Here is a 65,809-nt window from a genome sequence, read left to right as displayed (position 1 = left end):
TGCAGATGTAAGTTCCTGATTCCAGCCCAACCAGGGTGTAGATCAACTCAATGGTTGAGAATTTTACACACCTTAAAACAAAATACATTTCACTGCACGTTAAACTGTGTTTGTGACCAATACAGGCCTTGAGTCCTTGAATCCTTGAATCCTTTTCAGCACAATTGGATAAATTGAACCTTTTTCTAACTAAAACAACAGAATTGAGATTTTTAACTTTTTCTCTGAGCCTGAAAAAACAACATCCACACGGTGCATTCATGTTTTTGCTCCGTATATTTTGGAATACTTACAGTTTTGTGGACCCAACGCAGCGAGCTGGACGTTGCAGAACAATAAATTTCACCACTCACATGTGCAGCCCTCCAGTGCAATCATGGAAAAAACACATCAATAATAAAAGCTGCAATCATAGCGAGTAAAACTACATCTCTCAGCTTACAGATTCCAGCCAAGCGCCGGCCGACTGTAGCTGCAGGTGGACAGAACCGGGCTTGTCCTTCACTTGAATGACGCCGGTCCAGCAGAGAGGCTTCAGAGCTCAGAGTCGAACGCTCGACTCGAGCCAACTGCTGCTTCAACATGAAATCAAGCCGCTCGGCAAGGCGCTGCAGCGGCCAGTCACACATACCGAAGACCACTGTGTCATTCACAATTTGAGAAACTGATTAATGGTCGTACGAGCGAGGAGTCATCTGGTGTGGAGCTGTTGTGGCAGAGAATAGGCTTGACTCGGGAAAAATGGTCGAGCATCTGGAAAACTGTGGGAAACAAGCAGCTCCAACGAGACTTCACAGAATGAAACTAGAGACGGATACCTTGTGTTGGAAATGTAAAACCGAGTAGGAGCTGCTCTGGATATGGGCGTGTGCTCCAGTAGCACCACGTTGGATGAAAGTTGGAGTTAAGTAGCCGGTACGGATCAGAAATCCCTCCGACCCCTGACCTGTGTCTCTTAGGGGTCATCATGGATTTATCACCGCGTCCAGAATCATCCTGAGACAATGGAAACCTGTTAACTGCCCCAGTTTGAGAGATTGAGACAGCATCTTATGAGTCCAAGCTCAACAGACTTAAAGGTAACAGAGATGATGGGACCAGTTCTTGAGGCCACTTTTGGACTGATGGAGATCAGAGAACTCCTTCGACTGCAGTGTCTCCACACTCTGAACAGGACGGGTTTCTAACTTCCTGTGTCGGTGCAAGTGAGGAGTTCATTTGGTAACTCCATCTTCACAAACCTTCAGGAAACCTTCACTTCTCCATCGTCTACCTGAGACAATATCAATCCAATTTATCTCTATTTTTGTTATTTCTACTGAGTCAAATCCACTCAGCTTCACTTTGATTGAGATCATCTCAAGCAAACAACAAAAAAGAACACGTTTTCTTTCAATCTGTTTTTCCAAACGAACTCTTCAAGTGTATTTTCTTTATTTTTTCCATGTATGTCATATGAAGGCAGCGCGAGGACTCAGGGGGATGAAACAGCTGTTATGTTCTGTTAGGTTTGTCTTAGTGGTTGTTTTCTGTTTTTGCTAAATGAAGCAAAAAAAAAAAAAAAGATTACTGCATCATAGCAACTGCATATTTCTGCTGATTACCTCTTAATCATCATTTTCAGATTAAAAACAGAGTCGAGATCGCTCTCCGGTAAGTAAATGGTGTCTGTGAATATGAACAAATCACTGGAATGTTTTTCTGTCTTCTGTTTTGCTTCCCTGCTTAAAGCAAAGCCCGTTCTGGAGAACTCACTCTCTGAATTTTCAGCAAAAAAAGCTTTGCAGCTCCACTTTACCCCGTTAACCATAGAGAGCAGCTGATGAACGTAGCACCGCTTGTTGCACCTGAAGTGTTTTAGTGCTTTAAGTGGTAAAAATCTATCAAGACTGTAGCTGCTTGCTCTACCCCCAAGTGGCTTTTAAAAAAACAACCTATGTCCAATTTATGCAAGTTGGATTCATTACCAGAGCATCGCTGTGATCCTGCAGCCAGTAGTCGGCTGCTGCTCGTTCATAATGTTGTCTGAAGCTGATCCTCGCACTGCAGACGACCACCAGGCCACAGCTAGTGCCACATGAGGTGATAAAAGTGTTTAAAGATCCGTTTTAACGGTTAAGAGAGCAAACGGTGAGTTAAGATATCGAAAACCTTTGAGTTTTTGTGACATTTCCAGAGGAATCACCTTTCATTTCCGTGCTAAATGTCAGCCAAAGTTAAGACTTCGACCCAGACGGAAGCCTTCTATGTTCACCGCCGTCCACACCTACAAAATAATGAACACAGTGTCGGCTCACAAACAGCGCCGAGGCTCCGCGAGCTGCTCCGGTCAGCCGTGTGTGAATCTCCACGTATGAAGACCGGGAATAGAGACTGGTCATTGTCAAAGCCGGGACAGCCACATGACAGCGGTTGAAGTCTGATGCATCACTGTCTCTCTGTCGCCCTACATCCTCCCCCGAACTAATGATGACCTTTGATTCCCAAAAGATGTCAGGAGATGAGAGAAAAACTGCAAACGCACCCAATTAATTTTGGGTGAAGAGGACTGGAACGTGTGAGTGCGTCAAGCAGCTGGAGTGAATTGTGAAGGGCTCCAGGAAAAGACAAAGCTCAGTATAATTAGGATTCAGGAGGCCCTTTGTCAAAGATAATTAAAGCTGACAGCCACTGTGGAGGAGAGAGGAAGAGAGCAGAAACCCCCTTCAAACTACAGTCTTCACTTTTAACACACTCTCTACGTCGTCTCTCCGTCACACACACACAAACCTGCACAACCATCCATCATCCAGGCTGCTCCCAAACTGCACGCTAGGCAATAAAAAGATGACAGATTAACGGAGACGACAACAAAAATACTTATCTACACGTGCATCCCATAGAGCCGGAAACAACTGAGCAGCATCGTTAGCGTGTGCAGTTACTCGTTACCGCCTGATTATCTGTTTAATCCCAACATAACGACCTCTAATCGGACTGAATGATGCACATTTTGTAGCTCACACGTGGATCTGTTTGATGGAAGCAGCCTGACACACTGAACTCATTTTAAAGCTGTAATAATTTATATTAGCGATAAATGACAACGTGAAGAAGCAGCTTCCAGTAAAATGATTTAATGATTATCAGTCAGCGCTGAGCTCTGTGGATTTTTACCTTAAATGCAGCAGCTGAAGATCCAAATATTTTACTTGACAGTCAATGAAAGTCATTAGGAGGCCTGAAGAATGATCAGTGTAAGTGTAAGTGTTCAGTGAGTAGGACCACGAGGCTGGTTTCTCATGACAGCGCCACCTACTGAACTGGATCACGAAGGGAGAAGGACATACTGCATTTCAACAGTTGCTCTGAAACTACTAGCTTGCCAAGGGAGGTGGAAGATCTTCTGGAAATATGACTGAGACTTGTTTCTTCATCAGTCCACAGGTTCTTGATGGAGTTTCAGTCCGGACTTTGGGGAGACCGGTCTACAACCTTAACTCTAGCCTGATTGAGTGGTTTCTTTACTATTTGTTTTGTTGGAACATCCCGCTGTGTCCAACCTTCTGGCTGATGATGTTCTTGAGGAATGTTCTTCATTGTTCCATTTAGTTTGTGTAAAGCTCCAGTTTCGATCTCCAACTCCAGTCCTCTGAGTCAGGTGTGTTGCAGTACGGAAACATCTAAAACCTGCAGGACAGTAGTTCATGAGGACCAGAGTTGGAGATCCCTGCACTAGTAGCAGAACAGAACCAGAGCATGATGCTGCCACGTCCATGCTTGATGGTAGGTTTGGTGTTCTTGGGGTTAAAGGCCTCACCTTCTCTCCTCCAGACATGGTTCTGCTCAGTGTTTGTTCCATCTGACCAGAACTTTCCTCCAGAAGGCCTTTTCTTTGTCCATGTGACCAGCAGCAGACTTCAGTGGAGCTTTAAGGTTCTGCTTCTAGAGGAAGAACTTCCTTCTCCATCAGCCTCTCAGCTCATGTTGATGTCAGACCCTGTGGACACTGACAGCTGTGTTCCAGCAGCTTCTGGTCCATCCAGAGCTGCTTTCTGCTGGTTCCTGGTTGACTCTTGACCACCTGCAGCAGGTGATGGTTTGTGTGTTTTCTCCCTGATCGTGGCAGCGACACATGAATTTTATTCTTTATTTTCAAAATAACTTTCCTGACTTCTTCAAGTTTGCTTTATCAGATCCGTGCTGAGCTCCCCAGACTTTCCCAGTCTAACCGTACCTTTAAAACCTTTACCCGTTAGTCAGACAGTCCAGTTTGGGTGGAATAAATCTTTAAAACCACAACTCAGACATGGTCCTAGAGGAGCGGTGCTACAGCGATCACAGACACATTACATTGTCAACGCTATAAGGTGATAATATGCTGATCCATAGTTTTTTAGCTTGTTCAGTTTCTCCATGTGGTTTAAGCCAAACACACCATTAACGCTTTTAGAACGATGACATCATCAGTCGGTGACCTGCAGTGACAATGAATTAGCATTTTTTAGCTTTACTCGTGTAATGAAACCACTCAATCTGCTCAGATAACCTGGTAAATAGCAGAATCCTGTTCAGTGGAGTGCCTCTCTAATGTCAGCTATTCAAATCAAAAGTTAAAGCTTCAGCTACACACGAGCTACATCACAAACATCGCTGTGTGTTTGGTTAAACAAGGTTGTGTTTCTTTGCTTGAAATCAGGTTTTCAAATGAAAGAGGAGAGCTGTGTTGTCTTCCAACATTATCCAGTGTTATTTTAATGCAGCCCTCCTGTTGTCTTAAACCACATCTGGTGCAGCGTTCTCCTCTGGCCTTTAGTCGCTTTAATGAACACAGAGGCGAGGATGACGGTCTCGGTGTAGGCTTCACTTCAGGATGAAAACCGAGGTTCAAAAGGGTATTTGTTTTAGACGATTTGTTTGCAAGCATGAAACAAACTGATTTCCATGGAAGAGAAATTAAGCAGGAGCTCCGTTTGTTGTGTCTTGTGACATGAAACACCTTCGATCGACGGTGTAGAGAAGGCCCAGGCTGCTGTAAGAGCACTGGAACGGATGTTAAAGGTCAGAGAAAAAGAAAATGATTTCTCTTATTATAAAGTTCAAAAGGATGTGAAAACGCTCTCCAAAATAATGAGATGAAACATAGACTGTTACATTTATTTTGACTCTACAAAATTATCTCCTAGTGAATCATCATGCAAATGGGTCTCTTTCAGCATATCCTCCTGTCAAGTACAGCCTGCAGGAATGGAATATTTTCACCGGTTATACACGTACTCAGGGTTTATAAGCAGCATCCTTTTTTCTTCAGTTGTACCTTCGTTTCAAGCTTAATATTCTCAGAACTCAGCTATCTGGTAAACTCAGGAATTCACAGACCTACAGTATATACATCCCTTAAAAATTAAACAACACAGACAACAGACGAAGCCTTTTTTTTTTTTCTTTTTTTTCTTTTTTGCACGGAAACTGACGCAGGTGTCTGACTCAACTTCTTCCAGTTTGGTTTTGTTTTCCGACACAAACCAGGAGTGAGGTCCCCGAATGTCCAAATGTGATAAAAAGGCCGAAGGGCGTCATCACAGAGACGACCAGAGCCACCGCAGAGAAGGCACTTATCAGTGACAGATGAATTCTCATTGGCTTATACTTTTTGTTGTTGTTGGCGAGCACCTCCTTTCGTGAATGGAGGGGAAACGGCGGTGAGTGGGAACATTTAGGAGTACTGCTGCGTGAACTTCTGGTGGAACTCCTTGACTTTGTCCAGCAGGATCTTCAGCTTGTCTGTCGGTGGCAGGATGGTCATTCTAGAGACGTGGTGGGAGGAAAAGGAAAGACAAACATTAACTTCAACAGACGTCTTTGTTTAAAGATTAATACAGATTTCGGAGCAAACTGTATTCCAAGCAGTCAGCTGAGGCACAGCTGGCTGAAACTGGAGCGACCTAGTGTAACAGTAATGCAGTGAAGTCAATATTTAACGGGTGACATAGTTCAGTTTGAGTTGAGACTCTTTTAGAAAAGTGGAGCTGATTCAAAAAGGCGTCTTTCCCCCTTTCAGTGCATCTTGGTGGAGAAAGTGGACAATACTCGGGACAAATACGACACTAAACTGATTCAAATTCTCTGATATTTAGCAGGAAAGACAATTCTCAGATTCTGGATATCAAAGGACAGCCCTGCTGTGGAGGACTGGTATCAGGAGGTCCTGAGGACACTCCCTCTGGAAAAGCTGACCGACACCCTTCACGACAACACCGGAGGATTTCTGAAGATATGTGACCCGTTCTAGTCTGGACTCTATTGGGTCAACGCTGTTCCAGTCAGTTTGAGAAACAACAACAACACCCAGGTGGTGCAGAGGATATGTGTTGTGTGTGTTTTTGCTGATGTTTTTAACTTCTATCCATCATCTCTACACCTTAATCCTCACTATGGTCATGGAGGGCTGGAGTCTATCCCAGCTGACTCAGGGTGAAGGCAGGTTCACCTGGACAGGTAACCAGTCTATCACAGGGCTACACTTAGAGACAGACAACCAAGCACACTCACATTCACACCTACGGACAATTTACAATCACCAATTAACCTCAGCATGTTTCTGGACTGTGGGAGGAAGCCGGAGAACCCGGAGAGAACCCACGCTGCACGGGGAGAACATGGAGACTCCACGCAGGAAGATCCCGGGTGTCCTCACCAGGATGAGAACCGACGACCTTCTAACTGTGAGGCGACCTTGCAGCCTTGTTTTTAACTCATTTATCTTTATGTTTATTTTCTCTGCTTGCTTGCTTGTTTGTTTGTTTGCTTTCTGATACCTGATGTGGGTTTGTGCCTGTTTAATGGTTAAAAAAAAAACAAAAATGTGGGAATATCAGGTTCAGCTTTGTCTTATTTTGAACCTGTAAAAAATCCAAACCTCAATAAAGAGAAGTCAAAAAAAAAGGCGTCATTTTTATGCGAAAGCTCCAAAACTTCTACTAAACATCTTTTTGGATTTTGACTATAGGTTGGATGGAAAAAGCATAAAGTTGTTTAATCAATTACAAAACTGTCTGATTAATGACTGCAGCCTCAGCAGCGTTATGTACCTGAAGTGGTAGGTTCCATCCTTCTGGCCGAAGCCGCTTCCAGGTACGAGGCAGATTCCTGTTTCCTCCAGCATCTTCATGCAGTAGAACATATCTGGCTGCTGTCCTTGTTCCTACCAGAGAGGAGACCAAACATGGGCTGTATGAAGCTTAATATTCTGGTGGCATGAGAGCATCTGATCGGGCTATGAGCTGCTGCTTTTTCATATCATTATTTTATTATAAAAGCAGCTACTGTGGGCTGTATTCATGGTGACAGTAGAGCTTTTATATCAGAAGTGTTGTACGTGTGTTCTCGCCACGCTGCTCTACTTTATCATTGGCCTCGGTCGGCATTCTGTTTCTGATTTGGCAAAACACGTTTAGCAGAAAGGATTTTCAATTGAAATAAAAATCCATTCAAAGCAGAACTGGACCAAATTAAGGGGAAACCGCTCAATTGAGGCGCTCTTTGTGACCAACAGTTCATTCCTGCACTTAATGAGCGAAAATGAATCCCAATTTATCGCACGGCGGTGCTACAGTCCAGAGAAAACTTCTCCAAACCTCTTCAGTTAGTTTTATGTTTTTACTGTTAATAATTTTATTCTGCTGTTTCATGGCAACAATTTCTTTTTTTCTGTTCATGATTTCTGTAGTTATTGCAGCACAGGTGCCCTTCAGAATCGTACATTTAAAAAAAAAATGTCAGGAGTATAAAGACAGCCGGGGTTGATGTGAATAAACCAAAAACAGATGAGCAGTGATTTAAGGGCGAGTAAATGTGACATAAATCTAATCTCCTCTGTATCATAAGCTCTCATAAAACATTCATATTATGTTATTTAAGTGTCTCAACAACACGAGCAGCTGAATCTTTATAATAAAAGTTCAACAGCAGCTCTGTTCAGAGCGCGAACAGCAACGCTGGCGTGAAGCAGCTCCGTCTCAGTGTGTGTGTGTGTTCTGAGGTGATTCCACGAGTGTGTGATCGGGACGGGGAGTGGAGTCACTAGGATTGATCAGGTGTCAGCGGGTCAGCTTTACTCTGACCTTATCCTCTGTAAGGCTAATCAGATTCTCAGTGGCTCGGCTCATCCGCCCTCTGTGAAATTCCTACAGAGCAGTCAGCCGTGGGACAGAATTGAAACTACAAGCTATTGGAAATCATTTGTTCTCTTTAGCAAACAAGGAGGTGGATGCACAATGTACTGCACTTGTTTAAGGAGCTGTTTAGTCCAGCATGCTGTTACAGTTCCTGTGTTGTGTTTAATGTCAGCCCTGGTTTGGCTTTTGCATCGTGGAGCGTGACTGTTACTGCATCTCAGGCCACCGAGGCCATGAAGGGACATAATAACCAGTAGAATAAATACTAATATTAGATCAGAGAGCGCGTTTGTTTCAGAACTGCGTCACTCATTTTGTTCCGCTCTTCTTTTGCTGCTCCTGATCAACGGACCTTGAAACAACAACACAGTGAATCAGTTGAAAACGTTGGACTGACCGTGGCCTCTTTGACGGCCTTTTCAGGGATGGTTATGCGAGGAAAGGAGTACATGGCGCCCTGCACAGGGTTGCAGCTGATGCCCTGCACGGTGTTGAGGACCTGCTCTGTGAGTTTGGCCTTCTCTGCTAAGGCACTTAATGTGGCTGTGCGTTCCTGGAAGGAGGAGAGAGAGAGAGGATTAAAAACACATGACAAAGGTAAGCAAACAAAAGAGCGATGCCATTGGCATCAGGAAACACACACGACGTTTGTGATGCTGGGATTGACTGTAGTGGAATAATTCATCTTGTGCAGCGATGCCCTGTATCATCAAGCTCCGGTTCAGAGAAGGGTTGTGAGTCTAAAGTCTGCTTCAAGTTCATCTGATTTCTCTGAACTCCGCAAGACTGACGACACACCAGACACTGTGTAGCACAGTCCGATTAAACAGAGATCACACCAAGAATCTCTTCACAGACCTTCTATATACGGTATATATATGCTCTTACAAAAGCTGCTTCATGCCTACATTTAGAAGCACTATTGTGATACACTGACTATAAACATTAATAATATAATTCAGGTAACTTCCTCTGCACCACCACTTTATTCTACGTGTATCATTTAAAAATGTCCCCAAAACTACAACGCTTTCCTTTTTCACCAGATTCGCAGAAAAACCAAAAAAATGCACAAAAATGTCAAGATTCAATTTTTTTTTTTGTCTGCGTTCACACAGATCTATAAGTATGGAAACAAATTCACATTGTGAGCCGTAAACTATCCAAAGCCCTCATGGTTTCCAGTTCTGATAACATCTGTGGGCACTTGGAAAAATAATGCACATGTTGATTCCAGGTTTTTTCGATTTTCAAAAAAATTCAAGTTTCGTTTTCTCATTTTTTTTCAATTTACGGCATCACAACCGTGTCCTATGATACAGACGACAGCTTTGAGTGCTCTCATGGTTGTTCTGTTTCCATGGATTTAAGTAAACTGCAGTGAAAAAAGAACCCACAGTGAGTAAAAACGTGACAAAGTGCCTCTGAACCGCCCGGGGTACAGAGGGTTAACACGGCCACATGTACAGAACATTATCCCAGAAAGGTCACGCTGCCATAAACTATCAGAAGGCTGAGCTGTCAGCTGGCAGCAGAGCGCCACAGTTTATACGTCTATATAAAGCCCTCTGATATGTCAGGTGTTTCCACTGGGCTGAAAGTAGTTTACGAGAAAACTACAAAGAGCCAATTAAAACAACACCATTACTGAGACTGTGTATCGATGCTGGTCGGAGCTGCAATATGTTGGTGTATTATTGATCGCCACTATAAATAATGAGCCTGTAGGTTGCACTGCACACTGTGTACCTTGATAAAGCTGTCATAGGAAGGCTCCCCGGGCTGCGGGGGGTTGACCACAAGGTCCATCAGAGCCTGTCCGGGAACAGGGGGGCACAGACGGACTGACACCAGCTTGGTCAGCTGGGCCTTCACCTCGTTGTCCATGTTGATGATCTCCATGTAGCCGCCACGGAAACCGCACCTGAGAGAGACGGGGACGTGGCCGAGACGCAGAGAAAACAAAATGAGACAAAAAGAAAGACAGAAGCCAATACTGCAGCCTCTCTCTCTCTAGGAGGTCGTGAAAACATTTCCTCTTCCAAAAACTCAAAACCATGAAGACCTAGTGAACACTGTGTTGACCTGGATTTATCCTCAGCATGGACATGAGATGACTTACTCTCCCATATAACACTTGGAGGTGGAGTGGAAGGATGCCAGTTCCACGGTTTCCGAGTACTCTGGCCCCATCTCAAACAGCACCTTCTTAAAAGAGTGGAACTGGCAACCGTCGGCGTACACGTTGTCCTGGTACACCTGGGGGACGGGGACAGAAACACGGACGTTACGGGGTGAGCGGGATCATAAAACGGCTAAATCTCGACAAGAGATGCACAGACGTTACCTCATCAGCCATGAGGAAGAGACGCTCCTTAGCTGCAAATCGGATTACATCCTCGATGCATTCTCTGCTCTGGACCTGACCTGTGAGGAAGAGGAGGGAGGCTCATTACAGCGAGGTGATTGGGCGGACGGTTGTGTCGCTTTGCTGCCATCTAGTGGCTCTTCTGGGAGTAATGCACGACATGTATGATTATAGAACTACTTGGGAATGGACATCTCCTGCAGGAAAGGATAAAAACAAAAACAAATATTCTCAGGGAGCTCCTTGTGGTTGAGGACACTCCCTGTTTGACCCCATAGCTCAGGACATTTGCTGTGTTTTATACCCCTATTCCCCCATGACCTGGATCCACCTCTGCTGACGAGCTCAAAAAGACATAATACCCCCAAAATAATTTAAACGAACTTAACTTCAGAACACCAAAGCGGTCAAATCATCTGTCAACAAAATCCAAACTTCATATCTTCTGGTCTCCTCAGCAGACTGAGCTACTCAGTTTTCAGGGTCCAACTGAATGCGGGTCGAGCAAAAACCAGTCTGACCGATTACTGGATTCGATATTCAGCAGTTTCTCGATCATCAGTATTTTTCTTTTTCTTGCTGATAAACTACATTAATTTAAAAATGCTGACGCAGCCTCTCTCTGCCTGTAGTCATCAGTCTGTGGTCTCGAGCGACGCCCCGTCCACAGACCAGCACCGAGGGACAAAAGTTCTGTTAGTTAAACACAAGGAAGCCATGAATAAACAGAGGCACTTTAATTACGTTTTGTGTTGGAGGTTGTTCTTAATTCTGACAACAACACTTTTATTTTTATTACTAAAGTATATCAGTCTCCTTGATTACTAAGAAGAAGCGTCGACATCAGTCCTGAAAAAACAGCGTCTGTCAGGCGGCAACAACAACATGACCAAACACATTCCAGCCTCTGAGAACCAGAGATAGAGATAAAACATTTTCTACATTGGTTGCACTGGCTTCTCGAGCGTTCTCATTTAGGTCCACCATCATTTAGATGCACCCAAAACGTATCGCTGCACCTTTTGTCACCATAATAATAGGTGTAGCTGCTGGGCTCCTGAGCTATGCAATCAGCTGCTCACTGCAGCTCCTCTCCCACAGGAGAATAGCACAAAAGGGCTGAGAATGCACACGGACAATGTGTGTGGAGCCGGCAGCAGGGACCGGTGTTGACTTTATCGCTGACTGGTCAACAGGGCGTTCATAATTACTGGGCGCTGCTGGCCTGCCGCTCCCAGATGACACGATCGGCCGAGCCCTCCCCAAACCAAGACCGATCCGATGCTTCACATGGGTTTGTTCTGACACGATACCGGCATCAACAGTGTAACTGCAGCGAGGGAAACCCAAGTTAGCAAAGAGAGTAAGCACAGCTACTTCACTACTGTCTCTGATAAGGCAAGCTGTGAAAAATGAAATGACTCCACTTAAATCTGCATGAAAAAAAAGTCATTAATAAATGCAGTACTGCAAATGTACAGAGACGATCATGAGGCTAAACTAGAACATCACACTGTGGTGACTCAATTATAGGCCACAAGCAATCAAAACATCCATCCATCCATTGTCTATACACCTTAATCCTCACTAGGGTCGCGGGGGGCTGGAGTCCATCCCAGCTGACTCAGGGTGAAGGCAGGTTCACCTGGACAGGTAACCAGTCTATCACACTCTCATTCACACCTACAGACAATTTACAATCACCAATTAACCTCAGCATGTCTTTGGACCGTGAGAGGAAGGCAGAGAACCCGGAGAGAACCTGCAAACTCCACACAGAAAGATCCCAGGCATCCAAACCAGGGATCTTCTAGCTGTGAGGTGATGGTGCTACCCACCGAGCCACCGTGCAGCTCCAATCAAAACATAGGAGTCATGGATAAAAATAGAAGTTTACCGGTGGGGTTTCCAGGATTGATGATGCACAGAGCTCGGGGGTTGCAGTATTCTCTGGCCTCATCCAAGGCACGCTGCAGCTCGGGGATGTCCATGCTCCAGCACTTGTCCTCGTTAAGGTAATAGTTGATCTGCACGGCGCCCAGTTCGGCCAGTGCAGCGGAATACAGCGGGTACTGAGGTATAGAGATCATGACGCCGGTACGGGTCGCACCTTCACCACTCACCAGCAGCTTCAGCATAGTCTGAGAGCGCAGGACCAAAAACAAAGACGCACATGTAAACATGCTACCTACTGCGTGCACACATAATCATACGGTAGCTTCATCTGCATCCTGCTGAACAAACATACATACATGTAATATGCTATAAAAGCTGCTCTGCCTGTTCTGTGAGTTTTCTTTTTCGAGAACACATCGTACAGGTTGGGCTGGGACCACCTCGTTCAGGAGACAGTGAACGATAAAACATCACTGGTGCTTTTGGAATGTCTTTTCTCATGTCGGCATTTCTGAGTCTGCAAACTTGGCCAGTAAAACAATACAAGAAGGAAGAATCACTCTTAAGCGTCATGAGCTTATTAGTCATAGAGGTGTTAGAAAGTAATACCTGTCTAACAAGCACAAATATGTGGGCCTCAGCGATCTAATTTTAGCACTGAGCTTGTGAGGATTGAACGCATCCTGCAGTTTATTTACTTCCTTGAAAGTTGTCGCCTGTATAATCTGTCCAGTAAAAGGCATCACGTAATGTTTTTGTTTGTTTTTTTGGGAAACAAGCACAACCGAAGTCAGAATGAGAGGGATGTTGTACCACGATGCCGTCGCTGGCCCCCGTGGTCAGGTAAATGTCATCGGGGTCGCAGGGCACGCCGCCGTCCCGCCGCTCGATGTAACGGGCCACGTCCTTGCGCACCGAGTCGATGCCTTGACTGGCGCTGTAGGAACCTGACGGAGATGCATGTGGAGACAACGCACGCTGTTATGGCAACTTGCCGCTTCAACAAATCACCACCAGGAAGCCTATAAACCACTAAGTGGGTGTATAAAGAGACTAAAGGTGATAATTAACTAGCAGGGTTATATAAAGCTTCTTCTGTTTGCACAAGAAAGACGTCACACTCATACAGACCCATGCTGTGTCCTCCACAGGACTGCAGAATGCGGCAGGCTCTACTTTTAGCATCCTCTGGGAATGTGTTGTCGCTCAGCAGTTCGGGGTAGGAGCACAGGGCCAAGACCTTGAAACAAAGAGACGGGTGAGCGTAACGGTGTAACATGAAGCACGTATGACTGCACGAGACAGGGAACCGACTGACACCGGCTCGTTTAAAGAGGAAGAAATCAGTTTCATATACATTGAGAAGTGAGACAGAAGGGGCTATATTTAGATGAGGAGACGGGGGAAGGGTTTGGGAGCAGACCTGTCGGAAGAAAGTGATTGGCTGCTGGCCCATAGCATGCGCGTCACCGATGTTGGCCTTTATGACCTCTGCGAAGGGCTTCTTCATTCCCTGCCAAACATAAACACAACGTACAGAAAGGTTTGGAGAATGCAGGACAGTGTGAAGGACGATACTTGTACACATGAAATATTGTCGTCTTTTCTGAAGTGACAAACCTAAATCAGTTTGTGAGGGACGAGGTTGGTGGACAGCTTTGATTCCAGGCCTCACATATGCAAACACACACATGACTGTTCATTACATGCCAAGAGGATGAGAGCTGCAGAGAACACATCGGGCTAGCTCATAACCAAATGCAGGGATCGTTTGAGTTGCCTGTTGGTTGGATTGAACCAGAAACTTTGCTGCAGTTGGATTGTAGAACGAAATAAAGACAAATACACAATCGTCCACTGTTTGCTTTACAGTCCCTTAGATCCTTTCTGTGTCTTGTCTTAACTGTTATCGTGTCCGGGACTAAAATTTGGAGAAAAAAACTGACTGATGCTGCTTGATTGCAGGCACAGCTGCATTAGCCAATATAAATCCCATTAAGCCAGATAAACTGGTGTGGCAAAGTTAGGACACATTATGAAATGCTGTAGTTTTAAAAAGGCTTTGATGTAGTTCAGTGAGCCAGTAGTTATGACAGAAGCTCGGTGTTTGGGAGTGGCTTCCTGTTTTAACACACATGCACAAACACTTACAGTACAGCCAACAAAAGGCAAAGACAAACAAGGTTTGCAAATATCATGACGCAGATTTCCAACGCCTCTTTAAAATAATCTGTCCTGGAAATGCCTTCGATGAAGGAAGTGCATTCACAATATTCACCAGCAGGCACATATCGGGTTTTGTAGCATCATTTTGTTTGTTAAAATAAATGTAATTTCTGGGGTTTCTGATTAAATTCCACCAGCCAGATGTTTGTTTTTTTTAATAACATATAAACTCCTGTAGACCCAGTATGTCAGCATTATTCAGAAGGTGCCACCTGGTGTCACCTGCTTCCTGCTGCACTCTTTGCACTGACACCACTTTTCCATATAGAGAACTGGATATTGTTGGGGAGGTTATGGAGGAGACACGAACCACTTGGTAGAAAAACAACACAAATAAAAAATAAAAATCGTGTTTTTGTGCCGATTCGGTCCAGCTTGGGCCTCTCTGTTGATAATTTGCAGGTTCTCACTTTGCCTGTGTGTTTTTTTCCCATGTGCCCCAGCGTCCCGCCTACAGTCCAGAGTCACCTGTAGGGGTGTGTTTCTGTCTGTTGGTCCTGTGATGAACTGGCGACCTGTGGCAGCTGCATCCTGCTTCTCACCCAGTGCTGGCTGGGAGAGACTCCGGCCCCGTGCGACCCTCCACAAGATGAAGCAGGTCTAGCTGGTGGATGCGTGGATGTGTCAGGCGATGGTGGTGGCTTTAGGTTTCATGAGAGGCTGAGGTAACTCTGTATGCAGTGTTATTTATTGACATGAAGTAAGACCCTGTGAGACACACACCAGCACCCACTGAGAGCAGCTTGCTGCCTTTAACACCCTGCTGAAGGTGATCAGCTGGAGGAGCTTACTGGTGGGACCACGACCATGTGAAGCCTGAACTATTCATAATAAACCAACCCCACACAAACATGGAGCACAAAAAATAAATATTTAAATCAGGACAGATTCCTATAAAAAATTCAGCACCATATGGTCGACATAATTACACAGGATGGCATTGCTTCTGTCTCTATTCCCCCCCGCCGCTCTTATAGTGGTTTGCTCCACGAGTCTTAAGCAGGTGAGGGGCACCTGCGTCACCGATTTGCCCCCATGCCCTGCAGAGGAACAGGTGAGTCTTTATGTTAAACAACTGATCATATTAATGCTGGTAAACTTTGGCAAAGCTGTGGAAAAGACTAGATGCATGTTTACTGCACCAACTACTGGTGAGAAACTGAGAACAATATTAATTACAGGCTTGTTTTCTCCAGACAGGATTAGCAGAGTCCCTCCACGTCCTCAGTTACCCTCAGGAAACTGTCACCACAAAGGAATGTTCCAAAATGGCTTCCTAACTCAGTAAACAACAACAACAACAACAAACATCACTTATACTTTCTGTACCATGCAGGCCAACGGCACTCCCAGTCTCCATGACGAACAGCCACAGCCTTGACGCAGATAGTTTGTGCAAACATACGCACAAAGTTTGAACTTAAACAAACCACCTTATCGTATGCTTACTGTTAACCTTCTGACACATAAACCCAGAGACACACATCACACAGAGGCTCTTAACCTTGTGTGTTTAAACGAAAAAGAACAGGATGTACAAGACGAGCCAGCAGTAAGAGAAGAGTCAGAAATAAATGGGAGAGTGTATTACTACAACGACGGTATTAATTTACTGTCCTCTGGCCAACAATATAATATGTCTGAAAGAAGATCTGCAGAGCAGCTGAGACCACTGACAGCCACGTGCACAAACACAAGCAAGCGCACACACACATACACACACACACACACACACACACACAAACACACACACACGCGCTGTGAACACCAGATGTTACGGAGAGCAGAAATCAAAACAGCCTGTTTGTTGGATTTGGCCAATCCAGTTCAGATTTTAGGAGACACGAGTCTCCTTCTCTCATTGGACAGACACGAGAGGCGTCTCTCTGGCAGAGCCAATAACGTTATACGGCGTGAATAACGCCCCTGGGTCAAATAAACCACCCGTCCAGGATGGGGACGCTTCAGAAACAAGCTGACCTCTGCTCCTGCGAGCTGACTTAAAAGGCCTGGGCTTTTTTGTCCTCCATCAGCGAACCGCCTGACCAACAAAGCTGAAGTTCCAACAGCAGATGCAGCATATTTTCTGCCTGGGTGTCACAACGAAACATTTAATCCACAACAGGAAGGAGAAAAAAACCCAGACGTCTGACTACGTGTTAGCGACGTGTCTTTGGTTTGTTCTGCTAAGTTGTGCAAAACTAAGTTCTCACATCAGTGTGTCTGAAATGCAGACCGTGGCAGCTTGGAAAACCTTTCCTCTCAGATGTTTGTATATTACCTTTCATTCTGGCAGCATTGGGCAAAATGAGTGGCTTTGTGTCTCCGTGCCCATGGCAACTCTCTCAAAAGGTCCCCATTCACAATCGGCTAGCTGCTCATTAAGACCAAACAAAGACCACAATGTGATAACTCCATGTGGAGCCGTTATCGGTGCACTAGTTAGAGTAAGTCGGCTCAAAGTCTGTCCGTCCCTGCCCTCTCTGAACAACACGTACATTGTATTAGGGGAGAAAAAGCCTGAACAAGGTAATGCTTGTAATGTAAGCATCTCATTTAAAAAAAAACACTAAATGTGTAGGAAACAGGAGCAGGGGACGCCGGTGTGCCTTCTCTTGTGTACGTAAGTTCCAGACAAAAGACAGAATACCACTGTGACCTGTTCCCAAAGTAATCCAACACCATCCAAACCACAGTTATGAAAAGAAGCTTCTCATGAAACGGAGAGCAGTGTGTGTTGCCAAAACTCTGAAAAACATTTTAGAAGTTTCAGAACCACAGTTCAGCGCTTCCAGAAACTGTTGAATAAGCCGAGAGGCCTGTGGATGATTACTGACGGCACATTTCTGCCTTCTGGCTGTGTGCGCTGTACTGTAGAAAAAGACTGGCAGTGGGACAGCGGGAACAAAAAAAGTATCTGTGTCCCCGTCCTCGATGGAAATGTGATGAATAGTTTATCAGCGGTTGCGTAAAGTAAGAGAACTCCCTTGAAAACGCTCCGATCCCTCAATATCTCCACTGCAGCCGAATAAAACTGCAATGTCTTCTGCTTTTTGAGCATCAATTCAATAACACTCGATCAAACCTGCTGTACAGCTGAGACGAGAATTAATGAAGTGGAAGATAATAGAATAAATCCAATATAGAGATCAGCTGTGGACGTGCGTCAGTCAGAGCAAACAGAACATAAAATCTTTGGGGCCATCTGGTTCAAAGGTTAGCGCCATCATTACCGCTGCCGAGTCGTTCACCTGTGCAAGAACCTGCTCATCCTTTCCTGAGCAAAGCACTCAAGAGCAGGCGGTTTACACACCAGACTGCACTCGGTACACCAACAGCTGGTTGCCACATCACCATGAACAGGGTGAGAGGAAGAGATTGAGCAGTGCTTTAAAAAAAAAAGGGAAACTCACAAATATTTATAGTGCCAATAAGGTGGAAATAAGCTTTAAAGGGATTCAGTTCAATTCCACACATAAAATGCTGGATATGAGCTGTGTTTTAATAGTTCTGCAAATCTAATTACTCTAAAGAGGAAAATTAACTGTAAAGACGACAGTATTGGCTCGACATGACTCAGAGGGAGGACAGTGAAATACATAAAACGCAGCCTCTTGTTTGTGGACTTTCACCTCTTGTTCAGGATCTTTCCATGAGTGGAAGCAGGAAGAGGTGGAAAACTAATAAAGAGCAAAACAGGTTACAAATTAAAAGTGAGCGACGGAGTGGAACGGACACATCAGCTGGATCACACTGGAACATAAACTGTCCAACACCATCACGCTCAGGAATTAGTAACCAAGTGATGGACTTTGATAAGAGGATGACATAATTTGATAAGAGGCTTTGGGGAATAATGCTGGATGGTAAGAACATTACCACCTTCTCATCTGCTCATTCAAAGCACTGACTTCACTCATGCTGAGACAAATACAAAGAAAAACGAGTCTTCATCAGCAGAAATAAGCCCCCTTTAGCTGAACGGTGTCATATAAGAAGCCCAGTTAACATGTGAGTCTGCTCATGCTGACCTGCTACACATATGATGAGCTTTAACACAAACAACATGGATTCACATGACACATGACAGTGGGTCTACAGGTGAGATGATGGTCCACAGGTGAGCACCCTGCTGCTGTACACACCTGAGAGAGCTCCCTCTCCAGCTCCACGGCTCGCTGCACGATGGGCCCGCGCACGGCGTACTCCACCTTCTTCACGGTGGGGTTGATGGTGTCGATGGTCAGCACCTTGGCCCGGGACATCACTCCGTTCTCGGTCATTTTCTCCTTGGGAAGCCCACGCCGCGTCGCGCTCAGACTGGACAGGGCTCTGCCGGGAGAGGAGGAGGACAGAGGGGGAGAGGTGAGTGAGCGGACCCCGGGACCGGCTCCGCTGCTGCCGGCCAGCAGCTCGTGACGGCGCCGGCTCAGCAGCCGGACGTTTCTGGGCGCGAGCAGCTGCATCCGTGCGGCGGCAGACATGATGTCAGGACTACGGCTCAACAGGTCGGTTAAGTTTGAGACGCTCCGGCGCGCAGCACGCCGTCGGCTCCGCTCGGGAGGAGCGAATCAAAGTTGTGTAAGTGGAGGCGGCTGAAGGCAGCAACCTTTGGACCTGTCAGGACTGACGGCCAGCTGCTGGGCCTCCTCTGAAGCTCAGCTGACTGACGGAGACGAGCTGCTGCTGCATCCACTCTCCGCCCAGCCTGCCGGTATTTCGGGGTGCCCAGAGAACCTCCCTCCCCTTTGTGTGGCTCCCAGACCCCCGGTGTCCCCCCACCCCCCCGTCCTCCGGTATCCCTACGCACCGTCAGCTCGGGGTTCTCCGGTTACCGAGCCCGAACCGCTCCACACTGGGACGTGGCTCTGGGTGATAAAACAGCGAACCGGGCGCGGATCCGAGCTCACGGCACCGCGCCTCTGCCTTTTGTCCTCAGAGCTCCACGCGGTTTGGGAGGAGACTCAGTGAACTACATGTGAGTGGTGCTGCTGGAGCCCAGTTCGGTCAGAACAATGTGACCACGTTTACTTATTGTGTACTATAACAATAGAAAGATCTTACATGGAGCACACAGTGGATTTAAAAAGTCTCCCTGCAGCAGCATGCAGCAGTGTTCAGTGTTTGGCTCCAACATCAGGAACAAGGTCACACCAAGTGGTTCAGATTTCCCCATTTCACTGGTTAAACTGGGACGGTCACGTGAGGGAAAGCAGCACATCTCCTGCTCCAACTCCCCAGTAAACCCAACATGAGCATGAAGAGGATGTGATGATGAACCAGGATTAGAGACTACTTACTGGGACGTCACTGGTCCGCAGTGTGACTGTCAGTAAAAGTCTGTCTTCACACTGAAAATGTGAGAAAGCAACAAGTGTCTGAATGTCCGGGTGCAGGTTTAAACAACGCAAAACAATCACAAGAAGTCCTGCTCCAACAGTAATGAGTGGGTTTTGTTAGCAGTCGCTGCATGTCACCGTTATTATATCGTTATGTGTTGTGAAATACAGCTCTGGTGATTCACTTATCGTGTGTATTTGAGTTATAGACCAAGTCTTTGTAGATGATTTTACATGTGCATGACTCAGCAGTTTATCCATAGTATCCACTGACCATAGAAGGAAAGTGTGAGATATAGAAAACACTTAAGTAGCTTTGATTGCCAAGAAGTTTAAATTTAAACACTGAAGCAATCATTTTGCATCTTTTTTAGGAAGTGGTTGCACAGTTGTTGGGTTTTGCAATGAAACACTCATCCAGCAGCAGGCGAACATTGTCATTATCACATCAGCGGGAGGAAAACACGCGAATAAATCACTCCAGGATGCAGCACGTAGCCCAGTATATTTAGGAATAAAACAGGAACAATGAAAGAATTCAGCTTCTTTTCAGCCAAATGATTCAAAATGTCAAAACAGCAACCCACAGGCACTTATTAATCCCAGTGTACCACCTTCACATTGTCCTCTCACACACATTTAGATAGTTTGTCACAGTGCAATACTGATAATGTTTGTATTCATCAAGTCTAACCAGCTTTCATTACCGTGAATAAAACAACCTTGAAACCAGTAACGTCAGATACCACTGTGACTTATCTCTTAGAGGCAAAACAAAGCTCAAAGCACTTTGGTACAGCATGTTCACTTGTGTTCATGTTTGTGTCAGAGTTAGAGCAGGAGTTCAGTAGAAACTGGGAGAACTTCTAACAGTGTTGTCTTTTCTACAGTACATCTCGTTCCAGTGGTAATCTGGTTATCACTGTCTTTACAAGAGACAGAAAGATGGAAGCTTAATAAATATAATAAAGCTAAATCAACAAACAATAACAATCTAAACATCAATAGTGAATTCACATTAAAGATGACTGTCTTCACCTGTGAGTTAGAATTTGGTCAAACTGTGCATTTGCCTGAAAATGACGATGTTACAGTGCTCAGTTAAAACCCTGTCGCTGCAGTTATATCAGAGAGAGTCTGTGTAGCTGCTGTACGCAGCGCAAAGGTGGGCACAGATGGTGAGAGGAGGAGAAAGAGCTGGTGCTGTGCTGTCTGAAGTCCATAGCTTTTGCACTCTTCTGTAACTAGATAGCACTGTTGTGGCTGGTGGGAGAATCCAAGGAGAAAGTCTTCAGAGTTGCCTCTCTGAGCTCTCTCCTCTGGGGAGACACACGGCGTCTCCTCCTGGGTGAAGTAACGTGATATGCTGAAGATATAGAAGAGTTTCAGTAGCTCCCAGCAGCGGGCCTTGGACAGTGAGGGAGAGTCACCAAGTGGGTGATGAGGGGGCGTCCGCACACAGGAGACTGAGCGACGTGTTTCACGGTTAATGAGAAGAAGTGCCAGCACACCAGGCCGCAGGGACACGGATCCTGGTAAGCAGCGCTCTCCAACAGCCAGGCAGTCTCTCAAGGTCTCCACCAGCGGTGACCAGAACCGGCCCACCAGCCCCGTCTCGGCTCTGTGCAGGGAAGGTGTAGGACCACACAGCACGCACACATCAGCTCCAGGGAGCAGCTGGAAGCGGAGCAGGCGGTGGGCGACAGTGGGGCTGCCCTGAGGAAGGAAAACTGGGTAATCACAAGAAGCTGATCCAGAGTCAGAGAGGGAGCGAATCAGAGCAGAGAGCAGGACGACCTCCTGGGGCGCCAGGCGCCACCACTTCTCAGTTGCTGTGGCTATCCTCCCGTGGACTATGAGGCAGCCAAACTCACTGTCTGCAGCCTGAGCAAAGCCATCCACAGCCTCCTGGAGCAGACTGGGGTTTGGGGGCACCAGTGAATCAGCGCAGTGTGTCAGGGTTCCTAGGATCCCCTCCTGCTTCTCCTCCAGCAGCTGATCGATGAGGCTGAAGCAGGACCGCAGGTCCCTCTTCAGCCTCTCCACATTCCTGACATTGACCAGCTCATCCTGGCCCAACACCAGCACCATGCAGTTCCACACATTCTCCAGGAGGCGTTGTAAACAGACCTCCTCCTCCTTGCTGCTGCCCGGAGCCCTGTGTCCACCTCCACTCACAGCAATGAGCATCACACTGTCTTGGAAAACTCTCCACACCACCTTCCCCCCACCTTCAGTCTCACAGCTGGACAGCACCACCTCCTGACCACCTCCGAACATGTGAACCCCGTTCAGGGAGCCGATGACGGAGAAGGGCAGCTGCTTGGAGGCTCCCCTGGTGAACAGAGGAACCCCGCTGCTGGCCGTGAGGCAGAGGAGCTGCGTTGACCCGTCCTGGAGCATCATCACGGGCTTAGCTGTGGTTGCACAACTAACGCGCCTTTCAGATTATGGAGCCAATCAGCTAGCGCTATCACTGAGCTGATCGTATAATTAGAGACGAGACACCAGCTATCACCAGGGTCCTGCGGTTGCATCAGCTAGGCTGAGCCGTTAGCATCACCGTAAATCATGTCCCCGCATCCCGCTAAAGAGGCTACGAACGAGTCAGAATAGCATGCAGCTAACTCAGCTATCATTCCTGGACACACACCTCCGTTCACTAACCTCTAGCTTTCGTTAGCTAACCGTATTTAACATGCTAGGTTAACAAAAGGAGTTACCGTCGTTTCCACAGTAACGCTGTCCCATGATTCATTCTTCACACTGGCAGCGCGGTTTCATTGGGCTGGTCGAGCTGCAGTTACGAGCTCCGAGATCTGCTGTAACCGCTGGAGGAGCGGGACCCGCACACCGACCTGGGTTCAGCGCCGGAGCTCATAGAAGCGCAGCTCGCTTCACAGCATGGATTTGGTAACGGTAAGCGCACATCTCGCGAGAGTATAGCCGATCGCGGGGGAACTATCGCGAGATGGCGATCAGAGTTCTCGTGATTCTTCCAAAGAGCAAATGGATTGTTGTACATTTACTGTTTCAGCGTATTACTGCGAATTACACACGCACTATCACATCACTAAAAAATAAATAAACTAGACTGAGTTTTATCAGTTACATTCTTAGATCCACTTATTGAATTTCCCTTCTGGGATAAGTATTTTTCATTCATTTCATTTCATTTAATTCAGTAGGCTACTGTGTGTCCCCATTTAGGTTTTACTCCACTTATGTGCAGATCAACATGGTACACAAAACAAATAGTAATATCATAAATTTAACATCAGATCATTAAAATAATCTCAGCTGCACATTAAAACATCAACAACAAAACCGTGTCAGATGGTAATTATGAAAAAAATACTTCAGCTTTTACATTCTCAGCACTATAAGCTGATGGGATGCTTTAGAATAAAATTTAGAACAAAACTTTTCCCTGTATTATATCACCTGATAGCCTTCAATGATTTTTTAAAAAATTAAATCAAGTAACTAAAATTAATTTTACATTGTGGTTGATTTACTTAGGTTTAAGTAAAGGATCACAATCCATTAAAACAAACAAAACAAAGATGTATTGCACCATTTTCCTGCAGCAGCTGTTAGAATGATGCAGCAACTGGGACCCAAAATAGTTTCTTCTTCTCCTCAAAAATTCTCTCTAATTTGAAAGCTGCCTTCCCATGAACAAAAATGCAAAAAGAGAAAAATATAAATTGATCAAATTTTTGAAGAAAATTCAGTCTTTTTCCCTCACTTCCACATTTGGTCTATTAAATACTCATATATCAGCTGATTTTATTGTAACGGACACATTAAAAATCCTGCATTCTGTCAGCTTGTTTCCACAAGAAGTTATGTTTGTATAAAATCATATCGATAATTTGCTGTGTACTAAAAAAACGAAACAGAAAAAAGTCAAATCCAGAAGGCTTTAGAGTAGTAAAGAATGTTTTTATTTATTAAATACAAAAAAGTCCAGAACAGTGATGACTAAAATAGAACAATAGAAAAGGCACAATAATTTACTCAAAAATCACACTGTGCCATGAAAAATAAAACTGTCTCCGTTCTTCTACTGTGGCTGAAAATAGATGATCTTCTTCCTGACATGACTCCAATGTGTTGTACACTTGAGAGATCCCGTGGCAGTGTAATGGCTTGGCATGAGGAGCAGTGTTGAGGTCAACTTTTCCCTGTAGCATCAAAATGAAGGCCTGCATAACAGACACATATAAAAACAGATATTATAAAATGAAAGCCAACACACATGGTTTGGTTTTGACCAGTTAGAGTCACAGATATGCTGCAGACACACCGAGTATACAAACAGACAGCAAGGAAGTGAAATTTGCTGCAGAGATCTGACAGGTTTCTACAGATGTTTCCCTCACTGACAACACTGAAAATCAAGCTGCCCACAGCATCTGTTTTACTGTGAGGGAAACTAAAAGGAAATCAGTATTTACTAGCCACTCAAATGAAATGATTTCACACAGCGAATGAGTTTCATAACACAGAAGGACACACTTGTCTCACTCAAAACGCATCAAAGAATTCTAACCTGTACTTTAGCTACTTGTCAGACTTTTCCCATAAAACCTTTCAGAAAATAACAACAACTGCATGTGCTGTTGTGTGGGATATACAATCATGTGTGGCATACATACCAATGAATACAGTGGTTTCACAAGAAGGAGCAGACCTTCTGCGGTCTGAAGGGGTTGGTGCTGGAGGACACACCGGTGAGCAGAGGGTCCTGCAAGGCATTCTGCATGCAAAACTGTTGTAGGTCTGCAGCCGCCTGAGAAACCTGGTGATGCAACAGAAAGGAAAATGCACATGAGCTCACACAGGCTTTTCTCACGCAGGTGGGTTACAGCGGCACTCGGCCAGGCTTAGACATGGAGTCTTACAGTTGTGTGCTGTCTTCATTTTAAGTCCTCAAATAACAGAATCATGACGATCACGAGGATGAATAGCAGTTCGGAAATTAAAGGACGCATTATTTAACCTGAAATCATCCCAGAAATGAACACCTGCGGTCTCAAATGCTAAACTAGAAATGCAGGTAAACTTCTAAAATAGACCATCTTCATATACAGTGCTTAAAAATGTATCAGACCAGCTGTCTACCTTGTTAAGCACCGTGTATATATGGATGATCCAGCATGATGAAGGGTTTTAACGCCACTCAGCTCTCCACGTTTCACCGCTTTGAACAGGAATGAGGAATTTCAAACTGAATCCACCTTTTTATAGCCAAACCTGAGCAGCTCACTGGGCTTCTCTGAGAAAACTAATCAAGCATCACATTCAACCACTAAAACTAATGTTTCTGTTCAGGAATGCAGGTAAATAACTATAATCTATTTACTATTTTTTTTCTTTTTTATTGTAAAATTTATGGATAACAACAATAATAATTATATTTAATCATTAAAAACATCATTTAGGTTAAAGATCTTCTACATACTGGTGTATGAACCATTACAGGAACATGAGAGATGGTTGTGATGTTAATTTAGAGCAGCTGTGGCATAAACCTGACACTGGGTGGAGTTTTATTGATTTGTTTATCACTGTATGAGGAAGTAGAAGTGAACCTAACACTGCATCCTTTGTTTACAGTGTTTAAAACAAAAAAAAGTACAGCTGAACTCTTTCAACGTTTGAATAACCAAAACTATGCCAACATGATGATCTACTGGGTTTAATTATGCTGGTTGAAACATCCACACAGGCATCGGTTTACTTGTTTTTTTTCACCTCAGCAAGTTCCCAAAGTTTTTAAAATTATTTTTTTAAACAAAGTAAAATGTGAGCAATAATTTACACGAATTAAACTGAGAAGTGGAGCTGATTTAAACAATGAGACAGATATTAAATCTGAGCTCTCCACCAGCCTGATGCTCATTAGTATTGTTGTACTTTTCTAAGTTAGCATACGGAGCTACAAGTCACCCCCTCCTGTCGGTGATTTAAACCCCCGGTAGCGGCAGATAGCTGGACATGTCGACGCTATCTGCTCTTACTTGAATTCTGAGTGATTATTAACCCCATTACACGACTTTAACAGTTCCCCTCCGGTCCAAACAACGCCCTGCTCCGCCTGTTGACTGTCGGCTAACACGCCGTTAGCCTCCGGCGGCGGCTAGCGTCGTTAGCGGATCGGGGTCGAGCTTTCTCCCGTTATTTGGGCGGAAAAAAGCAACGCCGCGGTGGGTTACCTTCACTCTGTTTATGCTCGCCTCGAAACGCAGCTGCTGCACCACCTTCTTCATGGCCACCAGGTTGGAGGAGCCCGACATTGTCGCTGTGTTTCTGGGTGAACGGTAGGCGCGGGGTTCGGTGGGCCGGTGGGAGGGAGGCTGTCGGCTGGATGCGGAGACAAAAGCGCAGATGATGACATCCGGATTCCGGCTGTTCGCACGAGCGGCTGCAACCCCCTCCGGAGCCCGGCAGGGGGCGCGCGACTACACAGAACAGCAGGCGTGTAATTTGGAAAAAAACTCTTTATTAAAACATACAGATCCTTATCAATCTAACGTCAATATAAACTTTAATTAAAATGTACACTTACTGTAAACATTTAAATTACTTTCATACATAATCGATATTCAGGAATATGTTTAAATTAGATGCACCTTCCCTCAACGTAGCTTAAAATCTGTACTGTCAGTGTTGATCCGTTCATTGGGAGAGAAAACAAACGAACGACGGCATTAAAGTGCTTCCTTGTTTGATCAGCTTTGGTGAATGATTTGTGCGAAGATTGTTCATTAGCGCTGATGGAGTTCAGCCATGGATCGAAGCTAAAGTCCAATGCAGTGACAAAAAACAACATTTAAAAAAAGGCACTGGTGGTTCTCTAAGTGAGGCTGTTCTCATCTTCCCCCAAAGAGAAGATACTCAGTCTGTGTTTTGACTTGAGCCGAGTTTCTCCGTCGTCGATGCTGCTGGACTCCTGCCAGCGTCCTCGATTTGAGTGTCTGGAGGAACTGAGGAGGGAAAAGAGAAGATGGATGATTAATGAGTGACACACTTTGAGCAATGAACTCAATCATACACTAGTCTGGCTGAGCGCTTTATTAGTCTGCCGTATGGAGATCGAGGGAAAAAAAATCTAATGTCTTTAAACCAAATCATAATGGAAGCAGCTTCATGTTCCCTGGAAGCAGTGACGTGTTTCAGTGGAACATTTGTACACCAAGAGGCAAGAACTGTGATTAAAATAGCAAATGTACTGAAAAATCTAATATTTTCTTATACCAAATATTTGGCAAAACTTTCAATTTTCAGTGTAAAAGCGTGCAAGCCCAGAGCAGTTCCTGTTTTCCATTGTGAAGGGGATTAAATGGTGATAACAGGTACATAAAGGAAGGGAAGGAGAACGGTGCACAACATGCTAATCCACAGTCTACATCCAGCTGGTGTGACTACTCCTACACGGACATGAAATACATTTATAGTTCTGAAGAATCCCTTCAGATCTTGGAGCATTCCTACTAAAATAACTCTTAACAAATCAAATTTCAAGCAGAAAACACAGAATGCAGCAGCGACTTGGATGATACCTGCTGTCTGGTCTGAGGCGGAGTGTCCGGTAGAGTTCAGCCGTGGATGGCACAGCAGCACTTTGTGAAGGTTTGGGAGTGGAGAACGTAGTGTAGGCTGATGATTTGGCCGGCTGAGCTTTCACCGAAGACATCCTGATCTCCGGCTCACTTCCTGTAACGCAGCGGATCATAAAATTAATATCAGTGACAATAGTGTCGGTTTTGCATCAAATCTTTGAAGACAAGCGATTTGTTTTTTGATTGGATCTTCAGTTGCAGTGAAAGTGTTTTTTTAAATATTTCTTACTTTTCAAAGTACCCTTCATCTACACATGATGTAGAAAGCTCTTAGAGATGAAGGATTTGTAGTCTAACCCTCAGTTTGTGCTTTCATGTCTCCAGGCATCATGTAGAAAGTGAAAACGAATGTACAGTGTTGAACAAAGTAAGTAGACCACCTGTCTAATGTGTTCAGCACTGTGTGTTGGCTGAGCAGCTCACTGGGTTTCTCTGAGGAGTCAGAAACTCATCAAGCGTCACATTCAGCCACTAACACTAATGTTTCTGTTCAGGAATGCAAGTAAATAACTATAATCTGACATCTGAAGCAAGACATAATAATGAGCGTTACTATTTTTTTAGGTTTTTTTTGGTAAAACTGTCAATTAGAAACTTCATAGATAACAATAATAATTATATTTTAGCATTAAAAACATCACTCTGGTCAAAGAGCTTCTACATACTGGTGTATGAACCATTACAGAGACATAAGACATGATGCAGGTAATTATTTACCAATGCTGTTAATTCAGGGCATAAACCTGACATTGGGGGGAGGTCTAATAGATTTGATAAACACTGTATGACCTAGGTCAGTCCTACAATTTTCCTTGTGCGCCATATGAGACACACTGTGAATTATGTGTGATTGAAAAAGCTTTGTTTGTTTCATAAAAGTTTTACTGAAGTTACACCGACTTACTAATGGATAAGGCACTTTGAGCGTCAGATGAGGAACATCTCCTTCGGTGCGAAAACGGAGTCATGTTCAAAAACTGATTTTTGAGCCAAGAAGCACGATCTTCTTCAAAGGCCTTTTTCTGCGGAGTTCAAAAAAATTAAAATAAATGAAATGCAATGACAACCCTCACAGTATGTGTTTAATTCAACTGTGGTGTCGAGTAGGAAGACTTGAGCACCTCCCGTCCCAGGCGGATAGCAGCCTCTGTGAAGTTCTTCCTCTCCCGCTCAAAGTTTCTCTTCTGTTCCTCAAAGAGCCTCCATTCCTCTTTGAGACGCTCCTTCTCCTCCAGCGTGTAGCAGTCGTTGAGCAGAGCGGCCGTCTCATCGTCAAACGATGTGTTGAGTTGTTGCTGCAAAAGCAGACAGTTAGTTTCATATTTAAGTATTCTTTATCATCTCCAAGTCATTTTAATAACAGAAGGGTTTATTGATCTGAACTACAGTTTCAGTTCTGAGGAGTCTCTTATGTCGGTGTGAACTCTGCAACTTCTTTTTTTTGACATGAGACCATTTGTCAAAGGAGCCGGTACTGACCTGGAGGAGCTGCTGTTGTGCATGAATGAACTCTTTGCACTGCTGGACTTCACATCTCATTCTCTCCATCTCGTCCTCGTGGGCTTCCAGCGGTATCACCTCTTTATTGGACTCCAGCTGATTCTGCGCTTGTGAGGCTTTGCAAAGAAAAAAACACTGTTGATACGCTGATAATCCTGGTTTGTTTCAAGACTTAATATGTAAATGCTATCGCGGAACAGACACGGATTTTTTCCAGATTTTGATAACCTTAGTTCCAGTGATTCGTGTCAAAGACAGATTTTACGGATCAAATGTCCAGGGTATACAACTTGACCCCTGAAGTTATGTTTGCAGTATTTCATGATAAGTGAGAGTGCTGCATGTACCTTGGCTGTCTAATTTCTCCACGTGGTTCCTCAGTTTCCTCCACTGCTGGCGGATGCTGTTGGTGAGCTGCTCCCGAGCGTGCTCACAGTACTGGTCCAGGGATTCCCTGCTGGTGTCACCCGCCTTCTCCTCCCCGTCCAGGTCAGCCTGTAGCAACACAACTACTTTTAATATTTCATCTTTCCTCATCCGACACATATGAATTTGATGTAAACATGTTAAATCATATTATGCATTTGGTCAGTTGTCTGTCCGTCAGAAAACCAGCAGCAGCGTTCTCATGAACCCATCCTCCAGGTTTATGTATGTGTGTGATTCACACACCTGCTCCTGGCTGTCGTCGGCTGTGGCTCCTCTGGCAGAAGGCTGGCGTGGACTTAGGATGTGCATCATCTCTTTCTTCATCTGCTGGAGGACTTTCTTAAGCTCAGCGTTCTCCAGCATCAAGGACCTCTGACTGGCCTCGTAGTCACTGAGCAGGGACTTGTACATGTCGCCCTCGTGGCTGCAGACAAACAGCAGTTTACAAATGCATTCCTGTAATTGTTTCCATGTTTAACAGATGACAAGGTGGCTTAATAATACCTGGATGATGCTTTTGTCGTCTTCCAGTGCCTCCTTTTTCCATCTGACCGGCCCAAACAATTAAGGACATCGATAGCTGTTTGGAAAGCAAAAACTTAATTGAATTCTTCTGAAATGAAGCATACCAAGTTTCACTAAAGACCGGAGCCTTTACCTAGTTTCTTGTCCTTCCTGTCAACCAGCAGCTGGCTGAGGCGCTCCTTGAGCTTGGCAGCTTCTCTCTCCTTTCTCTTGGCATCGTGACTGTATTGTGAGGCACGGCTAGCGATGACACTCTGGAGCTTCTGAACCTGTCAAGAATGAGTGAACAGTTTGTCAGCTTCTCACATATGATTTGTAAATGCAATTATAGCATAAAAGGAAGCTCCACCTCACCTCATCTTTTTCTGTTTTTAAGCAGCTCTGCAGAGTTTTAATTTTGAGTTGTAGCTGCCTCTCCGTCTCATGTAGGCCCGACTTCTCCCTTATGGACAGCTCCAGTTGATCCTGAAAGGAAATATACATCATATAAGCAATCAGTTCAGGGTTAATGCCGCATGAATGGAGTCCCAAAGAGCCTGCCCCCATCCTACATCTGCAAAGTTCTGTTTTAGGATTTAATACAACTGACTTGCATTATATGACTACAGTCGGACTCAGATGTATGTGGGCCAGTTTGTCGTTTTAAATTATTTATCAAGACGCTAGGAAATGTTATTGCTGTAATTTAAATAACCTTAATTTCCTCATCAGTAGGGTTATAAAAAAAGGTTTGCTATGCCTTGCAAGTCATACAAAGCAGGGAGACTTCCCAGCAGAGCACTTTGCAAGGTTTGTCATGAGGTCTTTGAAGTTTAGCAGTCATGTCTTGTGAAAGATTGCAGAGGGTCACTATGTAAGATAAGATAAGATATGCCTTTATTTATCTCACAGTGGAGAAATTCACTATGTGCATGACTGTGTTTACGTTTCCTCCCTCTAGTGGTTGAAAATATGTTACTGCACCTTGACTCCAGGACATAAACTGTATACTAAAGTCTGTAGGTACACACAGGTGGACCCATGAGAAAGATTTTCAACTCCAACTAAAAAAGGAAAGAGACTGTCGATCCTACATGCCTTGAGTCTGGAGTTGCTCATCTGCACATGCTCCAAGGTGCTGGATTTCCTCAGCTGTTCTCTCTCCAGCTCCTCTAAATTGCACATATTTCGCCTGTGGATCTGCAGCAGCTCGTACATGGCATTCAGAGCCGGCACCGTGTTCAGGCTGGCGCCCCCTGGTTGGATGGCCTCGATGCACGTGGAGGAGAGGCCCAGAGAGGCGAGCTCCTGTGAATCAAAGAGGACTTTAGTGCATCACATTATGTCTAGAGAAAATAAAAAGGTTGAGTATACGTCACACACACTGCACAAAAAGAGCCTTAACAAGGACACAAATGTCAAGATGTAGCATCAGTTTGAAAGTTAAGGCCTTAACTGTATGAGTGGAAAAAAACAAAACAAAGCCATAAACCTCTGGGCGTTTCCGTACCTGATTGACGTATGAAACGCACTGAGGAATATTGTCCTCTGTGCAAAAGGCACTTATCATGCTGTAGGAGCTTTTGGCCAAGGGAAAAGAGAACATTGACACGAGGTTGTTCCGTCTCGAGGGCGACATCGTCCCATGCGATATGCTCGAGATCTCGTAGTTTTCTGAAAACAGAGAAAAATACAGCAAACTGTATGCAAATCACATCCACCGTTCCTTCTGCCGCTGAGAGGCTTGAATTAGGTTGCTGCTGCTCTAAACGAGAACAAAAATGTGGGTCACCTCTAGCAGGTCCCAAAATAAGCACAGCTGATGGGTCTTTCTATTCTTGAAACACCAAACGCGGGAGAGAAAATTACCCATGGATGTCTCAGTCGTCCACCACTCTCCCATATCAGCGACGCATCAGGAGACGAGGATGTGAGGTCATGAGTTACCACCAGGGAGTCGGATTAGCAGCAGAGAGTCCTGCTGGAACAGAGCCCTGCAACGGAGCATCAAGTCATGAGACAGACCAGCAGCGCATAATCTGGGCCCACACAGGATTATCTGTCAGATGTGTGCCAGCGGGGGGTTAGATTGTGGTTTGAGAAGGCGCTCCGATTGGCTGCTGGCCTCTAAATTCCTGGGTAGTGAGAGGATCTCAGCCACAAGCCAAAAGGATTTGCGAAGATAAAAACGAGACGGTCCATTACAGTGGGACTGAATCAGAGAGCTGCATTCATGTGTGTGTGCTTTTTAAAAACACTTTTCTGCCTTTAGGACAATCCCATGATGTGAGAACGCTCTGGTGAGACAGGCTGGACCAGATGAGCCACTCCCACAACTTTAGCTGCTCCGTACTGTGTCAGGCACATTGTGCTGGTGAACAAAAGGGGCAAAACGCTGCATTTATGTTCGGTTAAGCCACGGATACAAGCTCGAGGACTGACAGTCAGCAGAAGTGCATTTTAACAAACTCTCCTCAGTGCTCTTGGGATAGAAAATAATAGAATATGATCTATTAGTCCCACAAAGGGAAATGTGCAGCGTCACAGCAGCAAAGTGACAGAAAGAAAAACCAGAAAACACAACTACAAACTAAAGAGGTGAGGTATGCACACTATATATGCAATATAAATAAGAAAATCAGAACACAAGGATACTAAAAACACAAAATGAAGACTATTTATATGAATGAACTGCACTGGGGATCCTTATCTAGTGAACCAGGAAACTTTTTTTTATTATCTCAGGCTACCCTGGCTGACAGATAAAGTCCAGGGTGTGCTGGTGTGAAGTGGCAGCTTGTTATCCAGCCTCTCTATAAGTTAGCATAAAACGAATGTAATGTTTGCTAACTTTAGCTTGTTTGCTAAACCGTTTGTAAAGCACATTTAAGGAGGAACATATTTAAACAAGCCATTTAACTGAGCACAAACCTTCCTGGCTGGCGGTGAATTTAACACCAGCTGACGGTGTTTTTCTGCCTACTTTAGTGCTCGGGAAGCTTTCTTGCTAACAGCTAAGCTAAGGTAACGCACCGTAAACACACTCACAGGTAGGACGACAAGTGGGTCAACCAGATCCGACGGTTGTCCGAGTTCGGTGCTGCTCCTGAAATCAGCAGAATCCTCCCTGGTCGAAAACACCTCCTCCGAGTCCAGTCTTCATCTTGTCACGGCTGTCAGACGCCTCACCGACCCGGACCTGAGCAGAACCACACCGACGCACCAGCACACCTCCCGTTTGTGTTTTTTGAAGCCGAGTCCTCTGAGCCGTCCGACCAAGCCGCTCTGTGATTGGACGCGGCGTTGTTAGGCAACCAGTACGTGAGCCGCGCATTGGACGTGAACGTTGTATGCAAATGAGGAGAGCTGTCAGGTGTCCTGCAGCACCGCGACGCTCCCACAGGTGAGTGTCACCTGTGCTGCTGCTGCTGCTACACGTCGCCTCGCTGTGCACAAGCACCTGACAGCTTCTTTAAAACGATTATTACTGAGGAATGGGCTCAGTAGCTGGTAAATAGTAGTGGTCGGTGTAAGTGTTTGTGGATAAAATATGAACTATGATAGACTCAAGATCAGTTTATTGGTTGACACATGAAAAAGGAATATGAGTGGCTGTAAGTAGCTCTCAATATTAAATGAAAAATCCTAACTTTCTCTAATAAAGGATGTTTAAAAAAAAAAACAGAATCAAGACAAAAATACACAAAGTAATGGTTATACAGTGTTTAACACATTTGTTAGATCACCTGTCTGATGTGTTGAGCACTATCTATCTATCTATCTATCTATCTATCTATCTATCTATCTATCTATCTATCTATCTATCTATCTATCTATCTATCTATGAGAGTAGATTGAACACGAACAGGGATCCAGTCAGAAGAAAACAACCTGGATCAGCGCCATAGAACAAGTTCAGGCTGTGTGGGAGGTAATACGAAGTTATTTATTTATTCAGTCTGTCAAGTGGAAAGGTATGTATATATTAATTTTTTCTACAGATATGTGCTGTTACTTGAAAGCAAATTATGTGTATTAGGAATGAAAAATATTAAATAATCATTAGTAGTTTTTTTTTTTTTTAAAAAAACAGATTTTCTTTAACTTTTGTTAAATTCCAAATAATATCTACTAAAATCTCAGAAAACAAAAGTCTGTTAAAATGCAATCCATCAAAAATCTGTATTTTTACAAACAGTAATTCATTGTTTTACGTGTGATTGTAAAATTACACATAATTAATTCTATTCTACATGATTGTGTGTAAGAAGCATTTTTGCTCTATAAACACAGATTTAGAGAAATAACATAAAATAACGTAAAAGTGACATCACACCATTACCGATCCAGCTGCACGTTTTGATATACACTAATATATACATTATAATATATGTAATATCTGGGTTACATATCAGTGAATTGACTTTGACTTCCACAGAGTTTAAATAAAATATCGCAATCGAGTGCTTCTAAAATCACAAACAACAGCTTCGTTGTGTTGTTCTGGTGCAGTCAGGAGGAAATTCCACAGAAGCCAACTCAGAAGTTGTTTTTATTTTTATCCTCCTAATATCTGAGAAACTTTCATCATCGTTGTGTGTATTCATGCTCTCAGTATTAAAGTCAGGATGGTGCGTCGTCTCTTTCATGGTGACTTTAATCATTCTCTGACAGAGAAAGTTTAACAGTTCATGTCTCAGCAAGTTGAGTAAAAGTGCTTCTACCTGAGTAAGCACATATTCTGACATTCCCATCAGTCATTCACACGATCAAAGCTGCACATACACCAGGACTCTGTGGGGCAGTTTGCAGCCTCTTGAGGGCAACTCTTTGTTCAGTTAGAAAATAAGAAGACGCTACATCCTGTCACTTTATCCAAAGCAGCCACACGGAGACAAGCAGCAGGTCGATGGATCGTCATCGGTCACGTATCTCCCAGAGTCAGGCTGGTCCCTGCACTCTGCTATGAAGGCCTGGAGCTGCGACACCGGCTCCTTCTCGTGCTGGTGATGCTGGAAACGATAAAAGTAAAAATAAAAAACGAGGACACTCGAGGACGAACAGCATCCCTGCAGGACAGCTGCACGGCTGATTCAGACTGACCTTGATGGTTTCGTAGGTGTCAGTGATGAGAGCGATGAAGAGGCTGAGCACCATGTAGATGAAGAGGGAGATGAAGGAGTAGAGGTAGAGTCTGCTGAACAGCCACACCATGTAGCTCTTGGCTCTCATCTTCAGGAAGGTGGCGTACATGTCGTCCCCGTTGACGAGCGAGAACAGGCACTCGGTCACCTTGTCAAATGTTCGGAACTGGAAAAAAAAAGAGGTTTTCTTAATATCAACGAGCACCTGAAGGCCTGAAGAAAACCAATGAGGCCACAGTGACACCTAAAATAGACGTGTTAGGCTCATACTTTGTCGTGGTAAGGCCCGAGGACGATCCAGCCACAGAAGCTGTACCCGAGGTAGATCATGGTGGCACAGCAGCAGAACCGGAACACGTTTGGCACAGCCGCCCTCAGGGTCAAGATTAACACCTGAGTAGAAATAAAAGGTTTCAGTTCCTGTGGATTTGCACCTGATCTCATGTCCTAAAACAAGAATTCTTACGTTGTACTTCTTGAAGAAACCGAGGTATCGGATCACACCGACCCAGACGAGCATGGTGGCGGTTCCCAGCAGGATGCTACAGACGTCGTAGTTTGTCTGGAACTGAAAACACAAAGTTTAGACTGGAAGCATTTGAGGCTCAAACTGATTCCTGCAGTGAGCATCATGTGACATTAACCTTTGTTTGGATCCCAATTTTCAGCACCGATCCAGCGACGGTCAGTGTGTCACTGACGATGATGAGGATGTACCAGCCGTTCACAAACTCCATGCGGTCGGTCCACGACACCACTTTATTGTAGTGGGCGTGAAAGAAGACGCTGAAGTCCTGCACAAGAGGAATCAATGCATTTTAAAACAGGGCGGCTCAACAAACACACACAAACCGGTGAGTCAGTCCTGCACAAAGTGGTTGGATTGTTTAATTTCCACATGAAATACTAAAACGTTCTGACTTCTGAGCTTGTACTTTTTATCTGATGAGGGTTTTATCATCTAATTTTTAAACACGAATGCAACTATCAAAGATGTTTTAAGCAGCAACTCCTTTTACACTTTAGACTTTTCTTTAAATTTTAGGTTTGAAAGAGCTCTCCACACACACCAGGGTTTAATTTCTGGTGTATCTGTTGCTTTAAAATAGTCTTAAATAGAAATAAAAATAATCTACAAATACTACTAATAAATATAAGCCAACTTTGTTTTTATTTGCATGATGCTGATTCCCCTCAGCTGCTAAAACCCATCATGCAAAATACAGAGAATGTGACGTCTTCAGCAGGATGTGTTTTTTGCATGTTAGTTGTTGTTCCAATAATTCATTAAAAGTTGAGCCAGTTGCTGAATGTAGGAAAAGCAGCATTTACTAGATCCTCATGCAGCGACTTACCGACTGCAGATGGATGCCTCTGATGACAGAGCGTGTGCAGAGGACCAGAGAGGTGAGGCAGGCGAGGATGACCACAGAGTCAAAGACCAGGAGGAGATAATCGTTCTTCCCAGCTGGAAACCACAGAGTTCAGGTTAGTTTGTGTTTTCACGTTTTTGCTGCTGCTACAAAAGAGACTTTCTTCAGAGTCAGAAGTTTCCATCCACTAGGATGCCATCAGACTGTTGTGAGAAGCTTGTGGAAGGAAACCCAGAAGGTTTGACCCAAGTTCTTGGGTTTTAAGGGCACGGTTGGCGGTTCTTGGGGGGTTGGTTGGAACTTTTTGCTTTTGAGGAAGTTGTTAAAATATTCTCTCTCTTATTATTCTGGTGTTTAGCAAATAGAAATAATGTTGGTGATCCTGACTGACCTGAAACAGGAAACGTTTAGTCTGATTTAATGTCAGATGATGAGAAATAAAAGGTTTTATGTCTTTTTATACGGTGGATGTAAACTTCTGGTTTCAGCTGCAGGTGTCAGGCCAGAATAAAGTCACGGTGCCTCCTGCTGGCTTCATAAACAATTACATGTATTTCATTTGGGGATGTCCATTGTTTTACTGAGAACTCACAGGTTCCCTCCACGTTCCAATCTCTGCATTCATAAATCCTCACATCATTTTCAATGTGAACCTTTATCTCCCCGCTGTGGGCGCGGTTGTCAAACACAATCTGTGTAAAAACAAAAGAGTTAGAAGCACAGCACAGGTTGTTTCTGAGCTCAGAAAATGTGCAGCAACTATTGATTCCTCAGTGTTTGCTTAAAGCTCAGCTGCAGGCGGTTTGCTTGTCACCAACCGTGATGTGGAAGTCGTAACAGTCTGGCAGCTCGTGGTGCCGCACCGTCTGCAGGTTGATGGTTTTCAGGTTCAGGTAGATGTTCACTGACAGCAGCCTGGACACACAAACACATATTAGCAGGAGGAACTCTCACCGCCTGGCACGGAACCGGTACTTATCAGTTTAGTCACCTTTTGAAGTCTAAAGAGGAGTTGACATGAGCTGCCAGGCTGCTGCTGTTGTCCAGCGACTGCTCAGGATATATGGAAACACAATCTGTGAGGAGAGCAGGCGTGTTCAGTTTAAATTCAGGTGATGCTTATTATTCTGCATGAATATGTCGCTCTCAGCAACACCAGCTTCCTCTTTTGATGTCACATGTAAATCCACTCTGTGATTATTTCCTATTCTGGCCGTGAATCAGCTTCCAGAAATACATCCTGCATGAAACATTAACCATAGAAACAACCCAAAGCAGCCATCAGACCTCAACGTTTCACATTTAAACAGCAGCGTTGTGCTTTTGTACCTGTTTCGACATGTGGATCAATGTCAAAGCTGTCGTTTCCAGGATCAATGCTGCTGTTTCTGTACAACACCTGGCAGACGGACAGAGGAGTGGGCTCGCCATCGACGCTCCCATACGCCAGGTTACCCACGGTCAGGTTTTGGAGGCTGGTGTACTGAAAGAAACGGAGAGGGACACGTTTTTAAAGCACTGAAATTATAAAGGAAATACCACGAAATGTCCAGACTACATCTTGGGTACCCTGTTGATGACGTAGTAGATGTGATCGTACACATCGGCTTTGGTGTAAAGCGCGTAGCTTCCCAGCCGGGGATCCTTGTATTCTTTGAGGAACAGATGTCTGAACGTCATCAGGTTTTCGTCTTTGAAGGTGACCATCATTTCGTTGCTCAGGCCGAAAGAGACCAACTGACGGGAGGAAAAATAATGAGGATGAGACAAACAGCTGCCAACCTCCTACACATTCATGACAAGTATAGAGGCGGTTGGTGCCAAAGTGGGTCAAACCACATTTATAGTAGTTCTAGAGAAACATGGGGTTGTTGGAGGAGTCATTATCTGCATCCAGAGATGTTCCAACTCTGTCCAGAGATAGAAACAGCTGCTCTGTGATGACTTATTTCAGTTTTAACTTCCTTCTGCTGAGCACCAAAGCGGGCCGTACCACATTTTTTTGAGAAACAAACTGATTCCAGGTTTGTCTTGTTGAAGAGTTTTCATCATCAGGAACTAGAGATCCTTCTGAGGACCGTGGGGTAGAAACAGATGCTTGGTGGTGCTTCATTAAGGTTTTATTTCACCTTACCATACCTACCAGTTGAGTTTTCACAGGGCTTGAGGTTGCGCTGTCCGCCATCTTGAATTGAACTACCTGTGATATAACAGTCAGCGGTTCCTGTGTCTTGGTCCAGTTTGCCGCTAAATTTTCATCATGGGCCAAACTTCAAAGTGGCATCATGACATTACCAGTGGGCTGCTGGTTGGAGCACTTTGACACCAACTAGTCGACCATAAACACTGATCAGAACAACATCAAACTAAACTTTGGATTCTTTGTGGTTTGGCCCACTTTGGCTCTGAACCCCTCAGTTGTTGTAACCCAGCGACTGCACGGCCTACCTGGACGGTGATGATTGCGATTTTTAATATTTGTAACATCAGTTTCCATGGCTTCCGGCCCCTGGCCCTGTACTTCTCACAGGGGTTCATGAAGAAGTACTTGAGCCTCCGTCTGAAATCCTCCACCGCCTTCGACTCCAGAGTGTGAGCGCTCCATGTGACGTGGCCGTTGGTCCTCCTCTGGTCCGACCAGGCAGCCAGCAGCGGCTCCGAGTCCTCCATCGAACTGAAGCTGCTTTCTGGTGATATCTGTCAAACGCCCACTGTGAGCCTGAAGTCTTTTGGAGAAGCAGGAAGAGGGTTCGGCCATTCCAGTCATTCTGATGTATATCTAACAGGTTCTCCTGCATGTGTTCACTGCTGTTATCATGTCCCAGTATGTTCAATTTCATGCTGCGGTGAACGATAATTGTGCTAAATTCAGCTTTAACTCGCTGCAAAACTATAAATGTGTGTTTTGGGTGACTTTGGTTCCCCCACAGATTATTGTAGCAGAGCTGCTAACAGCAAAGAGAAGAAATGAGAATAAATGACTAAACATATCAAACTGTTGAATGTTTGTTTTTCTTAGAATAACCAAGACTGCAGTCATAAATAAAAGTTTTGTAATCTCAGTGACATTAAGGGTTTAGAACTTACTGCAAATTATATATATTACAAGCCAACCAGTCTCTCTCTCTCTCTGTATATGTACTGATAATGATAAGACATAATGAATTACCTGCTAACACCTGCTGGTGATCCAGAGCCAACAGTCCGACTCTCAGGGCGTCTGCTGCCGTCTGAGGAGCAGGTGGTGTCAGTCGCCGCTCAGCCTTCACCACGATGACACGCTCATTCCTCTGCGTCACTTTGAGCTTTTCCAGTTTCTCCAAAACAAAACAGCGACCAGTGACAGAACCTCTGAGCACTCAGAAGCTCAGACTGGATGCTGCAATCTGCCACTAAGTTCACTTTGAATTTGACTTCTTGAATAAAAAAACTGTATTTCAAGAGATCTCAGATGCTGTTTTGCTGCAAGTTTTGCTTATTATCCAATAAATCACACAGTATCCAGTGAAAAACACAGGTTTAAATTTATATATAAAAGCTTTCATACACAACAGATCATCGTACACGACCAGCGGAGGAAGAGACAAGCAGGATTTCACATTACGCTTTGTGATTCAAGACTTCTGTAGTGACAAAAAAATGTGAAAAAAACAAATCTCATTGACTTGATGCATCGAAAACATTTGGTCAAAGGCAGAGCGGCTCATCAAACACACACGGACACGATCTGAGGCAGTCATTCCAGTTATAGAAGTCTATCAGGCGTTTCATACCAGAGGAAGAGTTGAAATATTACAGATTGTCAGTAACATTTTCTTACTGAGAATCGAACCATGATTCAGTTTGTCTTTAAATAAATCTGTCAGGTATTGAAAGCTACACAGAGCTACGCACACACACACAGATCCTCTGATGAGACAGTTTACATGATATTTCTTCCTTTTCAAGCTGTTTTATTTAGTTTCTTGCACATTTTAAACCTTTGTAGAAAAGACACACACACATATATATATAGTCAAAGTTATTTTAGCCTCTCACCAAAACTACTGTAACCAACTGGCACCAGCATCCTTGCATCATGACCCGACCCAACATGTTCCCCTTTACAAAGCTGACTGGTAACATGTAGCTCATCCCACCTGCAGCCACTTCTCACAAACTGTCTGATCTAAGGAACGAGGAGCACCAAGAGCTGAGGATTCGTCCCTTTAACTGTTTGTTAGAAGATGCTCCTGTGCGACGTCGGCGTGAGCGAGCGCGACCGGAGGGGCTGGAAATTGGGGTCCCCTCCGCTGCTGGTGCAGCCCGCCGCCCCGGCGTCGATGTTGGAGGGGGACTCCACCATCACCTCGTCCGGCAGCGCGGGCGCTCCGGGGTCTCCGGGCTTCGGGAGGCTGGAGGAGGTTGTGGAGGACACTGCGGCGAAGCTGGCGCCGCTCACGGAGGGCAGGTTTCCGCCTTTCTGTATGGACGGCAGATTGAGCGAGCCCGCCACGTCTGACGTGGAGGGACTTCGCTCTCCGTCTGGGTGGAGGAGGAGGGTGGAGTTGGTGGAAAACGTCGTGGGGAAGTCGCTGGTTGAGCTCGAAGGGCTGAAGGTGCAGTCGGATGAGGAACTGGAGACGCCTGCTGTTGAGAAACCAGAGAAACCAGGAGAACAGGGATGAGATCAGAACATCAAGAACAAGCCACACATGTAAGAGACTCTCTGACTCGGCCCACTGACCTCTGAGAGACTCGATCTTCTCGTTTTTGGCCTTCTGCACCTCGTCTGTGATCTTGGCGATGATGAAGTTTTGCGTGCGCATCTGCCGGATGGAGTCGATGAGGGCGTCCAGGCCGCGGGGGTTCTCGGCCAGGATGTCCAGCAGCATGGCCGACCTCTTGGTCTGCGTGGTCCTGCAGCTGATCTCCTCAGCGTCGTCTCGCGTCAGGATCCTGCGGGAACGGAGGTAGTCCAGGTGGCGGTCCGCTTTAATCTTGTCACAGAGGTAGTGCCGCAGCCGGGTCAGCACCTGGAGGTCCAAGGCAGCCATGAAGGAGAGGACAAGAACAAGGTGAGCATCTACACTTTTTCTCTTAAAGACTGGAGCAGGCGGTGACCCGGTCCGGTTCTGCTCTTTAAGGCTCCTGGTTTCACCTCTTTACCAAGTTACAGAAAAGTTCACTAAACCTCCAGTCTGCTGTTTCAGTGTTAAATCTTGAGGACTGACTGTGATGTGGTCACACTGAGGGTGTGGTGGGGAATTTCCTACTTTCACAGGCCTTTAACGCCAAACAAAGTACAAATATGTGATCAGTGAATCGCTCTATTTCCCTTTAGCACCTTATCACAAAACGGTTTTAAATCTACATGCCTGCTTTTGTCTGACGAATGATACTCACGTCTTTCTTTATCTCTGCCATTTCATCTTCAGTGAGGTGAGGAGCATCCATCCCTCTGAGCAGCAGAGTCAAATCCAGGCGTTCCGGGTGACGACTGAAGGCTCAGATCGGTTGATACGCGCGTAAAAGTGAAATAAACGGCACCGATGGATAAAGTTTACGCGTCAAAGTATGTCGCACCTCATAATCCGTCGTTAAAAACTACCGTATCCACTGTCCATTCAACTTTTGAGAACTGAAAAAAAAAAAAAAAAATCCCCGGACTTCCTGATTGTGCGTCGAGGTTTAAGTCGGTCGACGAGAGAAGAGAGAATTACGCGCAGCGGATTCGTCCTTTACGCTCCCTGCGGCCTCTCACGGCTGTCCGGGGACACTCGGTCTGAGTTCGAGCCCAAATCTCTGCCACGATATCAGGAAAAGGTCCAACCTGTCCGACTTTCCTCGCTTTGGCCGCCCCGGTGCCGGAGTTGTCGCTCTGCGCAGGTGGAGCGCTGTTCCCGTCCAGAACGCTGGGTGGCGCTGTTGCTCCTCACTGTTCCCGTTTCCACTCGGATATTTACATCTTTATTCTTTTTTTCAAAATGTTTTATGGTTAAACAAAATAGATTTACCTGTTGTGCAAATCACAGGAATCAGTTCAGTTCAGTTTAAATCAGTTCAACACTGACCTGGATGTCAGATTCATCAACAGTTAAATTAAATAAAAATAAAATAGAGAAAGTTTAGTAACAGAATTAAAACGAAAAAATACATTTATTTAGTGAAATGAGTAAAACGAAGTGTTAATACCAGGTTAGAAATAACAGATGGTGCAATTAAAATAAACAAACTTTTTTTTAATTGACTAAGAAAATTAAAGAAACAAAACACAACTTGTGATTTAGAATGAGTAAAATTACTAAGATGATAAGAACAACAAAAGAATGGCAAAAAAGAAGGAAAAAACGGCATAATGGTTGAATATCAGGAACAATACCGTCAGTATCAAATATTAAGGATCATATTAATCATATATACATATACATATACGAAATAGATTTTAAAAAATAGAAAATTGAGTAATAAAATGAAAAAGAAAAGAAATTATTAAATGGAACGAGGAGTCAAATATCAAGGATGATGTTGTAGACATACAGAAATAATAATAATTAAACTGAAAAAATGAGAAAATTGATTTGAGAAAAGAAAAAACAAATACTATTTATTAGGTGCAAAGAAGAAAATGACTAAAGAAATAAGAACGACCAAAAAAATGGCCAAAACAAAGCAGAAAACAGGAGCCACAACCTCTTGTGTCGTTCTTTCCCGATGGCCAGACTGTGAATACTAAGAACACTATGGTCCAGGTGTGTTCACATGAGAAGTCTGCACATCGGTCCATTTGTTCTGAGTTATCAGCCTGTTGCTGCTTTGGAAAGATTCAAAACCAAATTAGTTTAAAGACCCTCTGCTAAAAGAAAATCAAGCTTTTAAACTTGCTAACGTGTCCAAATGATGTTCTTTGTGAAATAAGCCGTCCTCACTGTGTTGAAACATCTCCACACTGAAACTACAGCGAACTAGATATGGTTCAGATTCAGACTTCCAGGGTTTCATATGTACCAAACTGAAGGAAGCAGTCCTGTGTGTTTGCAGGCAGAGCTTTCTGTATCCCTGTTCTTCTTCAGAACCAGTTCTGGTTTGAACATGTGTGACTGAATTACTCCAACATCATATAGAAATCTTGCCATTGTGTCGTGTGGAGCAGATTTGCAGAGTTTGATCAGAAACACAGGTGAGCTGGTGGACTTCATAGATCTGCACAACCTAGAAAAGCAGCTGAGCAGGATTACTGTCATGGAAAACAATAACTTTGAGACACAGAAATGAGTTTGTTGAGTTTTAATCATTGACAACACTGAGACTTGAACTATTTAATCTATAAACCAGTATTTTTGCTTGTTTTACATCCTGGTGTCGTGCATGAGTGGCAGCAAGTTACGGCACCACTTCTATCATTTCTTGTCCTTCCTTTTGACGCCTTATCTGCATCCAGCTGCTGTAACGTGTGAGGAATCAATAACGTTTATCGTATTTTTTTCAATGGACAAAATATTATTACTCATATATCTGTGGAGTCTGAAGGCCAGGACCAGCAGACTTATGGACACTTCATCCACCAGGCTGTCAGGAAGCTGAACTCTCTGGGCTGTCATGTTGTTTATGCATCATCTGTTTGAATTATTATGACTGGTGCTTCAACTAGTGAGAGGTATGTTCATGTTTTAGCTGGCCGAGGTTGAGCCGGTTTTGTATTTTATAAACTTTCCTGAGTTTGTCTTGTTTTTAAAATCTGCAAACTAGAAGCTGCAACGGTTGGAATCAATGTGTTTCCACCTCCGTCTGAATGTGGTGCAGCTGTGCCAGTGCATCATCATTAGTCAGCTCAGAGGACCCATGAGTCATAACAGGATACTGATTAGTGTCCCAGACTGTGAAGTTAACAGTTCTATGAATGAAGTTGACATGAAGTGTTAGGAAGGCAGCAGCAGCTACATGACTTGTGATAACTATTCACTGCTTTGCACAGAAAACAGACAACAAAGCATCAGAGTTCATAAATGCACAGAGAACAGAGAATATCGCTCCAGTAAACCTGGAATAAATCACAAACCGACTGAGCACGTGCATTCAGTACCTTCACCTCCCTCTAATCACGCTGCTAACGAGGACGGCTGCTCCCCGAGGAGATGGTTGTCGGGCTTGTTTCGTCATGTTCTGCGAAAACACACTGTTGCCCAGCAGAACGGTTTACTGACTGTGAACGAGGCCGCGGCCTTCTGCTGCTACCTTCAAGTGGTTTTTTTTGTAACGATAATGATTTGAAACGGAGGAGAAATAAAGGCTCCGGTTAGCGAGCGTCTGCTGCTGCATCTCAGCAGCTTCTGAAGGAAAAGTGTCGGTGAAAGATGCCCTTTAAATGTCAGGTGTTAAAAGGTCAGACTGTGTGTGGATGGCTGCCCTTACGCAACAAGGTTCTGTTAGAAGACCACAAAAAACTGACAACACATGCCCACTGGTTTTTCCAGAGAGGCTTTATGACAATTCACATCATTCAGAATGCAGCAGCCCGGAAAAGAAGCTCAGCCAGGTGTGAGCGTTTCAGAGGAAGTGTGTGAAGAACGAGACACAAAGGAAAGGAGGCGTTTATAGAAATGATGCAGCGAGCTGGACCTTCAGCTCCTACAGACGCTCCTGTCGGTGGTGCCGAGTGCGACCCGCCCGTCTCACTGCAGCACCGCTGGGAGGCATCTCTGCCTGTCCATCCTCTGAAGCCAGTCTGAACGCCACACAGCACTAGAACCCCAGATTTTGTCTGTTTTTCTCTCTTTCTGCTGAATATATGCAGCATCACTAAACTATCTGGTATGAAACCCACAGACAGTTCATTTGAGCCGGATGCTGCACCACAGTCTCCAGGATGTTTAATTACCTGCTGCTAATTAATTACCTGGATGTTTTCGTTCATACTGAACAAAGTAAAACATTTTATGGCCGTTACAGGAAATGTCTGGTCTCATGTTTGCTTTCTTTCTGATTCCTTTAAAGATGCAAGTGTGAAGCTTGTACAATAAACCTGCACAGTACAGTGGACTTTATGGGTAGTGTTGTCCTGATTTGTTTTTCTTATTTGTGCAAAATATGAGTCACATGACGCCTCAAACGTCCTCCTTTACGGGAGCACATACAGAGTTACAGAACGTTGATAACCGCTGTCATGATGCTCGTTATGTCTGACTGGGGTTTAGTCAAGCGAGCTCACATGAAGGGAACCAGCTACGTCAGACCTTCTATGTGGTGCAACTCTCGTGTCTCATGAGCTCTGTAAGTCTTCCATCTGCCCCGACCTCCTCTCCACCACAACAACAACAAAACAGCCTCCAAATGTGATCCAGTCACGGCACCTACTGGGAGAAACTATTTTGTCTTTCTGGGGCAGAACAGTGGCACAAATCAAATGTATGAAATGTTGAAGAGGAATCTGTTCAGAACGACTGAATCACCTCCAGCTGTGGTTGAACTTACAGGGTCTGAAGTTTGTTAGAGTTAATCGTCCACGCCGGGTTCAGCTTTGCTCAACGGTGTTGATTTGCTCCTCTGGCCAGAACAAGCTATCACAGCTTATTAGGCTTTTGTTTGAGAAGTAGATTGAAGTTGTCGATGATACGAATACATCAGCTGAACTCTGGTTTGTTTACTGACAGAACCGTTTCCCTCCATCATGAACTCTTTATATGATTTTGTCCTTTTAATCGTTTATCATGTGAATCCCAGCGTAGCTCATGCATCAGTCTTCTCATCCGTCTCTCAAAGTATAAGAGTGTTTCTGAAATGCCAAATATGACTTTGTTGGGTTTGATAACGAGCTGTAGTGCCCTTAATCACCGACTATCCCCCTGAGCTCTGACATTCAGAAACAGGAAACAACAACACGTCTTCTCACTCATATCAGACTTTACATGCTGCTCTGTGGGAACAGAACATGCGAAAAAGCCGTTCCAGGATCCTCCAGCTGCCCGTTTTATATCCTGTGTTCCTCTTACCTAACACGGTTCTGCAAATTCTTTATATTACAGCTTTGGAGGGGAAAGTTTCCACTCTAAAACCACAACAGTCAGCGATTTCCAGGCATCGGCGAACGCGCCGGGCTCATGCTTGTTCGCTCTCCGGCTGCTGGGCCTGGCGCCGAGTCAAGCCGGCCTTTGTAACCTCCGTTAGATAAGACGGAGGCCGTGCCAGCCGGCTCCGCTCTGCCTCTTGTTCTCACAGGTTATAATGAAAGGAAAGGCATCTCTCCCTGATAATTTTCATTGTTCTTTGATGTGGATGGAAGAGGATGCTTTTTTATCCTGGCAACTATTTCAAAGAAACCTGCAGTGTTCATCCTGAGAGGAATGTTGCTTTAGGCGTTGCTTAAGTTTTCTTTCTTCCCTTTTTCTGTGTGTGTTTCTCATTCTGGACGCTCTCAGTCTGACTGAACAAAGGATTCCTGAGGTTCAAACATTCCAGGAGGCTCTGCTCTGCTTTTTGAAATACTGATCCGAACTCTGATCCATCCACACCCTCGTAGGTGACCGATGGGAACCTCACCTCTGACTTTCAGCGCTGACGTAGTTAGAATACACAAACCCGGATCACAGGCAACGTGCAGCAGTCTAAACACGGCTTCAACCGAGATAGAAACGCACTTGGTCATAGAAGTATGTAGCTTCTCTTCAATATTTATGTCAGAACTTGTGGTGCCCCGATGTTGGACCCTGGAGGCGCTGCGCTCACATGCACGGGGCTGATGATGAAATATTTCAGGCTTCTTGTTGCCCTTTACATCAGCACACGCTGCATCTCCAGCAGGTAGAATCTCATTTAGATTAAGTTTTCCAGACTTGGCTGAGAATGAAGCAAAACAACATTAATAAAAACACCCAGAATAACGAATTCAACCAACACAAAGGAACCTAAACGGCATCCAGACAGAATGCAGGCAGGAATAGAAAAGCAATTAGTGTTGAACAAAAGAGTGGCGGGATAATTCAGAACGCATTTAGCAGTAAACAATGAAACCCGCTGCTGGTTCCACTCGATGGGAGGAAAGAAATGAAAATAAAGACTGACACGGTTAAAGTGGAGCGGCGGCGCTGGCAGAGCTGAGCTGAGCTGGGTGGTTCTTGGCGCTCAGAGCTAAATGGGAGGAGGAGGAGGAGGAGGACGGGGGACTTCTTATGGGCTTTATGGGAGGACGTGTGGAGAAACATTCCTCTCATAGTTTCGGGACACTTCTGCAGCCTGTGCATACGTCAGATCTGCCGGGAGTGAATAAAAGGAGATGGGGACTCCGACGGAGGGAGAGCAGGCGTCTGTTTGATCAGAAGGAGATTCTAGTCACTCAGGAAAGACGCAGCAGCTCCTGAAGATGTGGAAGGTCTTTGTCATGGTGCTCCTGTGTGCCACGCTGGTGAGGAACTCATCATTCATTCATTCATTCCACAGCTTTCAACAGTTACATAAGGAGAACTTTTGAAACAAGCCGTTGACCAGGGACTCGTGCTTTGCCTCGTCTCAGGTGTCGGCCTCGTGTCCAGAGGACTGCCGGTGTCCTCCAGAGGTCCCCAGATGTGCAGCCGGAGTCGGCCTCGTGCTCGGTGACTGTGGATGCTGCAGGGTTTGTGCACGGCAGCTCTTTGAGGACTGCAGCAAGACGCAGCCATGTGACACCGCAAAGGGCCTGGAGTGCAACTTTGGAGGCGGTTCAGCAAAGGGCATCTGTCGAGGTATGCTTCCTGTTCTCCTTTATGTTATTTCTTGTATATGTTTCATCTTTTTTCACACCAACTCTCCCCGTTGCTCTTCTGCAGCCAAATCAGACGGGAGAACTTGTGAGTACAACAGCAAGATCTACCAGAACGGAGAAACCTTCCGTCCAAACTGCAAACACCAGTGCACCTGCCTGGACGGCGCCGTCGGGTGCGTGTCGCTGTGTCCACGCGAGCTGTCGCTGCCCAAACTGGGCTGTGCCAAGCCGAGGCGGGTCAAAGTGCCGGGGCGGTGCTGCGAGCAACTTGTCTGCCCCGAGGGCACAAAGACAGACGGCTCCGGTGCAAAGAAGAACAGGAGAAAGAACAGCAAAGACAAAACATCTGAACACGACCTCCTTAGGAAGAACGAGTTGGCTCCTGTGTGGAGGGGAGATCCAGAACCTTCTCCTGGTGAGCAGTCGTCTCCAGTGACGCTGGTGGAGCTTTAAGATGGAGCCACATGCACAGAAACGTGACATGTGCTTTAGGGTTTTTCTTACATTTGAATAGCCGGTTGTTTTGTCTGTTAATTTTCCTCTTCTCTTCAACAGGAAGTCATCTAAGCGGCCCAACGACTACCAGAGGAGTCCAGTGTGTGTCCCAAACCACAGCTTGGTCACCGTGCTCCAAATCCTGCGGCGCCGGCATTTCCACCAGAGTGACCAACAGAAACGTCCGCTGCAAACTGGTGAAAGAAACTCGGATCTGTGAGGTCCGGCCCTGCAAACAGCTCACCTTGAAGGTACGACGCCCCGATGAACGTATGCATCCATTATTCCACTACGGGTCGGTCCATACGGTTGGTGTTAGATGAACTCTCCTTTTTGTTTGATCTCTTACAGAAAGGTCAGAAATGCAACCACGCGGTGAAGGCCAGCCACCCGGTCAAACTGTCCTACGCAGGCTGCCGTAGCCTGAAGAAGTTCCAGCCGAAGTACTGCGGCTCCTGCTCAGACGGGCGACGCTGCCGGCCGCACAGGACCCAGACGCTGCCGGTCCGATTCCAGTGCAGGAACGGAGACGGCTTCAGGAGGATGGTGATGATGGTCGAGTCCTGCAAGTGCAGCCTCGACTGCGAAAAGACGCTCGACCTCGACAGACTCTTCAACGACGTCCACAAACTGAAGATGTAGAGACTCGTCTGGAGGGAACGCTGCTGTTCAGGAATTCTGCTTCATAACATTGGAGCCTTTTTAGGTTTTGCTTCTTTGGGAAGCTGCTTTAGTTAAACCAAAACTTCACATCAACATATTTAAGCCTCTCTCCACAAATCCCGACAACATGGAAACGACATAAAAAAACCCAAACAAACTCTGGCAGCTAATGGATGCGTCTTTACGCAGCATGTCGCCATGTTCCTGTTGATTTACTGTACTTGTTGATTTTATTTATAAGGATTTATGTTTCATATATTGCTTAATGTATTGTTATATTTAATGTTAATGATGGAATATTGTACAGTTTATCATCTCTACACTTGCTTGTCTGTGCAAAAAAATAACCAGAACTTTGACTAAAGGCCGGTCACAAACGCTTCTGTATGCAAACTGGTCGACGAACTGCCTCTTTGTAAATGTTCATGATTCAATGTTTGTCTAATAAATAGAAAGAAAACTGAACAGCTTGCCAATGTGTGTTACTTAATGGAAAAAAGAACATATAGGCTTCACCGCTGGGATAATCATAAAAAAAAAAACTGGCTTGTGTAACAATGTTCAGTAGGAAATAAGCGATTCGGTTTCCTCAGCATCTGGCTGACCCACTTCTGACAGGACCTACATGTTGCTTAATACTTTAGGGAACGGCTATAACGTAAACCTCTGAGTGGTTTCCCTGCTGCTGGGCAGATGCTGCACAATTCTGTTTAATGAAGAAGCTATAGGCTTACAAAGATCATCTAAACTTTCCACAGACATTTACAGAACGAAAGACAAACCCCCGAATCCTGAAGTCGTTCAGCAGCAACGAGCTGCAAATCTGAAATATGACTTTATAACCAGGGCTGATTTTCCATCCAGCAGAGCGTACACACCCCTCAGCGAACCGTGAGAGAAAATGTTTGTTTGTTTTTGATAATTGCCTCTGCAGCGCCTTGAACGCAACACAAGTGGGTCATTCAGCTCATCGGAGCCTAATGAGCACGGATAAGTTCGGGGCGTGATCGTCACGGTGCTGAACTGTGATACCGACCAAACTGCCAAAAGTCAGAGGTCAGGTTTTCTTTTTCCCAGTAAACAGCAGAGAAAAGCGAATTCCCAAAGTGATCAACAGAGTTACGTAAGCGGGCAGGACCCAGAGAGCACGAGGAAAAACAGGGTTCTGACGCACGCACAGATGAAATGGTTCCATCCCCTGACGGAGAACACAATAGAGCTTTGTCTCTGAGAACCTGAGAGGAGCCCGGCTCACTCGAGGGAGTACGTCGGTTGCAGGAACACACAGTAGTTTATTGCCAGATACAGCAGCAGCGGTGGAAGGAGAACGTACAACCTCAGAGAGACGACCACGGCTCACGTGTGACCGGTGCTGCAGCAGATACCTGAGATCTTGTGTTTGGCCCTGAGCTGCAGGCAGATAAAACCTCCATCACAAAAGCATCACAGCCCGCCGGTAACGGTTTAAAGTGGTTGGGAAATATTCCAGTGTTTTATGTACCTCAGCAATTATATCTGCAACCTCAGGGCCTGAGCCTCCGACTGACAGCTGGAGAACTGATTCTCAGCTCAATTCATCTCAGTCCAGCTGAGAACCAGAACACATCACATCCATTATGCGCCACACCTTCTCTGTCATCGCTGCAGAAACAGATGCAGGTTTGTTTGAAGCGCGATAACAATAAAACGTCAGGAGGAGATTTATGTGGGTTTGAATGGGAGCAAAGTGGAGCGTATTTCACATTCAGCAGGTAAACAAGGCATCAGAGGCCTTCAAAGCAGGTTCGTCTTATCCAGGGGAACTTTGGGGTTTCTGGCTTCACTACACATAAAAACAGGCCAAGAGGTCTCATGAAGCTGGTTGTCTACGTCAACCCAGGGCTTCTGAATCTAGCTGGGTAGTGGTGCTGCTACCAGATCATTCAGAGCCACGTACAGGCATAAACCAATACAGTGAATTAAAATCTGTATTACAGGCTAAAAAGACGACGACTTAATAAACTGGTAAATCTCACTGCCTCCTGTGATCTGTAGGACTTTAATCATGTAAAAGTATTAAAATGTTGGTTTATGATTCAACTTTTTAATGTAAGACAAGATTTATCCTCATCCTCAGTAATCTCACGTTCACGGCGATCTTCCTGAAGCGTGTTGGACACTTTTAGCCTCATTGTTTCAGCTGCTTGGGGATGTTAAACAGATTTAGGAGCAAGGACGAAACAATTATTTTTAAAAAAAGCACATAAAACAACAATCTAAATGCTGACAGGCAGGTACAGGACTCTACTCTCATCCTGTCCTGTCACCATCTGAGCACCAGCTCCAGTGTTTTCTTATTTGTTTTCATTCACCCTGAGCTGATATTGGGAACATAAGGAGCCAGTGAGGCGTTCAGTAAAAGCACCATCACAGTCCTGAAAACCCAGAATTAAACCCAAAGGTACCTGGATAACCTTGAATCCTGCTTTATAGCTCAGACCTCAGCACCGGCACGATGTTTGGTGGCTAACAATCACCAGATGCACAAAGATCCACCAAACACATGATGCACTGTGGGCAAATCAAGACTTAAGGAGAACAGCAGCTTCCCCCAGTTGGATGGACGCCCCTTTAAAGACGTCTGAATTTAGTGGGAAATGCAAACCACATATTCACCGTGTTGTTTATGGGCTTGAACAGCGCATCTAACATGGTGCTATGACAAGCAGGTGTTTACACCGTATTTATGCTTCATACTGTTTGGTCTCACTGAACAAGTTCAAAAGTTGGAGTTTAGGCTCATCAGCAGTAATAAGTCCTGACTACTTGTGTTGTGGAGTTCACAGTCTCAAAAGCTCAGTGTAAACGTAGGTACGACCCCAAATCTAAAAAAAAAAAAAACTAACGCTAACTAACTTCGCTTCTCTGAAAAAGTTCCCATTCTAAGTTTTAAATTACTAAATATTAAAATAAATAAAAACAGACTGTGAACCGTCATCACTTTAGAAAATACGATGATCCGTAACCCGACGTCTGCAGTCCTTCGTCGAACATGGTCTTGTAAGAGTTTTTGAGGAAGTCCACGTAGTTCTGGATGCTCTGCTTGTGGCTCTCCGACTGGTCCAGGCTGAGCTGCAGGTCCTTCAGACGCACCTCGAAGCGTTTCTCCGCCTGCGGATCGAGACACGGGGACGGTTTTACCTCCACAACAACACGCCTCATGTTAGGAAAAGCTCGCTCTGGTCTGAACACACATGCTCTGGGTTATATTTTAGTAAAGGGTGATGCTCACGGTTTGCTTGCTCTGGCGAAGAAGCCTCAGCTCGGTTTCTCTTCTGCTGTTCTCGGCCTCCAGCTCCAGGACTTTTGTCTGAAGCGCCTCTTCTCTGGAAACAGCCTGGTCTTTGACCTTACTGACCTGGACACATGAGGAAGATGTGAAACGTTAGACAGACGGACAGACAGACAGGCAGACAGACAGACAGACAGACAGACAGACAGACAGACAGACAGACAGACAGACAGACAGACAGACAGACAGACAGACAGACAGACAGACAGATGTGGCAGCAAATCAAACAAACAAACAGAATTCCTGGATAACAATAATAATTATATTTCAGCATTAAAACCATCATTCTGGTTAAAGAGCTCCTACATGCTGGTGTATGAACCATGACAGAAACATGCTGTTAATTCATAAACCTGACACTGGGTGGAGGTCTGATACATTTCTTAAGCTCTGCACATCTGCACTGCAGTCAACTGATGACATTTTGTAGTAATCTTCTTGGCTGCCTCCCAGTACTTCCAGAAAGATAAGAAGCTTTCTCGTTGTTGTTTGGCGGTGACAGTGTGTGCATTTACACCTAAACTACACCTACAATCTGATTCCTTCCTACTTCGACACCAGCTGACGACTCCTGAGGCGTACCTGTTGTCTGACATCCGACAGCGCTGCCTCCAGCTGCCGGCTCAGGGCCTGACACTCTGACGAACGCTGGTCCAGCTGCCGGTTGCTGTAGCTGAGAGCCTCCTCCTGAGCCGCCAGCCTCCGCACAAGCTCCAGGTTCTCCTGCTGCAGCTTCTCCATCCTTCTACAAAGACGCAACAGGTTAGACAAGTTTAAATCTGTACAGAGAAGACAAACCTTTCATATTCAACATCTTACTTTTGGAGAGAGCTGATGTTTTCTTGCAGCTGTACGTTGGTCTCGTGAATGGACTCTTTCATCTCCACAGACGATCTCAGCATTTGGGTTTGACTATCCATCTGTACACGGAAGACGTAAAGTTATAAAATGCCTGCAGTGGCTTCACAAAACAGTGGATTCACATCACATGCAGACCTGATCAACACAGCAGCTAGTGCAATGCTTTCTCCCACAACACTGCAAACACAAACGGGCAGTTTTCAGGGTAAAACATTTCTGGTAGAAACACGTGGGCGACTGAAACGGACGGACACGGCACGGACAATCACAATCACGGCTAAACCGGTGCAGATGGTTACAAGCTACATGTTGCACTGCAGTCACATCTGTTCATCATCACAAACATCAAAACTCACAGCAGCACCAGAAAACGAGACGCACCAGCAGACACATGGGGTTGTACTACCGCCTAGTGGTCGATGTAGGAAAATGACTGCATTTGTACATCGTCTGACCACGACGGCTCGGGTTGCACACCTTAACCTGCAGTTGTCTAACGGACTCTGACTTCTCGGCGCACTTCCGCTCCGAGCGTTGCAGCTTCTCCTGGCACTCGAAGAGACTCTGCTCAGCTGCACTCAGTAGCTCAGGATAAGCCTTCAGCTGGTCCACACGGCCCTGCAGCTCCTGCCTCACCTGGGCTCCAGACGGGTCGGCACAAGGAGTGAGGTGTTGGGGATAGACACAGTGATGAGCAGAAGTCTTTAAGTGGGCAAAATATGCCATTTTCACGACCCAGACTGGGATTTTGCTGCCCAGAATTACTGTCGCTTTGCTGAAAGGCATGCAGGTTGAGGTGCAACGAATGCTATGTAGCTGCAAAACAAATGTACTGACGGGCCGTTCAGCAGCAGGAGAAGCAGCGCTGCACAGATAGATAACACTTGGCAAAAACTGCAACAGCACTGTTAGCATTTGTTGTTAAAAGAACAAAGGAAAGAGTTAAATTCATCAAGCGTTAGTCATTAAGATGTGTGCACATTAAAGTAAAATGTGGTACCTTCTCAACTTCTGTCTCTTTTCCATTTTGTGCCTTCTCTGTTTCTCTTACAAGGTTTGCATATTTTATCCTTAAATCATCAATCTCAGCTTGAAGCTCTGCAACCTAGAGGGGAAGAAAAATACAGAATATTATAATGAAAGCTGCTTTGTCCTTCCCTACAATCAGAAACTGCAAACTAGTTTCACTGCTGAATCATTAATTCAGCAGTTCAACATTCAGTGTTACGCACAAAGGACGAGACAGACTGCAGATAAAATCCGGATGATTACAATTCTCTTTGTACAGAGCTTTTCAAAACAGCTTTTCCAACTACTACAGGAAGTGATGCTTAACACAAAAGACAGAGTCACAAGAAACAACTGAAAACAGTGTTAGACGACAGTTTGTTGCATAAGAAGGAAAGACGAAGACGCTGCCTGGAAATCAAACTCCTGCAGGTTGTAGTTTGTTGGTAACACGTCCAAGTGTTCTCAGTTTATTCAGAAATTCTCCTAAAAGTTGTTTTGTGTGGCTCAAATGTCATTAATAGGTCTCATTTTTCTACATAATCTACAAATGTTTACAGACTGCAAGTCTACAAAAAGTGAAGGAAACAAGGAAATGTTCAGTAACCAACCTGATACTGGCACCGTTCAGCTTCATGTTTCTTCTCCTGAGAGACAATCTTCTCCTCCACGAGGGCCGACTCATAATCAGCAAGCTGCTGCTCCAACTGAGCAACGGAGGCCTGAAAGCACAGAGCAACGTACATCATGTTAGTGACAGAACTAATATCAGCGACAGAGTGTTCTGCCCAGTCCTAAAAACTATGGTGGTGTGTAAAAGTGTGTGGCTTCCAGCAACAATGACAATCGAGCAGAATTGCTTTGTGTTCAGCAGTAATCCTGTGAGTGCAAAATGACATCATTACAAGTTAGCAGCAGCGATCAGCAGCCTGCAGGATGACCATAGATCTTCACATTTCCTACTAAATGACTAAATCACCACAGGCAACACATTCATGCGAGTGTTTTAATGACCCTCACATGCAAGCTGTTTGCCATCTTGTACCTGGAGCGTTGCATTATTGACGCTGAGGTCTCCGTTGTCAGCGCTGAGTTTTTCAACCCGTTGCATCACAGTTTCATTCGCCGCAGTCAGCTCATCCCTCTGCTTCTGCAGCCTGGCTGTCAGGTCTGCAATTTGACTTTAATGGACGTAAACAAACAGCTCCTCTGTGAAAACTGTTAGTTGCCACACATGCATATGGATTTCTACTGTTTGATGTGTGCAGCAGAGAAACAACCAACCTCTCCAACAGCTCTACATGAGCAACAAGTTTGTCTTTCTCATCCGTCATCTGCTCCTTGTGCCGCCTCCTGGACTCTCTTTCTGAGTGGGCTTTGGCCAGCTGAGCGTCCTGTGTGTCAGACACAACAGTCAAAGCAAGATCCTGAAGCCAACTAGAGAAGACTCTACTTCCAAAACCCCAAACAAAAGTCATCTGGACTTCAGACCTTCTCCCTCAGCTGCGTGTAGCATTTCTCAATAGCTGCTTCAAATCTCTCGGCTCTCAGCTTCTGAGCTCGGGTGGCTTTCTTCAGAGAGTCCTTGTCCTGAGCTGCCTTCTCAGTCAGAGAGCTGATGGACGCTTTCAGGTCATCGATCTCCATCTTTTGCTCCGTCAGGGTTCTCTCCAAAGTCTGGAAAAACACCATGAAGTCACAAATGTAAAAATGTGCTTTTTGCACCTTTTCAAAGCAGTTTGTGTTCAGGTGTTGAGGTGTTTGTACCCGTAGCTGTACAGTCAGACGGTTGTTTTCTGCTTCCTTGTTGCGGAGCTGCCCCTGCAGGTGAGCACGAGTTTCCTCCACAGCCTTGGATGAGTGAACTGCACTTTTCATGTTCTCCTGTGGAAGATGTACGTGTTTTAAAATGCAGTCACTTTATTTATCAAGACATCTGCGTTGAAAGTCGTGCCGTCCTCACCTGCTCATCTCTCCGGAGATCCATCAGCTCCTTGGCTTTTCTCTCAGCTTCACTCAGATCGGTTTTTAAATGCTTGGGGAGAGACATGAGGATCGAAGCATGTTGGAGAATCATCACTTTAGAATTTCTCTAGAGTGTGATCTAGAGCATCTGTCTATTCTAACATCAGGACCGATGTGTCTGTGACATTCATTTGAGCAGCGTTTACCGACTGAATCATCCGAACCTGCCATAAAACAAACTCAGATCAACTGTCTTTCCTTTGTGCCTTTGCATCAAAGTAATAAACGCACCTCATTTTCACTTTCAGCCTGCGTGATCCTCTTCAGTAAGATGTCAATCTGTTGGTCTGCATCAATTCGATCAGCCTGTAGAAGGACAGAAGTCATAAAACAAGTTAAGAATATATTAAAAACTAATGTTCACATATTTCCAACAGTGTAAGTCTGAGTGTTGCATTTGCTGTCATGAACTTAAAGTAACTACAAATCTAGATGAATTCATCCATAACTGATCTAGCGTAGCAACCAACCTCTGCATCCTGGAGCTGTTTCAGTTTCTGTCGCACTGACTTATTTATTCTTCTGAAATCCTCCAACTTCTCCAGCAACAGCCCTCTCTGTCTTGCAACTCGGCGCTTATCTTTCGCAGGCTGTCTCCAATCCTTAATTGACAGAAAAAGCTGTTAAAATATTTGGCGGGGGAATGTGAAGCTTAATGACGTTTGCAAACCTACAGCAAATTCATCCTCCATGGCATCTTTAAAAGACACGAGCTGTATGGCTGCAGAGGTGGCAGCTGCTTCTGCATCCACCAGGATTTTCAGGAAAGGGCTCTTCCCGTCGGCTCCATGGCTGCATGAGAAACAGGAAAGCAAGAAATCGTTTCAACTGACCAGGCTGGATGTTCAAATGTCCATGCATCACAGGACCTCACCTGTGGATCTCAGACTCTGGGGTTCTTGTTGGGAGGCTGCTGCGCGCTCTGGTCCTTCTCCCCGGATCATGACTGCTGTCGAGATCACCACGACTCAGAGCGAGATCAGAGCTGAAACCAAGGGGGGGACTCTGGAGTTCATCCTCTGGAGACATGCCTCGTACTGCAGACACAACAACAGAGATATAGATAGATTATAGATAGATAGATAGATAGATAGATAGATAGATAGATAGATAGATAGATAGATAGATAGATAGATAGATAGATAGATAGATGCTTTATTATCATTGTACAAAATACAATCAAACTTGTGTGGCATCCCGCAGCAGTACAATACAAATAAACTCTTAAAAAATACAATTAATTTCAAAAGGATTAAAATGAGTTTATATGCATATTCAACACATAGTGCAAGTCAGAGTTCAAATAAAGAAGAGTACCAGAGTGTACACTAATGTGGTATTTAAACACACTGCTCACTCACTACAGGCAGGAAGCCAGTCGTTAAGACGCGACCTGAGCTCTCTGCATAGCAACAGAGCAGCTGAAGTGGCTGCTCAGCGTCACACTAAACACAGCAGGATTTAGTTAATTCCACCAAGCAGAGCCATAACGGCGTCTCCATTTTGATTCCTGGAGCTAAAACCCGGTAACAGCTTCATAAATAACGCCTCTGAACATGTAAACATGACTTACGCTCTCGCCTTGTGACCGCTCCGAGTAACGCCGCTCCAAACCGGAGAGCCTCCTCTTGAGGATTTGAACCGGATTGGTTGGCTTCGAGGCGACGTCACGACACCGACCTATTTACTCGCTGCTGATTTGCTCTCTGAGCGCAAAATAGGCGGGACTAAGTTTGATTACAGCGACGAGCAGCCAATGAGCGAAGGAGAGCAAAGCGATTGGTTGAAACCATAGAAACGAACAGGAAGTTTACTGCCACAACAACAACAATCCTCGGCTAATGCTAACGAACGAATATTATTTTGTGCATTTCATTGCGTGAAACTCAAAACCCAGCGTGTTGATGTGTTCTCCGCTAAGTGAGCGTCATTTACCAGCCTACTGACGTATAGATAGCTTTAAGCGGAGGTCTTTAGCCGAAGCTAGCCGGGCAGCTAATGCTCTGAGGGGAAATGTTCAAAACAAAAATACTCTTCGTTGGTCCAAATGAGGTAAGAACGTGTCCATGTCATGTTGTTAATATAGTTAATAGTCCTGACAGTGAGTTATTCATGTGAGCTAATGTGGCTCAGCACAGCATAAACAGAGAGCTGCTTTTAATCAGACGGAGGAAATAAGTAGAAGAAATATGTATACATACAGCTGTACCTGTACAGGTTCAGATTTAAAACACACGTGTTTCCATTTTATGCCACCACCAGTTTTTTTTTTTTTTTTTTTTAGTTTTCCATTAACTTCACTATAATAAATTTTTTTCGCAGCACATATTATAAAATACAAAAACATAAAACAGCTGCTGCCGTTTTATGTTTTTGTATTTAAGGCTGTTATTCTCCTCCCATGTCCTGCCCTCCCTCCAACCCCAAGGCCCAGATCTCACATATGTGATTGTACTATGTGTGGTCGGTCTAAGATTGCAAAAATGGCAGACATATGCTGTGATGAGGCAATTTTATTTTAAAAAAAACAAAACAAAAAAACCCCATTAAACATACAATTAATAAGAAAAAGAAGGAGAAGAAAAACATCCAACTTACTTCTACTTTGCTATTATTCATCTCTATTCAGTGGGACTTACAAGCTGTCATGATATTCTAAAATCGGGGTACAAAGAGTCTTTCAAGGTGTATTTTATTTTTCCAAGTTTTAGAAAATGCTTCGTGCCTCTAATGGGCTGCAAGGTGGCTCGGTGGTTAGCACCGTTGCCTCGCAGCTCGAAGGTCACCGGTTGGCGTACCGGTGAGGACACCCAGGATCTTCCTGTGTGGAGTCTCCATGTTCTCCCCGTGCAGCGTGGGTTCTCTCCGGGTTCTCCGGCTTCCTCCCACAGTCCAGAAACATGCTGAGGTTAATGGGTGATTGTAAATTGTCCGTAGGTGTGAATGTGAGTGTGCTTGGTTGTCTGTCTCTAAGTGTAGCCCTGTGATAGACTGGTTACCTGTCCAGGTGGACCTGCCTTCACCCTGAGTCAGCTGGGATAGACTCCAGCCCCCCATGACCCTGGCGAGGATGAAGGTGTAGAGATGATGGATGGATGGAACTCTGAGGTGTTTAGAAGAAGAAAATTACAGGTGGTCTCAGGTGTTCATGTGTTTTAGACATGCTGGAGGTTGGAATGACTGATTTGTTTGATCTGGCTTCATAGATAAATATAGCTAGGAGTCATCTGCATGGCACTGACAGCTTATACAGGGTTTCTTAATAATGATATTGCCTAAGGGGAGCGTGTACAAGGTGAATAGGATTAGCCCCAGCACAGAACCCTGTGAAACTCCACAACAACTCTGGTGTGTGTGAAGCCGCCGTCAGTAACATGAACAAACTGGAATTTATCCAACAATTATGATTTAAACCAGCCTCGTGTGGTTACTTTAATCTTAACAGAATGTTCCAGTCTCTGTGATAAAGTGTTGTGATCTGTTGTGTCAAACGGAGCACTGAGATCCAGAAAGACACGTATGGGCTTGAAATGAGTCCACTGAGGCTACAGGAAGGTCAACGGTGACTTTCACCAGTGCTCCCTAAATCCTGACTGAAACAATTAAAACATTTCTGTGCTGATGGTCATGACTGATTTGGCTAAAGGCTAAAGTTGCTAAAACAGCTGGATCACAAGCAGCCTGTTAATAAAGAGAGGTTGATCAGGTGTTCTTTAACGGTGAAACCTGTTGGTGAATAAATTACCTAAAAGTATTTAATCACTTTAAACTGACTTTACCTCAACCAGACGTGACATTAAATGCTGCTTACAAATTACAAAACAGCACTCATAATCTAATGTAATCTAATTTAATTATTAGATATAGTTTTTGAACTTCTTTTGACAGATTGAAACATCTGTAATCATAATAGTCGTGGATGCTACGGTTCTTTTTTGGGCATTCAAACAACTCATATCAGTGAACCAGTGCACACAAATGGCTGAACTCTGAAAGCATTTACTGAAGTTACATGTTCTGCAATTATGTTTAATTGCACAGAAAGGTCTCAACCACGATGTGACACTACTTTGCTAGTGAATGAATTGAATTTTACCGACACAAAGAGCTTTCTGACCTGTCACCAGAGGAGACGGCACAGGCTTAACTGACAGAATTAATACTGGCTGCATGTCGTTTGGGATTCCCAGTAAGCTGTGCCAGGATCAAACAATGAATAAAACATCCATTATTTATTATCGGCAACACCTTTGCCTTTCCTGTCACGACGAGTCAGTAACGGCCTGTTGTGAAAATTAGCAGTAATACGATTGTTAAAGATAAAAACTACTCACTCTATATCACACACTGGCCCTTTTCAGAGTATTTTATATCAGTGAACCAACAGACATTCGGTGTTGTGGGTTCCTCAGGCAATGCTTGATACTCCACAAATGCATATTTCATAAACACATCATACAACTAGTTTGCAAAACCTTTATTTGCACAGCGAACATTAACAACAACCGTCAGACGTGAGCGAACTGCAGCGGTTCCCTCACAAACAGGGTGGAGTTCATTGAAAGTGTAATGTTGCGAAATGTGGAAATGAAAAAGAAGAAGTCCATCAAAGCTGTAACTGATGTGTTTGTGTGAAGGTAATTTGCATCTGCGAGCTTGAGTGAACGTGTTGCCGTTGTGGCATTGTCACTGATGTCATGTTTCTGCTTTCAGAGTGGGAAAACGGTTCTTGCAAATTTTCTCTTTGACACGACGGAAAATGTGGGAGGTGAATACAGACCTACTCAAGGAGTCAGGTACAAACCCCGCTGACACACGATAGCACATTTTATAAACCTATTAAGGCCCTAAGTAGATGGAAATAACGCCGTGACAAAATACCCAGTGTCAGTTTACTGTAGAACCATTCATCCCAGTCTTTGCATGATTGTATACAAAACTAACATGTACTGTCTGCTGTTTGAAGAATACTGGAGTTTGAATCAGCGCCTGAGGGCAGTGGTGACAACAAGACATGTGAGGTTGAACTGTGGGACTGTTCGGGGGATTTCAAGTAAGATAAATATCATCAACACATTTTTCCCTCCGGTGATATTTGAGTAAAGTCGTCAAACGTCTGGATGCAGATTCAGTGTTTTCTCTCCGTGCAGGTTTGAGTCGTGCTGGCCTGCGCTCATGAAGGACTCCAGCGGCGTGGTCATCGTTTTTAATCCCGACGTTCCGAGTCACCTCAAAGAAATCGAGACGTGGCATTCAATGTTTATCTCCTCTCAAGGTCTGCAGGAGGCCCAGTGCCTCCTCATAGCTCACCACAAGCCTGGCAGCGGCGTGGAAGACGGACGGCTGCCTCTAGGTAATCTCACTGCAGGCCGGCCGCAGCTGTCCTCTGAGTTATTGCTGCTCTGGGTTAACATGTTCGCTCTCTTTGATGCAGCGTCACATTTGAGCAGACTGCCACTTATTCACTCCAACCTGGAAGATGAGCCGGAGGACGTGAGGCAGGCTTTCTGCAGATACTTGGGAAACGTTGTGAACACGATGTCGGAGAGTCGAGAACGGGAGGAGATGTCCATCATCACATAGCCATTACATATGCAGCTCAGTGACGATGTACTTTGTTGTTGTTGTTTTTTTTAAGTGATTAATTAAACATCTTCACTGTCAATCCTACAAACCCCACTGAGAACTTGAATATTTTCCTGCAGTTCGATAAGCTGTTCCTGTTTATTTTAGGTTGTGAATAAAATATGATTCACTCTGGAAATGAAAACCCAAGAGACACAAAAGCTGCTTATCTGATTATAGACATTTGTTTTTTTTGCAAATGTGGTGCAGGTTGTGGAGAATGAGATGAGCGCAAAACGAGAAAGAACAGTTCAGCGTTTATCCGATGATGCCTCCTTTGCTGATGCACGTGGAACCACATCAGCACCTCAGCGGCCACGAGTCCGTTCCTGAAGGCGTCCTACGAAACACAGACAGATTTCACTCCACAGAAAGAGACGTGATAGTTAACGTTTAAACAAAGTCTGACACAGAAGAGGAATTCATTCTTTTCAGTTCAATACAAATAAAAGTTTCTCTGTGTGTCATTTGTGTACTTTTGGAAAATAAACGCAGCCTAACTGGTGAGTAACAGAAAGGACGTGAGATTTATTTACTGATGACATAAATAATAGTGTGTTCATAAAGTTGTATTTTGTGCTGCACATTTAAACTGGTGACTGATTTAAACATTTACTGGTAGAAATCTTGGCATTAGGACTTTTTTATGTGATGGCTATAAGTGACGATTATTTCTAAAAATGACAAATTCTTACTATTGTTTAGTATTATAGACACTTTATTTGAAGTGACACAAATTGTTATAAAGAAAACAAACAACACAATTTGTCGGCCAACAGCTCCAAACCCAAAGAAACTGTTCAGTTATAATCCCATCAAACAGAACGTCATGAAGGTGAAGAAGCTAAAACCATAAAATCATTGATTTGTTCAGCAAATGTATCAAACTAAACTGAACACAAACAGAAACCAGCATGTAAATAATCGTATTTTCTGACTCAGAGAAAAAGCAAATGGTCGGTTTCAGACGGCAGCCTAAGTCACCACTTCCTGTTTAATAATAACAGTCAGGAGCAGAATGATTTTAACATGAAGACATCGTGGAAGGATGCTGAAACGTGGCACACCAGTAGATGATCCTTCCATCTCCTGCTGTCCTGAACTCCTAAAATCAGCCTACCTAGGATTCAAGACGTCCATCTGGCCGGTTAATTAATTACTTTTTTACCTGTGTTAATTGGCCATAACTCCCATTTCTACCAACATATGGAAGCTTTCTAAGCATCAGTGATGTCACTCAGGTGTTATTCTCATAACAACATTAATCAAATAGATCCCATGTATCAGAGAGATGTCTGACAATCCACTTTATTTGTGATTTTTGAACAAGTCCTGAATTTTGGAGGTCTTAAGCACAAAAATTAAGTCGTGGTTGTCAGATTTTGCTGCTTTCTCTCCGTTCACCAGAAACTTCTGAACATCTCATGAACATGTGGAGACTCCAGGACGTACAAAAGATACGGACGTCTGAAAGTGGCATTTTGTTCAGTTTCCAACTCACAAGAGATTTATTTTAAATTCCTACTGGGCAAAAAATAAAATAAAGAACATCCTTTATTAGTCAAACAAGGAGAAACTTAGCAGCAAAGTGACAGAAAGAATAGGAAGAAACACAACGATGAACTAAAGAGGCGAGATGTGTCGACTGAATATAAAGAAGAAAAACAGAAAAACACGAGGATGCTAAGAACACAACTTTAAGAAAATATGTACATGAATGAACTGTGAAAAGTCATTCTGGCTCTCAGCAACAACTGTCTGAGAGAAAAATGGACATTTTCCACGTTTGTGAAGAAAACCTGCTTCCGTGTTTGTTTTGACACCTGCGGGCCTCCGTACAATCTGCCACAACAACAACTAAACTGTTCAGAAGTTTCCCGCATTAGCTCACATTAGAATAAGCAAGAGGAATAAGATAAATAAATTAACCGACCGCCGACTAACGTTTCTACTTTAACAACGACTTTCTGAACAGCCTGAGCCGTAGTAAAGTCAACCCACGACACCGGAAGAAGAAGAAGAACTACTTCCGGGTCGTTGATTTAAAAGCGATCCTGTGTTTCTTGCAAATTAAAGTTCCTAAAAGTTAATAGAATGAATCAAAATTTATGTCACACATGAATCACATAATTTATTTGAATAATCACATAGTTTCAGTGTTAATATGGATATATTTTAATTAACTATTTAATGCAGTGCAGTAATCTGCTGTAATGTGGGATTCAGACGAGCACATTTCTATTTGCATGTGTAATAATTTGTACAATATCAGCAGTACTTTACACATTTCTCGTTAATTTTTTTTATTTTTCTTCCGATGTTCCCTTTTCTGCTGCACCACTGCAGTTTTCCCCACAGTGGGATTAATCTTTTTTCTTTTGTAAACCAGAAATTGAAAAACTATTTCAGGCGGCAGAACGAAGAAAACAATCAAACCAAACACAGGCTATTTGGATTTTTGAATTAGTTCAGAGCAAAATGAAGTCAAGCGGTCAATTATTATTATTTTTTGTTTGTTTCTAAATTAAAAACAACAAAACCAGTTCCAAAAAACCTGTTGTGGATTTTGTGGGGTGAAACTATCTCTCCAGTCAATTTAAAGCCTGAAAAATCCTCTTTCAGTCTAGTTACATATTCAGAAGCTGTTTTTTATTCCATGAAAATCCTCCCTTATGTAGCTCTATGCTAGTGCTTCTTTTAGGACACACAGATCTATGAAAATGTGAATGTGTTTTAAGTACTTTCAGGGTGGAAACGCTCAGTCATGGTGTTGACTCGTTATTTCCTTCATCGTACTTCCTCCACTTGGACGTACTGACAAGATAAAGAACTGGATTTCATGGCAGCAGACAATGACATGCTTCAGTTTGGGGTTTTTCAGTAAAAGGCTGAAAAATCACATCCATCATCTCTAAACCTTCATCCTCACCAGGGTCATGGGGGGCGGAGTCTATCCCAGCTGACTCAGGGTGAAGGCAGGTTCACCTGGACAGGTAACCAGTCTATCACAGGGCTACACTTAGAGACAGACAACCAAGCACACTCACATTCACACCTACGGACAATTTACAATCACCAATTAACCTCAGCATGTTTGTGGACTGTGGGAGGAAGCCGGAGAACCCGGAGAGAACCCACGCTGCACGGGGAGAACATGGAGACTCCACGCAGGAAGATCCCGGGTGTCCTCACCGGGACGCCAACCGGCGACCTTCTAGCTGTGAGGCGACGGTGCTAACCACTGAGCCCATGGTAAATAGTGTTCTTTTATATTACATGTTGTTGTTTTACACCCATCCTGGGTTCTTGAACAGTAAAACATCGTCAGGCTGAATATCAGATCAATTTACATTCTGTTAAGAAACAAAATGAGGTTCATGGATCATTTCTCACCCCGCTATCCATCTACTCACACCATCCTCTGCTTCAATTTGTCTAAAGTTTTGAGCCCTAATGACACCACAGGACGTGTATTTTAGTCAGCGTTTGATTTATTAATCCTGAAAAATTGGAGAAGATGAT

The 65,809-nt window shown here is 44.5% G+C and overlaps 8 protein-coding genes across 13 annotated transcripts; 2 read left to right on the top strand and 6 right to left on the bottom strand.

Annotated features, from left to right (window-relative positions):
* Positions 1-5,122: 5,122 nt before the first annotated feature.
* On the bottom strand, positions 5,123-22,866 carry gpt (glutamic--pyruvic transaminase). 3 transcript variants are annotated; one of them, XM_008285273.1, is made up of 12 exons: positions 22,709-22,866; positions 18,792-18,978; positions 13,844-13,933; positions 13,552-13,660; positions 13,234-13,367; positions 12,422-12,665; positions 10,504-10,583; positions 10,279-10,415; positions 9,906-10,080; positions 8,554-8,709; positions 7,071-7,183; positions 5,123-5,786 (listed from the first exon to the last, which is right to left on the bottom strand). In XM_008285273.1, exons 1-12 carry the CDS (start codon positions 22,741-22,743, stop codon positions 5,696-5,698), a joined length of 1,551 nt encoding a protein of 516 aa, XP_008283495.1. In that variant the 5' UTR covers positions 22,744-22,866; the 3' UTR covers positions 5,123-5,695. The 3 variants fall into 3 exon arrangements, with proteins under 3 accessions (XP_008283495.1, XP_008283496.1, XP_008283494.1); XM_008285274.1 differs by lacking the exon at positions 22,709-22,866 and adding an exon at positions 19,457-19,541; XM_008285272.1 differs by lacking the exon at positions 22,709-22,866 and having other exon boundaries at positions 18,792-19,340.
* fuz (fuzzy planar cell polarity protein) lies at positions 20,474-22,391 on the bottom strand. Its single transcript, XM_008285275.1, has one exon. It carries the CDS (start codon positions 22,389-22,391, stop codon positions 21,087-21,089), a length of 1,305 nt encoding a protein of 434 aa, XP_008283497.1. The 3' UTR covers positions 20,474-21,086.
* A 1,046-nt stretch (positions 22,867-23,912) lies between the features above and the next one.
* Positions 23,913-29,735, bottom strand: LOC103359757 (guanine nucleotide-binding protein G(I)/G(S)/G(O) subunit gamma-5-like). Of its 2 annotated transcripts, XM_008285268.1 has the most exons (4): positions 29,729-29,735; positions 26,210-26,350; positions 24,650-24,792; positions 23,913-24,196 (listed from the first exon to the last, which is right to left on the bottom strand). In XM_008285268.1, the coding sequence occupies exons 2-3, from the start codon at positions 26,288-26,290 to the stop codon at positions 24,667-24,669; spliced, it is 207 nt and encodes a 68-aa protein (XP_008283490.1). In that variant the 5' UTR covers positions 26,291-26,350; positions 29,729-29,735; the 3' UTR covers positions 23,913-24,196; positions 24,650-24,666. The 2 variants fall into 2 exon arrangements, with proteins under 2 accessions (XP_008283490.1, XP_008283491.1); XM_008285269.1 differs by lacking the exon at positions 29,729-29,735 and having other exon boundaries at positions 26,210-26,387.
* ssx2ipa (synovial sarcoma, X breakpoint 2 interacting protein a) lies at positions 26,480-33,261 on the bottom strand. The gene is made up of 14 exons (XM_008285270.1): positions 33,098-33,261; positions 31,919-32,043; positions 31,560-31,723; positions 31,148-31,357; positions 30,425-30,535; positions 30,204-30,339; positions 30,050-30,125; positions 29,789-29,969; positions 29,464-29,611; positions 29,096-29,232; positions 28,738-28,911; positions 28,521-28,638; positions 27,557-27,710; positions 26,480-26,980 (listed from the first exon to the last, which is right to left on the bottom strand). The coding sequence occupies exons 2-14, from the start codon at positions 31,950-31,952 to the stop codon at positions 26,851-26,853; spliced, it is 1,773 nt and encodes a 590-aa protein (XP_008283492.1). The 5' UTR covers positions 31,953-32,043; positions 33,098-33,261; the 3' UTR covers positions 26,480-26,850.
* Positions 33,262-34,311: 1,050 nt separating this feature from the next.
* mcoln3a (mucolipin TRP cation channel 3a) lies at positions 34,312-39,996 on the bottom strand. Its single transcript, XM_008285267.1, has 13 exons — positions 39,736-39,996; positions 39,015-39,292; positions 38,136-38,303; positions 37,896-38,049; positions 37,558-37,642; positions 37,385-37,481; positions 37,159-37,258; positions 36,549-36,661; positions 35,838-35,987; positions 35,660-35,761; positions 35,464-35,586; positions 35,153-35,359; positions 34,312-35,061 (listed from the first exon to the last, which is right to left on the bottom strand). Exons 2-13 carry the CDS (start codon positions 39,234-39,236, stop codon positions 34,921-34,923), a joined length of 1,662 nt encoding a protein of 553 aa, XP_008283489.1. The 5' UTR covers positions 39,237-39,292; positions 39,736-39,996; the 3' UTR covers positions 34,312-34,920.
* Positions 39,997-40,068: 72 nt separating this feature from the next.
* LOC103359754 (outer dense fiber protein 2-like) lies at positions 40,069-57,691 on the bottom strand. Its single transcript, XM_008285266.1, has 18 exons — positions 57,537-57,691; positions 57,337-57,454; positions 57,133-57,264; positions 56,894-56,968; positions 56,601-56,672; positions 56,405-56,521; positions 56,129-56,314; positions 55,922-56,031; positions 55,683-55,818; positions 55,249-55,359; positions 54,630-54,734; positions 54,107-54,265; positions 53,588-53,688; positions 53,351-53,513; positions 52,709-52,834; positions 52,570-52,587; positions 41,293-41,581; positions 40,069-41,195 (listed from the first exon to the last, which is right to left on the bottom strand). The coding sequence occupies exons 1-18, from the start codon at positions 57,689-57,691 to the stop codon at positions 40,786-40,788; spliced, it is 2,583 nt and encodes an 860-aa protein (XP_008283488.1). The 3' UTR covers positions 40,069-40,785.
* On the top strand, positions 47,788-49,902 carry LOC103359753 (protein CYR61-like). Its single transcript, XM_008285265.1, has 5 exons — positions 47,788-47,943; positions 48,052-48,259; positions 48,344-48,694; positions 48,835-49,025; positions 49,126-49,902. Exons 1-5 carry the CDS (start codon positions 47,902-47,904, stop codon positions 49,414-49,416), a joined length of 1,083 nt encoding a protein of 360 aa, XP_008283487.1. The 5' UTR covers positions 47,788-47,901; the 3' UTR covers positions 49,417-49,902.
* Positions 57,692-58,495: 804 nt separating the features above from the next.
* On the top strand, positions 58,496-62,800 carry ift22 (intraflagellar transport 22 homolog (Chlamydomonas)). Of its 3 annotated transcripts, none has more exons than XM_008285264.1 (6): positions 58,496-58,714; positions 61,376-61,458; positions 61,629-61,715; positions 61,813-62,015; positions 62,097-62,264; positions 62,498-62,800. In XM_008285264.1, exons 1-5 carry the CDS (start codon positions 58,676-58,678, stop codon positions 62,243-62,245), a joined length of 561 nt encoding a protein of 186 aa, XP_008283486.1. In that variant the 5' UTR covers positions 58,496-58,675; the 3' UTR covers positions 62,246-62,264; positions 62,498-62,800. The 3 variants fall into 3 exon arrangements, with proteins under 3 accessions (XP_008283486.1, XP_008283485.1, XP_008283484.1); XM_008285263.1 differs by having other exon boundaries at positions 62,097-62,272; XM_008285262.1 differs by having other exon boundaries at positions 62,097-62,800.
* The last annotated feature ends 3,009 nt before the right edge of the window (positions 62,801-65,809 follow it).

Source organism: Stegastes partitus, unplaced genomic scaffold (assembly GCF_000690725.1).
Source record: "Stegastes partitus isolate 25-593 unplaced genomic scaffold, Stegastes_partitus-1.0.2 Scaffold393, whole genome shotgun sequence".
In the NCBI taxonomy this organism is placed as follows: Eukaryota; Metazoa; Chordata; class Actinopteri; family Pomacentridae; genus Stegastes; species Stegastes partitus.
This window is presented reverse-complemented; position numbering and strand designations above follow the sequence as displayed.

Bases quoted from the DNA above. Each gene is read 5' to 3' on its own strand.
- fuz (XM_008285275.1), bottom strand. From the start codon at position 22,391: ATGATGCTCCAGGACGGGTCAACGCAGCTCCTCTGCCTCACGGCCAGC.
- mcoln3a (XM_008285267.1), bottom strand. From the start codon at position 39,236: ATGGAGGACTCGGAGCCGCTGCTGGCTGCCTGGTCGGACCAGAGGAGG. The intron at 35,762-35,837 runs GTTAATGTCACA...TTGTGTTTTCAG, and splicing joins AAATTGGGATCCAAACAAAG to TTCCAGACAAACTACGACGT. The intron at 35,360-35,463 runs GTATGAGCCTAA...TTTTTTTTCCAG, and splicing joins TCGGGCCTTACCACGACAAA to TTCCGAACATTTGACAAGGT.
- LOC103359757 (XM_008285268.1), bottom strand. From the start codon at position 26,290: ATGTCGGGCTCCTCCAACCTGGTGGCCATGAAGAAGGTGGTGCAGCAG. The intron at 24,793-26,209 runs GTAACCCACCGC...TTGCATCACCAG, and splicing joins CGAGCATAAACAGAGTGAAG to GTTTCTCAGGCGGCTGCAGA.
- ift22 (XM_008285264.1), top strand. From the start codon at position 58,676: ATGTTCAAAACAAAAATACTCTTCGTTGGTCCAAATGAG. The intron at 61,459-61,628 runs GTACAAACCCCG...TGCTGTTTGAAG, and splicing joins AGACCTACTCAAGGAGTCAG to AATACTGGAGTTTGAATCAG. The intron at 61,716-61,812 runs GTAAGATAAATA...CTCTCCGTGCAG, and splicing joins GACTGTTCGGGGGATTTCAA to GTTTGAGTCGTGCTGGCCTG.
- LOC103359753 (XM_008285265.1), top strand. From the start codon at position 47,902: ATGTGGAAGGTCTTTGTCATGGTGCTCCTGTGTGCCACGCTG. The intron at 48,695-48,834 runs GTGAGCAGTCGT...TCTCTTCAACAG, and splicing joins AGATCCAGAACCTTCTCCTG to GAAGTCATCTAAGCGGCCCA. The intron at 49,026-49,125 runs GTACGACGCCCC...GATCTCTTACAG, and splicing joins GCAAACAGCTCACCTTGAAG to AAAGGTCAGAAATGCAACCA.
- gpt (XM_008285272.1), bottom strand. From the start codon at position 19,130: ATGTCTGCCGCCGCACGGATGCAGCTGCTCGCGCCCAGAAACGTCCGG. The intron at 13,934-18,791 runs GTGTGTACAGCA...TATGTTTGGCAG, and splicing joins TGGAGAGGGAGCTCTCTCAG to GGAATGAAGAAGCCCTTCGC. The intron at 12,666-13,233 runs GTACAACATCCC...CTGCGCTCTCAG, and splicing joins GGGCCAGCGACGGCATCGTG to ACTATGCTGAAGCTGCTGGT.
- ssx2ipa (XM_008285270.1), bottom strand. From the start codon at position 31,952: ATGGGAGAGTGGTGGACGACTGAGACATCCATGG. The intron at 31,724-31,918 runs GTAATTTTCTCT...CTCTGTTTTCAG, and splicing joins GACGACTGAGACATCCATGG to AAAACTACGAGATCTCGAGC. The intron at 30,340-30,424 runs GTGAGGTGGAGC...CATTCTTGACAG, and splicing joins TAAAAACAGAAAAAGATGAG to GTTCAGAAGCTCCAGAGTGT.
- LOC103359754 (XM_008285266.1), bottom strand. From the start codon at position 57,691: ATGTCTCCAGAGGATGAACTCCAGAGTCCCCCCCTTGGTTTCAGCTCT. The intron at 57,455-57,536 runs GTGAGGTCCTGT...TTTCTCATGCAG, and splicing joins CCAGAGTCTGAGATCCACAG to CCATGGAGCCGACGGGAAGA. The intron at 53,514-53,587 runs GTAAGATGTTGA...GCGTCTTTGTAG, and splicing joins AACATCAGCTCTCTCCAAAA to AAGGATGGAGAAGCTGCAGC.